Source organism: Pseudorca crassidens, chromosome 5, assembly GCF_039906515.1.
Source record: "Pseudorca crassidens isolate mPseCra1 chromosome 5, mPseCra1.hap1, whole genome shotgun sequence".
Classification (NCBI taxonomy): Eukaryota; Metazoa; Chordata; class Mammalia; order Artiodactyla; family Delphinidae; genus Pseudorca; species Pseudorca crassidens.
In genome coordinates, this window is record NC_090300.1 from 93,922,403 (window position 1) to 93,981,867 (window position 59,465).

At 36.4% G+C, this 59,465-nt stretch overlaps 1 protein-coding gene across 1 annotated transcript; it reads right to left on the bottom strand.

Moving 5' to 3' along the window:
* Nucleotides 1–18,820: 18,820 nt before the first annotated feature.
* TRAT1 (T cell receptor associated transmembrane adaptor 1) lies at nucleotides 18,821–55,279 on the bottom strand. The gene is made up of 6 exons (XM_067737270.1): nucleotides 55,143–55,279; nucleotides 42,995–43,105; nucleotides 35,251–35,287; nucleotides 28,994–29,055; nucleotides 26,810–26,898; nucleotides 18,821–20,953 (listed from the first exon to the last, which is right to left on the bottom strand). Exons 1-6 carry the CDS (start codon nucleotides 55,147–55,149, stop codon nucleotides 20,699–20,701), a joined length of 561 nt encoding a protein of 186 aa, XP_067593371.1. The 5' UTR covers nucleotides 55,150–55,279; the 3' UTR covers nucleotides 18,821–20,698.
* Nucleotides 55,280–59,465: the final 4,186 nt, after the last annotated feature.

Below are 59,465 nucleotides of genomic sequence, written 5' to 3' on the forward strand. Positions count from 1 at the left end.
GAGAATGGACTTGAGGACACGGGGAGGGGGAAGGGTAAGCTGGGACAAAATGAGAGAGTGGTAGTGTATAGATGGACATATATACACTACCAAATGTAAAATAGATAGCTAGTGGGAAGCAGTCGCATAGCACAGGGAGATCAGCTCGGTGCTTCATGACCAGCTAGAGGGGTGGGATAGGGAGGGTGGGAGGGAGGAAGACGCAAGAGGGAAGAGATATGGGGATATATGTATATGTATAACTGATTCACTTTGTTATAAAGCAGAAACTAACACACCATTGTAAAGCAATTATACTCCAATAAAAACGTTAAAAAACATTTTAGGGGCTTCCCTGGTGGCGCAGTGGTTGAGAGTCCGCCTGCTGATGCAGGGGACACGGATTCGTGCCCCGGTCCGGGAAGATCCCACATGCCGCGGAGCGGCTGGGCCCGTGAGCCATGGCCGCTGAGTCTGCGCGTCCGGAGCCTGTGCTCTGCAATGGGAGAGGCCACAATAGTGAGAGGCCTGCGTACCGCAAAAAAACAAAACAAAACAACAACAGCAAAAAAAAAAACACATTTTAGAATATACTAGTTTATATCTAAAAAAATATTGCAGGTGTTTTGATTTCCCTCATGAATATAGATGCAAAAGCCTCAGTAAAATATTAGCCAATAGAATTCGGCCATGTAGTAAAAGAATTATAAACCATGACCAAACATAGTTCCCTCCAGGGATGCAAGGTTAGTCCAGCATTCAAAAAAATCAATCAATGTAATTCACCATATTAAGGGACTAAAGAAGAAAAATCACATGATCATATCAATTGATTCAGAAAAGACATTTGACAAAATTCAACACCCATTAATGGCATGGATGTCTTTGGGTTTATCCTGTTTGGGGTTTGGTTAGCTTTTTGAACATGTAGGTTTCTGTTTCTTGCCAAATTTGGGAAATTTCTAGCCATTTTTTCTTCGAGTACTTTTTCAGCTCTGGCCTTTTCCTCCTCTCCTTTGGAAACACCATTGATACTAATGTTTGATTTTTTTTATAATCCTACAGATCCCTGATGCTCTATTTTTTTCAGTCTATTTTCTCTCTTTTGTTCAAAAAGTACTGGATAATTTTTACTGTTCAATCTTTAGTTCACTGATTCTTTCTCCTGTCCTCTCCATTCTGATGTTGAGCCCATCTACTGAGGTTTCATTCTGAGGTTTGTATTTTTCAGTTCTAAAATTTCTCTTTTGTTCTTCTTTATGTCTTCTACATCTTTGCTGAGGTTGTGTTTTCATTTGTTTCAAGCATGTTCATAACTTCTCATTGAAGCTTTTTATTTTATCATTCCTGTTTTAAAATCTTTTTCAGATCATTGTAACATCTCTGTCATCTCAGTGTTGGCACCTATTGAGTGTCTTAATCAGTCAGTTGAGAGTGGTCTCATTATTGCTGGGCAATGCTGAGTGTCCTGACTCTCCATGAAGCCTCCTCTGATGCCCCTCCCCCTGCCAAGTGATGAGGAGAAGGGCTCTCTTAAAATGCTTGGGTGAAAGGGGGAAGTCTGTGTTCTCTATATGAGCTCCACTGATCCTGCGGGATGGAGAGGAGGACCTTGTTACCATCTGAGGTGGGAGGGAGATGGAAATCCTGGCTCTCTACTGGCCTTCCTTGACACCACTCTGGTGGGGGTTTTGGGATGCCTCTTACAGCGTCATGAGTGTGGAAGTCTAGGCCTCTCACTTAGCCTTTGCTTGCATGAATGGAGATGAGGCCACAGTTTTCTCTATGGTATTTGACTGGAGTTGACCAGTTATTGTCTAAAAGCTTTTTGTCTTGCTAGGCTGCCTCTTTCCTGGTCCTCTAGCTAGAGAGACTAAGCTCTTTTGTCTGGGCTTGTTGGCATTTTCGGGTTGCTTGGCTTCTTTAGTTCCAAGTATGGGACGTATGAGGCAAAAAGAAAACCCAAGAAACTCACTTCTTTGTTGTTTCTTGGGACTCTAAATCCCTAGCTGGTCTGCTTCTTCTCTCAACCTCTCAAGTCTTCTTATGTTTGTCACATATATAATGCTCAGGGGTTTTAGTTGTATTCAGTGGGAGAAATAGGAAAATTATGTACGTTCCATGTTCCTGGAAGCAGAAGTCAATTTTTTTCAATTAATGTATTTTCATCAAACAAATGCTCTCTTCTTGAGTTTGAGAAATAAAAGAATCTAAAAAACTCAGAAAGGAACATGGACATTCTCAAAATACATACCCAGAATCCAAACACTCTTCATCACTGCTACCATTTTGGCTCAAACCATCATCATCTCCCATATGAATTATTGCAATTATCTCATGATTGCTCTCCCCTTGACTGCCTACTATCTAAATTTAATACAGCAGCCAGAGAGACTCTGTTAAAACATAGTCTAATCACTGTGCCCTAAATCTTTCAAGGGCTCCCTGTCACCAAAGCCAAAATCCATACAGTGGCCTATAAGGTCCCATACATTCTCCCCTCCCACCCCCATTTACCTCTGTTGACTCCTTTCCTCCTATTTTCCCCTCACTTACCCTGATGCTGCCACAGTGGCCTGCATGCTATTCTGCTCATATGTTGAACGTATTCCCACCTCAGAACCATTGCAGTTACTGTTTAGTTCATGTGGAAAATTCTTGCCCCAGCTATCCTCATGGGTAGCTCTTTCACCTCCTGCAGATCATTGCTCAAACCTCCTTAGGCCTTTCTTGATTACCATATTTGAAACTGTAACTACCCATCACTCCCTCTACCTACCATGTCCCTCTTCTTGCTTTATTTTCCCCACAATAATTTTCCTTCTAATAGATCATACAATTTACTAATTTAGTTTTTGTATTCTCTGCCTCTCCCCATTAAAATATACATCCCACGAGGGACATGCTGTCTCATCTGCTGTTTCACTGTGGTGTTGTCCACATCAAGAACTGTGCCTAGCATATACTAAGTGCTTGATAAATATCTGTTGAATTAATAAATGACCTATGCGTCCAAGTTTCAGTGAGACAGAAATATCTTCATGACACAGCAATAGCTCTAGTGGTCTGATGGATGGCAGCTCTGGTGATACAAACTGAATTCTAGTAAAGCTGCCTTTAGGAGCACTTAACACAGATCCTTGTTCTAGAGTTATGCCGCTATGTTTTTCAGATATTCTTTCTCCCTCTGCTTCTTACTGTCTTTCTCATTCTAGAACCACTACCAATTATGGGTTTTTTCAGTAATCTCCAGCCTAAAAAAATAACAATATTGAATCTGGTCCAGTGAATTGTCATCACTCCTTGGCTTGAAAAAGATCCATATAACAGATCATATTATAGTCCAGTGACCAGGGACCACCCTTGGGTCAGCCATGGGTTGAGTGGTATAGGATGTGACCATCTCAGCTGGACACATTGCTTTGAGTAGTTCTCTCAAAAGCAGCAAGTGGGCAAGGCAGAGGCCCAGAGAGGAGAAGATCCTTTTCTGATGTGCTAAGCCAGTCTGTAGACTTGCAAACATTTGTACAGATTTAAAAATGAAATCCTTAGATTCTTTCCTTGACTGTTCCATCTGTATACAAGCTACTCAGCCCACACACACCTTAGAAAAATGGAAACAAGATCATGATTCAGCATTTATCAAAGGGATCCCTGACCTTTTCGACATCCTGCCCAGTAGAGAACTTCATTCCCTGAAGAACTTAAGAATCTATGCAACAAATAGCAAATAGTTTGATTTGACTCGACTTTTATTTTTGAAATGAAATTGAATTTCAATACAAAACAAACAGAAAGGCTTTCCTCTTGGGTTTATGCATTGTCAGAAAAGTGACAAAACCCTTTGCTTTGCAGCATATCCTGGAGGGGCCCTACAAAACCCTTGAGCGTTATTGGGGGTGGGGTGCTGTGTCTCAGATCATATGGCCCCGCTGCAGTGCTTTTCTGAGCTCTCTGAACTCCCTTGGAAGCATACAAAAATAAAGTAGAAACATCAGAACCAAGTGCCGAGAGGCATGATAAGTAGCAGACAGCAGTTTGGAGTCGGTGTGGATTTTGGATTTTGGAGAGGAATCCTTTTCTGGCCCTACTCAGGCAAAAACTGTTGCCAACACACACAGCATGATTAGGCTCACTGTATACTCTCTCACTTTTTATGTAACATAATAATACATTATATACAACCTATTCTGTGATAAGCAGCTTTCAAAACACAGCAAAAAGATGAGAAAAATAATATTAAGCATATTTTCTTTCTTAGGAAATTTCTATCACATCCAACAGCTCTTTGTTATTATGCTATTCTGTGGGCTTCCCCCCCTGCCCCCCATATCTAGTGATGAAAGGAAAAAACTATTATGACTAAATCGTGATAAAGTTACTAAAGCCCAAAGAACCACTGGAATGATTTAATATGAGTATAATTAGTTTTGGAAAAATGGGCCAGTTTCAAATTTAGCACAGGCTTTTGTTTTCACTTTTCTTCAGAATCATTTCGTTTTCCTTACTGAACACAAGATATTGATTATTAAGGAAACATTTATTTACTTTTCACTCAATACCAATTGACTTTGAAAGGAGAGTCAAAGAGTTTGACTTTTGTTGGTGACACATAGGCAGGTGCTATTAAGCAAAATGCACATACAGATAGCTTAGCTTTTTCAGCCCTCCTACCTTATAGATCGTTCCTCTATAATTGAGTATGCTTTAATTTCCCTGATTAGAGTACAACACTACCCAAATTGAAAGGAGGTACATTAAATAGTAGCATGTCTGAGCTAGATGAATTATCTGCTGATGAGATTAGAATGACAAGTGATTACCATGCTTTTTTCATCTTCATTTGCCCAATTATCTTTACTTGTTTAATTATCCTGGATAGAAAGTGAGGCCAATAAAATGTTGAAGACAGAAATTTGTATCACTTTTGTACAGCTTTATACTGATAAACAGCCGCCAAATAAAATAATCAGGACACAACAACGTCAACGTTTAAAAAGTCAATTTTATTATATTGCTTTGTTAATATTTAGTGCACTTACTGTCAGAGCCATCTGAGGCAAGGTGAATCTGAGCAATTATTAAACAAAAGCCTTGAAAGAAGTTGTGCTCCATATTTTTGCTGTTCCCCCATTTCTCTGGCTGTAGTGCTGTGATTTATTTCTGCAAGAGAAACCCTGTTCATTTGGGTTGGTGTTTGAGTAGATCAGTCTCTGGAACAGGAAAAGTTACATTGCTTTTATTGTGTAAATCAAATTAATTCTGCACTTGTTATGATTGTATGAAATTCAATCCTGAGTGTGTTTTTGGAGGCACCTCCGCTTCCCTAGATGGAATCTTTCATGTTGCCTGAACATAAGGTCCCTGTTACCATTTTTGCTCCTGCTGCATGTTGCTGTTGACCTGTTTCTCACAGGAGTCCTCCCCCTGTTCTGCCCCAGAAACCTTTAACACCGCTCCCAATATGTCTGTGATTCAAACCCTGCTTCCATGGACATTTCACAGCCAACACCAAATATGGGGTCCCAAGAGTAAGGCACATATATCTGCCCTTTGAAGATACCCCCTAAACACCATCATCTCCCCCATGCTTGCAAAAGCCCTCTATCTTGTTCTCCTTCTCTCTCTCTCCTCCCCTCCTTACTTCCCTCCTTCCTCTCCCCCTCCCCTCTTTTTTGGTGTGCTCTCACGTCCCAGCACCAACTTCTCTCCCCAACTTTATTCTCCTTCAAAAGTATTTTGGCTATTCTTGGCCCTCTACATTTCTATATAAATTTTAGAATCAGCCTCTAACTTTCATGAAAAAGCCTATTGGAATTTGGATGGAAATGCATTGAATCTATACATATATTTAGGAAGAAATGATATCTTTACAACTTTGACTCTTGTGATCCACAAACATGGCATTTCTCTCCATTTATTTAAACAAACTTTAATGTCTTCCATTTAAATTTTCATATCTCTGCTATATTTACATAAAGGCACTGTTTAATTAATTAATTAATTTATAAGTGGTAACTATTTTAGGCTGTATTCTGTTACTGGTATGTAAAAATGCAATTGCTTTTGGTTCGATTTTTTTTTATGCCTAGCATTCTTATAAACTCTCTAATTCTAATATTTCTGTAACTTAGGAATTTTTTAAAGTTTATAATATAATCTGTTATTATAGTTCTAGTTTTTTAATTTATTTTTTCTTATCATGCCAAAAAGAATCCCACAGAATCATGTTGAATAGGAGCAATAATAGTAGGCATCTTTATCTGACTCCTGATTTTCTAGACTAAATGTCCTGAGAGGTTTTTTTTTTTGTTTTTTAATGAATAAATGTTGCATTTTCTTCATATATTGAGACCTTTAATGTGGTAAAGCGCTATCTTTTGTCAAGCTGTTTTTAATAAATTGCAGGGTTTGTTTTGCTAATTTTTTATTTAGAATTTTTTGTATCTATATTCTTAAGTGGGGTGGACGTATACCATTGTTATCTGTTTCTGCTATCAAGATTATCATAACCTCATAAAATAGATTAAGGACTATTTTCTCTTTTTCTGTTCTCTGGGTGAGAAGTCACACTCCCAACCTTTTCCATGTTCACCTCATTTCTTGATTTTTTTGTGTGTATATTGATTTTTCTTTATACAAATAAAAGTAAATGCAAGTATATGTATATTCTTATTCCTCCACCCCTGACTTTCTTATGCAAAAGACAGCATACATTATACACTGTTACAGACTGTGCTTTTAAAAAAATTTTAATCCATATCCTGAGAGCTTTTCACATTAATGCACAGTATGTCTTCATTCTTCTTTATAGCTGCATAGTATTCCATTTAGTGACTTTACCAGAATTCATTTAACAAGATTCCTATTGCTTTGCTGTTGCAAATAATGCTGCAGTAAATGCTGTGTAAAAATATCATTTCAAATATATCCTAATGTATCCATAGAATGAATTCTTTAAAATGGGAATGCTGTGTCAGAGAGCAAATGGATTTGTAATTTTTATAAGTATTGCCAAATTGCCCTCGATTGTGCACTGTATTGTATTCTTTACCAGCAGAGTAGGAGAGTACCTGTGTTCAGTAGGAAGACTGTAAACTATTGAGTCAACTTCTGTAACAGTTATAGAACATTTTAGTTTTTCTGTCTTTTCTTTAGTGCTGGTAATTTGTATTTTCCTAGGAATTTATGCATTTTATCTAAATGTCTATCCATTTTTGCATATATACATTTGGTAACAATATAATTATCTTTCTTAATATTTTTCTGTATTTGTGGACATGAGCCCCTTTTCATTCCTAAGACTGTGTACTAATGGCTTCTCCCTGTTCTTAATCCATCTAACTAGGCAGGGTTTCTCAACTTTGACATTTGGGGTCAGATGATTCTGTTATTGGGGGCTGCCCTGTGCTTTGCAGGAGTTTTAGCATCTACCCACTACATGCCAGTAGCACTCCCCACCCCAGGTTGTATTTCCAATCACACTTTGTTGTCAGACACTGACAAGAGTGTCCTCTGGGAAAGGTTGTGAGAGGGGAGAGCAAAATTGCTCTCAGTCGCAGACCACTGATCTAGAAGTTTGAAAGTATTATGCCTTATCAAAGAATAAACTTTGGCTTTGTTAATTCTGTTTTTTTCCTTTTTCTAATTAATTGCTGCTCTTACCTTTGTTTATTTCTCTATTTAGACTTATTGATGTTTATTTTTATTTCCAGCTTTTTACAGTTGATATTTAATGCTTCAGTTTTCACCTTATTTTTTTTCTAACATGAGCATTTAAGACTATGCATTTTCTTCTAAGTATCACTTAAAAACAACCCACAAGTAGGTGGAATTAGAGTTTAGTTTTAACTTTCATTATTCTTTTATCTATGGTCTATTTAAAAATGTTTTTATAATTTCCAAATTTATGTTTTTTTACTTATTTTTTTAAAAATCAATTTCTATCTTAATTGTCAAAGAACGTGTCTGTGTAATTCTGCTTCTTTGATGTATATTGAGGCTTAGTTTATGGCTTAGAATGTGGTCAATAATTTTCATAAATGTTCCATGTGTTCCTGAAAAGAATGTCTAGTTACTGAATATAGTTTTCTATACAAGTCCATTGTCTCAGTTCTTCTCAAACATTTTCATATCATGTCTTACTAGGGTAAATGAATGAGGTTACTTGAGGTCAGATGAGACTGATCTGTGAGGCTCAAGACACCAACTGTCTGCACTCCCTAGGACAGAGGGAATCAAATTCTGGGCCAACTTGTAACCCTTTCACAGTATAACAGTTTGCCAGAACATAGCAGCTTATACGTTTTGCATTGGGTCAATATTAACTATATTTTCTGCATCTTCCAAATCCTTATTGATTTCTTTGTGTATTAATCCATAAATTACAGAGAAAGTTGTGTTTAAGTTGATGTGGCTCAGGGCAGGCCATGACAAAATACGCCAAAGTGGCATATTGATTATTTTAAAGTTATTGAAGAAACAGCCAGTGCCAGAAGGACCCTCTGACCCTCCTTTGTCCCCCTGAAAGCAGGAAATAAATCTCCCATATGAAAGGTAGCTTCCCTGCACCAGGAGGTAAAGAGACATCCTTATCACCAGAGATAGGGAATTAGGGCTGAGAAGGCTGTGTAAACAAATTCTGCTTAGATTCTTCACTAATTAGTACTCAGACCTAAGCTTCTTTGTCTTGTCAGTTCTTCACAAATTTATTGTCTCTTTGTCTAAAAGGTATAAAAGCTTCCTGCTTTTGTCCCTTCTCTGAGTTTCAGGTTTTTGGGGACCCCATACATACAAAACTAAATTGGTTTTTCTTCTGTTAATCTGTCTTATTTTAATTTAATTATTATACCAGCCAGAAGAACCAGTAAGGGTAGAGGAAAAATTTCCTCCTTAACAAAGTCTCTTATTTTTATACTTTCTCCTTTTAGTTCTGTAAATTTTGGCTTTAGATATGATATTAGGTACATACAAATTAGCATCACTATATATCCTTAGTAAATGTTAACTTTATGAATTGCAATGATCCTCTCTATTATTGCTTTCTGTTTTCATGTCTATTTTGCCTAACATCATTATAGCTATGTCAGCTTTCTTTTGTTACTTGCTTATTATATCTTTTTTCATCTTTTTAATTTTTTGTATCCTTATGTTTTAGATATATTACTTGTAGGCTGCCTATAGGTGGATTATTCCTCCATTTTCAAATATTTGTGACATGTTATTCCTGATAAGTTAGTAGACAATCTCCTTGTTAAAATAAGAAAAATTGCAGTTATTGGCTTTAAGTTGTTCAATCATGATTGTCAGAGAACTGGAAAATGCCAGTGATTATTTCCTGTTATGACTTACTAGTACAACAAGTATTTATATTGTTTAAAAACACTGAGATGACAGTTACAATAATACTACCGGTTCAGGTAAGATAACTAATCAGAACTGCAAGTTTCTTTTGGTTGTTATTACAGGGCATGGCAACAATCTCTAAAGTCTTCAAAGTCTTACAAGAATCTTTTCTTCAAATGCTGCTTCCAAGGACAAATTTATATTAATAGACAATTAATTAACAATTTGGTAATGGTTATGAATATTCACAAAATCTCCTTTTTGCGCAAGAGACGAGATTGATGTGAATGTTCTCAATTTAATACCTTATCAAATCAGAACTTCTGAATTTGTTTTATGATGCAGAAAGCTCTCTATCTCTGTAGCTTAAGGAAAGAGGGGACATTTCTTTTAGACTCCTCTTGTTAATTGTGAAGACTGGTACTTTTTTTTAAGACGAGGCTTTGTAAACCTCATTACTTAGCATAAAAAATAAAAAGCAGGCTTGCGACCTCATTTTTATTTGCAGAAATGGACTAAGAGATGAATGGGATTTTACTTATTAACAGTGAAAGAAGGTGTATGTAGCATTAATCTTCCACATTCTGATACTGCAAATGAAGTATGTGTTATTCCTCATTGAATGCAAAGGATGCAAGAATGGCAAAATTGACAAAAAGATGTCAACAGACCCAGGCAAAGGTTTTCTTTTTTTTTTTTTGCGGTACGTGGGCCTCTCACTGTTGTGGCCTCTCCCGTTGCGAAGCACAGGCTCCGGACGCGCAGGCTCAGCGGCCATGGCTCACGGGCCCAGCCGCTCCGCGGCATGTGGGTTCTTCCCGGACCGGGGTACGAACTCGTGCCCCCTGCATCGGCAGGCGGACTCTCCACCACTGCGCCACCAGGGAAGCCCCAAAGGTATTCCATTTTTAAGGTAATCAAAGGTTTAAAAACTTACAGAGCAGGGGACACTGCGTCACTCCAGGTTAGAGGAAAAAGGAAACTTGCTTGCCTAAGTGCTCTACAACAAAAGGCTGCACACCTGCCTCCTGGTTAGAATCTGATCTCACTTCTCTATTGCTTTCCTCTGACCTATATCAGGGTTGAACTCTGCAGGCCACTTAATTTACATCTTTGCTGGAACCTTGTCTTCCAGGGCCAGATGGGCTGACTGAATTAGGTCAAACTGATAACAATTTTGTAATTAAAAGTACAGCAAGTGTTATTGTCCCTAACAATTTGATAGCAAGATTTAGAGTGACAAACTAGTTGTTTAATATTTATTTAAAATATCTTGCCAAATAGTTTCTTTTCAGTGATCTCTTAAGGCACAATTTTATTCTTTTGATTGTATTTCCTCTGAACTTGTAAATAATCAATAACGGTATGCAAATTTAGTTTTCAAAATCATATATAAAACAGTCTAAATTAAAAGGAAAAAGGTCTAAATTTTAATGTAGAGGAAACAAGTTTATGCATATGTGAGGAATTTCAATATGTATTTATCTTCCTGAAAACTGGCTTTTCTTTAATCTCTAAGATTATTCTGACTGGTATGGAACAGATACTGTGCATGGATATGTACCAATGGATCTCATTCTGCCAACCCCCCGCACCCCAAACAACACTATTTTAGCACTCCTTATTACCTGCTGGAGAAAAGTTAGCTAAAGAATGAAACCAAGATATTTGTGGATGCATTACTTAGATGAGGCCCACCTGGAAGTAACAGAAACATCAAAATAGCAATGGCTTAAATAAAACAGAAATTTCTCTCTCACATTAAAGAAGCTGGATATAGTTGGTCCAAGATTGGAATGATGTTGCATGTGTTAGGGGCTTAGGCTCTTCCTGTTGTTTCTCTGCCATCTTTAGCCTGTGGCTTCCATCCTGTGATCTAACATGGCTGCTCAAATTCAGCCATCACATCTTGTTTTTTTTTTTAATTGAAGTATAGTTGATTTATAATATTGTGTTAGTTTCTGGTATACAGTAAAGTGATTCAGTTTTATATATATATATATATATATATATATATATATATATACTTTTTATATTCTTTTCCATTATGGTTTATTACAGGGTGTTGAATATAGTTCACTGTACTATATGGTAGGACCTTGTTGTTTCTCTATTTTATATATAGTAGTTTGTATCTGCTAATCCCAAACGCCTAATTATCCCTCCCCCACTTCATTTCCCCTTTGGTAACCGTAAGTTTTTCTAATTCTGTGATTATGTTTCTGTTTTGTAAATAAGTTTATTTGTATCATATTATAGATTCCACATATAAATGATATCATGTGGTGTATGTCTTTCTCTTTCTGATTTACTTCACTTAGTATGATAATCTCTAGGTCCATCTATGTTGCTGCAAATGGCATTATTTCATTCCTTTTATGGCTGAGTAGTATTCCATTGTCTATGTATACCACATTTTCTTTATCCATTCATCTGTTGATGAACACTTAAGTTGCTTCCTTATCTTGGCAATTATAAATAATGCTGCTATGAACGTTGGGGTGCATGTACTTTTTCAAATTAGAGTTTTCTCCAGATATGTGCCCAAGAGTGGGATTGTTGAATCATATGTTAGCTGTCTCATCTTTATTCCAGCTAGAGAAAAAGACTACCTAAGTAGGCCACACCCAGCTTCAGGGGGGAAAGTTGTTCCAGCAGCTATGCACCCAGCATCAATTGCACAGGACAAAGTTAAACAGGCAAGGAAGACTGTATTCAAGACTGTTGCAATAGAAGGGGGAGACTGAACTCAACTCCACTGAAACAAAGGACTGGAAAAATTTTAGGAGCTGGGGTGCGGGTACACTTAGGCCACCTGTTTGCTAATTGGCCTTACCCAAAGGAAATGTAAATTTTCTCCTATCTCCATGACAGAAGGTAGTTTTACAACTTGGAGCAAGGTACCCACTAGAGTTAGGTGTCTACCCTCCCAAGGAGACTGAGAAATAAGGGCACCATCATCCTTGATGTTTACATTTCAAAGAAGTGGTTCCCAGGACCCTGAGAAAGACATCCCCTGGGTCCTCAAACTGCCAAGAGGCTCCTAAGGAAATTTATATACATTTCAAAGGGGACAAAGAAGTAATTTGTAATTACAAGTACTTTAAATTGAATACTCCAGGAGAAGGGAGGTCGGGGACTTATAGTCAGGAAGAGATCTGTCTAAAATTTTTCAAGCTGGGGAAATATTAAGCCCTGCTTGGTCACCAGTTAAAAAATCAAGTTTCTATACTGAGAAAGAATAAATGGGAGAATAAAAGTTGGAGAACTACTGACAGTTTGCTCCTGCTGGCTCAATAGTTTTCTCTCTCTGTTCTTTGAAGAAAGACTACAAAAACACAATAATGCTTAATTCAAAAATTAATCTTTCTATTGGTAGAATTTCAGCTACTACTATTGCTTGTGTGGTAAAGGCCAGTAGATAAGACTCTTATAGCCTGCTGAATTTCTTCCACCGCCAGGGTTGTATACTTCCCGAGAGTCAGCGGTGTTTATCTCTAAACTTGCTAGCTATACTTGTTATCGTAATTACATAAGATAATTATTATGTGTCCTAATGAAATGTGGGTGTGGATAGAACTTTCTGTACGATAATTAAGTTACTATTTTGCCAAGAAAAAAAAATGTTACTTGCTTAAAAATTGCTGCCAAATTAGATGTGGGTAAAGTTCCCATAAAAGTCTTGGAAGAAAAGGTCTAGAGGGATTCTGCACTTACATTTCATCACAAATGTTTTTAAGTTCTAAGTTCACTTTAAAGAAACTAAAACTGGGACTATAGACAGTGTTTTATGGGCAGTGAGAATTATACAAGATGGCATGGAACTCCTATCATAGGCTTTCTTAAGAAATGGTCTTGCCCTACATCAAAAGTTTAATAAGAAGTATTTATACATTTTAAGTTAAAATGCTAATGGTACCTTTTTATTCCTCAACATTGGACCAGTTTTTAAAATTAATCTACAAACTATTGTCTCAATCAAGTTAGATGAAAATAAAACCAAACCAAATATCTACTAACTCTCAAGGTTGGTGACGGGTACTGATTTGTTAAGAGAGTTCTTTATTATATCAAAGGCAGCCGAAGACAATACTCATTGAAACTCTTATTCTATTCTTTCCATTTTGATTAAAATAAAATGTTCTCTGATTCTAAATGAGATAACGTTCAACTCTGTGTTCAAAATTAGACAAAATTGAGCACAAAACAAGGTTTTAGCTTTAACATTGGGATTTTTTTTGCAAGTTTGTTTTGGATTTTGTCTTTTATGGGAGTGAACTTGACTTAGCATCCGAAGTCACCGAAGCAATGACATCTATTTCTTTCCCCTAAAATTGGGATACAAGACTGATAAAGAAGTGCCTAGGTATTTAAAGGCAAGTGGCATTAATAAAATACTAGCTTGTAAAAAAACACTTTAATATGAACATTTTGTGGTAGAAGTCTTGGTGTTTATTGAAAGCTACAGACTGTCAGTTAAGTGGACTTATATTTAGATTCGTCCTAAACTAGAGAGGTTCTTAGTATTGTGAAAACTACCATAAATTTCATTATTTTTCAACATTTTTAAGAAATACTATTTTTTCAATTTGTTTTAGTTAGCTTCTTTTGATTTTAAATACTAGAAATAGAGAGAGATCATTATGATTAAATAGGTAGGGTGTAAGGACAATCCAGAACTAGGGCCCAAGGTGCTTTTAACCAACTGAAGGTATCAGCTTCTTAACAGATCCAGCTCTGGACTTGGACTGCTTGTTCAAATCCTGAATCTATAACTTATTTGTGCAGTATTGGGCAAGTTAATCTTTATCAGTCTTGGTTTTCTCATCTGTAAGATTATGATTATAATAGCATCCATCTTTTAGGGTGTTACATAATTAAATTATGTATGCAGGTAAGCACTTAGACCAGTGTCTTGCACTTAGTAAGTTCTTAATAAATAATAGTTGTTATACTGATTTTCTAATTAATCTGACCACTTATAGAGTCTTGAATTCCATTCTCTACCAACTATCTCCTTGTGTTTACTCTTAGTTTCTGTCCCCTTGCAATTGTGCCTTGTTTCCCAAGGCCCCAGTTCTGTTTAATAGCATCCTTTTGGCTCAGCCCCCACTGATAACTGTCCAATCTATAGATTGGTTTAGAGGATGCACTGTGTTGCCATGATGTCTTAGGTGGTAGAAGCTGTGAGTAGGTAAGGCAGCTTCTTCAGAAGAGGTTAAAGGAACAGCAAGCATCATTACTAGAGCATCTGTCAAATTTGTATTCTTTCTTGTTATCTTCTCTAAATTTTGTTTAGAGTCTTAATATAAATTATCAATTCTGTTTATCAAGTGAAGGCAAAACCTCAGAGAGATTTAAGCATATTTCAAAACTAATCATCCTGCCTTTACTCTTCTAGAAATAAGTCCTTTAATACCAAAGGAAAATGAGTTATTGTTCCTATTCTTGAGATTTAAGTTGAACTTTTTGGGACCTTAAGATATTTTCAGTGAATATCTTAAGACTTTGGAATTCATCTGTTTTTCTAGTCAAAAATGTTCTCTATATTTTCTTCTGTACATTTTCTTTTTCAGTTGAAATGTGAAAGTTTATAATGATACTCATCCTGGGACATAATCTCTGAGAGCTGTCATAGGTGAAGTATATATATATTTTTAATGATTGCATGATGATCAGTAATTCATAGCTTATTAATTAACATTTCAAAGAGTCCTGATTAGGTTATAGAATTACACAAAATTACACTAAAAATATACTGTAAAATTACACTAAAGTGAAATGAGGTGCTTGGGGTTCTGCTTCTCATCAAGATAGAATAACATCTTGGATTTATCCTCTCACTTGAATATATTCCCTCCCACTTTAAACAACTAAAATCCAGACAACGTATATAAGACAATGATACTCAAGACTTTGAACATCAGGCAATGAAGAAAAATGATCCCTGAAAGATGGGAAATAAATGAGGTGAACCCTACTATTGCCCTATCTTATTGCCTGGAGAAAGTTTTCAGGCCCTAGAGCAGGTAGAGGGAGTGTAAGTATTGACCACTGATCTGAACTGAGGAGATGAAGCTGCAGGTCAAGAGAAACCAAGAAGGCAGAGTACTGAATAGGAAAAAGCTGCATATAGAAAGAACTCTGGAGCTGTGTAAAGAGTCCGCACTGAGGATTCAGCTGAATACTGATCAGTGCATGCATGTAAGAAAACTAGCAAAGCTTGGGGAAAGACCTAGAAAAAAGAGTAGAGAAAACAGTGCCTATGGCTCACAAAAGGCTGGGAATAGTACTTGTTTTCAACAGCTGGGGTGAAAAACCTCATAATTCAGAGGGTCAGAATAGCTTTTTACCTAAGTTAAATTCAGCCTATTACTGAGGCAAGACCCTACTCTGGTCCTGCTTAACAAAGTTTAAAAAGCAAGACTCTAAAGGATCAATTTGTGTCCAAGTAACTTGACCATTCCCAGAACAAAACTCAAGAATATCATAGGATTACAAAAATATCTATCAGCAAACAAAGTAAAATTCACAGTATTTTCTGCCTAATGAAAAATTACCAAGAATTTTTGAAAGTAGGAAAATACAACCCAGAATGAGAAAAATCAATCAGTTGAAACTCTGAATGACAGATGATAGAATTAGATAAAAACATTAAAACAGTTGTTATAACTGTATTCAATATGTACAAGAAGTTAGAAGATTAAACATGTTTGATAGAGACATGAAAGATGCAAGAAGAAAATACCCAAACTGAATTTATAGAGATAAAAACTAAATTGTCTGAGATTAAAAATATCTCTCAGGGATTATTGACAGACATTTTAGAATTAGTGACCTTGAAGACACAGCAAGAGAAATTATCCAAAATAAAACACAGAAAAAAAAAAAAGACTGAAATAAACATAAGTAAAATGTGGGATAATTTGCAAGTAGTTGAAGAACCTGGAAATGGGGAATGGGATAAAAAATATATTTAAAAAAATATTGCATATTGTTTAAAACCAGTGATAAAAAAAATCTTAAAACAATCAATCAGAGAAGAATAAGAACACAGAGGGACAAAGACAAGTATGACACCAGATTTTTCTTCAGAAACAATGCAACTAAGAAATCCATAGAACAGTATCTTTAAATCGCTGAAAGAAACATAGTCAACTCAACCTTGAAATTTTTTACCCAATGAAAATATCTTTCAAAAATGAAGGCAGATAAAGACTTTCTCAGATACATAAATGCTGAGGGAATTCATCACCAGCAGGCTTGAAAAATAAATGTTAAAGGAAGTCCTTTAAGCTGAAGAATACTGATACTAGATGGAAGTCTGGATCTATACAAAGCATTGAGGGGTTTTAGAAATGTTAACTACAGGGCTAAACATGAAGACTTTTTTTTTTTTATTATTTAAGCCTTTTAAAAAGATAATTGGGGCTTCCCTGGTGGCGCAGTGGTTGAGAGTCCGCCTGCCGATGCAGGGGACACGGATTCGTGCCCGGGTCCGGGAAGATCCCACATGCCGCGGAGCAGCTGGGCCCGTGAGCCATGGCCGCTGAGCCTGCGCGTCCGGAGCCTGTGCTTCGCAACGGGAGAGGCCACAACAGTGAGAGGCCCGCGTACCGCGTAAAAAAAAAAAAAAAAGATAATTGGCCTTTTAAAGTAAAAAGTAATAACAATGCATAAAATGTATAAAACCCGGAGCACAAAGGTCAGAGGAGGGAAGTAAAAGTTCACTGTTTTAAGATTTAAAGAGGTATTCTATCATTTGAATGTAGACTGTAATGAGTTAGAGATGTTTATTAATAACTCTAAGACATTACTAAAATAACACAACATAGATTTGTAACTAATTATCCAACAATGAAGATAAAATGGAATCATAAAAAAAATACTTATGTAATCTAGGAGAAGTCATAAAAAGAGGAAAAAATAAAGAACAGATGGGACAAATAAAAAACAGATATCAAGAGTGTTGCTTTTAACCCAACCATATCAATAATTGCATTAAATGAAAATAGGTTAAACATCCCAATTAAATGAGAGATTTTCAGACTGGATTTTTTAAAAAAGTAAAACTATATGTTGCCTACAAAAAATGCATTTTAACTATAAAAATGTAACTAGGTTGAAAAAGGATATAAAAAGATATTTCATGCTAACATTAATCAAAAGCTAGAATAACAATATTAATATTAGACAAAGTAGATTTCAGAGAAAACAATACTACCAAGGATAAAGAGGGTCATTTCATAGTGTTAAAGATTAAATTCATCAAAAAAATAGTGCATTTGAACATGTGTGCCCCTAATAATAGAGCTTCAAAAAACATGAAGCAACAACTGACAGAATAGTATGGAGAAATAGGCAAATGTACAGTTATAGTCAGAGATTTCAACATTCCCCTCTCAATAATTGATAGAACAAGTAGGCAAAATCAGTGAGGATATAGAAGACTTGAAAAGCTCTATCAACCAAATTGGCCTAATTGACATTTATAGAACACTCTACCAACAACAATAGAATATACATCTTTTTTTTCAAGTGTACACCATCGTCCATCAAGATAGACTATATTCTGACAATAAAGAAAGGCTCAATAAATATAAAAAGATTCAAGTCATATGTTCTATGACCACAATAGAATTAAATTAGAAGTCAACAACAGAAAGAGATCTGGAAAATCCTCAAATATTTGGAAACTATACATTTATAAATAACCCATGGGTCAAAGAAGAAATCAAAAGGGAAATTGAAAGTGCTTGAAATGAATGAATATGAAAGCACATATCAAAATTTATGGGATGCAGCTAAAGCAAAACAATATTTTTAAAAAGGGAAATTTATGAGACTAAATCCCTATTTTAGACAAGAAAAGTTTTATATTAATGACCTCAGTTTCCACCTTAAAATGCTAAAAAAAGAACAAATGAAACACAAAATAGGCAGAAGAAAGGATATAATATAGATCAGAGGGTAAATCAATGAAACAGAAAATGTAAAAACAATAGAAAAATTATGTGAACAATAACTTGTTTTTCAGGAAATCAATAAAATTGATAAATCTCTAGATGGGGAAAAAAGAAGAAAATTATCAGTATCAGAGAGAAGTGAAATCACTACCAATTCTACAGATATTAAAAGAATAATATGAGAATATTTTGAACAACTTTATGCCAATAAATTTAACAACTTAGATGAGAGGGACAAATTCCTCAAAAGACACAAATTTACAAAGTTCACTCAACAAGAAATAGGTAACTTGAAAAGCCTTATATCTATTAAAGAATTTAAATTTGTAGCTAAAAACCTTCCTGACTAATGGGCATCAGATATATCTGGTACAAAAAACTTTAAAATATTTTGGAATTCAAATGATATAAACCAGAGGCAAAAAATTCAAATATTTCCAGGTGCCAGGTAAATAATGTAAGTGAATGATGTGGAATAATTACAGGAAAAAACAACTGCCAAAAATACAATCTAACTTTATTTTTACTGAACCATGGTATATATAGAAATGCAACAACATAAACATATATGATAGCAGAGATTTTATTTTAAATTAAACATAAAAACTTAAAGTCAATATGTAATTATTAACTTTATTTGTTGTGGGTTTTTCTTGGCTTTTCTCTGGAATCAGAAACCTGATTCCTTCTGCGCTTAAATATTAGTATTTTTGTCTTTCCTATGGCATTGTGGACAACTTAAAATATTTTACTTTGTCATCAGCATTTAATTTTCTACAGATTCATAATGGAAAATAATTATTGACAGAAGTAGGCACTTCCAAATATGGATAGAATTCTTCCACAAAATGTGCTCTTCCTTCTTCTCTTTACTTGGGTGGCTTCTTCTCATTGTTCAGTTCTCAGAATTAAAATTTCTTCTTCAGAGATGCCCTCTCTCCATTATCTCTTTCTTCTGTTTTCTTAATAGTATTTTTCTTACTAGTAGCTACACTTTTCTTTGTTAACCTGTTACTCATCTTTTCTAGTAGCCTGTAGTTCAACGGGTGCAGAGTCTCAGTTTCCCTCATCATTGTATAACTTAGTACATAAACTGCCTTAGGAGTTCCACAAACAATTGAAGAAAGCGTGACTAAGCTCTGGTCAGAGGGCAGGACTGATAGCCATCATGTACAATTTTCTTGGTCAGTGATGATTTGAGACCGAATTAAACGCCTACTCCAAATGGAGGGAGATAGAAAGTTTTTTTTTTTTAATTTTTTTTGGAGGGCAATTTAAGAGCACTTATGAGTTTAAATAGGACACACACTTTGACCGAACTCTTGGTCTTTCAGAAATATATTCTGTAGAGACTTACAGAATGCACACCTTCTAAAGCAGCAAATCTTTCCCTAGACATTTAGCCTCAAGGAGAAGTCAGACAAGTACCAACTATGCGCTGAGATGCATTCTCATTACAATGTTATTTGTAAAAGCAAAAAACCAGAGATTGGAAATGAGCTAAATGTACTTCAAAATTATTTAAATGAGTTTTGGTATAATCAATGAAATGCTATGCAGGCATTAAAATTATAACTGTAGTTAGTTACAGTTAAAAATGACAGTGGAAATAAATCTATAATATATTATTGTTAAGTGAAAAAAGTTTAAATAATATGTATAAAATAATCATTCCCCTTTTTTCTTTTTTGGTTAAAAAAACAACTAATGGTCATATATGTGGGTATATATATGGTCATGCCCAGACAAACATCTAGAATATATAGAAAGTTGATCACAGTAATTATCTCTGGCTAGTAGAATATCTAAATTCTTTTTGATACTGTTTATTGTTACAAGGAATATGCATTAATTTTATAATAATTTTTAGAAGTAATAAAGATATTTTTGAAAAGTATTTCTTAAGATTATCCCTCTTCTCTTAGAAATAAGTTTTAATGTCTCCCATGCCTTTCAGTCAGAAATTTCTTCCAACTATGGGATGTTTCACATTGATGAGAAACGAGAACTGTTTAAAAAAAAAACATTGACTTTTATTTCTCTTTCAACATGATCCAGAACATATTTATGCTTAAAACCTTTTTTTTTGGTTTATTTCGCTGAGTATTAATAATTGTTTTGAAGTTATGATTTTGTTATCAGGATCAATTTGCAAACTTGATTTCGTTTACATTTGACTACATCAGTATTTTTTAAGTGAATTCAAATAACTAATTTAAATAACTAATTTGTATGGTATTCCATTTGCTGTGTATAACATAAGCTCTGTATAAAAGGTAAGCCACCATCGCACCAACAGACAATCAGCTCATCACCCTGACAAATCATGTTGTGTCATATGGGGTCTTCATTTCTTTAACAACAACTTCCAGTAAGAGCTGGGTCACTGAGCTAGATCCATAGTCCAGCTAGTTTACAGTTTCTTTCTGTGCACGGATCAATCCAAACAGCCTGATGGGATCATCATGAATGTTTTCCTCTATTGCCTGGCTTTCTGGTGGGAAACTGTCCACCAAAGTGGCCTTAGAAAGGTTGATATCCATTGCATGTACCTGCCCATCTTCATCCTTGTCTGACAAATAAGTTTTCTGTTTCTTGTGCTTTCTGCGCTTCCCCTCACAGCTGTGATCTAGTGAGGCATAGAACATCTTTACTTCAGTTTCCTAGAAAGAAAGGTATATTAATTCTTCATTGTTAGCCATTCTTTAACTTTGATAACCTCTGGGTATTTCTAAGGCCTATAAAAAACACACAGCTTGTTTTCTGGGCTTCAGCTACCTTATTTGCCAAATTTGTCAATTAGGATGATAAGACTGTGGGGAGGAAAATGCTTAAGTGAACTTTTTGTGTGTATAGTTTTATTTCTTTTTATACTCAAAATATACATGAACCTTTTAGATGGATTTTTACCTGCCTCTCCCCCTGCCTTCACCTCAGGGAGTGCCTGCCCTATGTTCTGCCTATCAAGTAACAATACTGATTTGTTAAACTGGGAACAAAGCATGACAGGAAGGAATTTAACCAATCAAAAATCTGCTTTACATATGTTTAATACCTGGTCATTTGATGGTACCCGCAAAACTCCCAAATTTTTCTACATTTTTGAGACTCAGACGTATAACGTTAGGGACTTCCCTGGTGACACAGTGGTTAAGAATCCTCCTGCCAATGCAGGGGACACGGGTTCGATCCCTGGTCCAGAAAGATCCCACATGCCGCAGAGTAACTAAGCCCGTGTGCCACAACTACTGAGCCTGTGCTCTAGAGTCCGCATGCCACAGCTACTGAGCCCATGTGCCACAACTACTGAAGCCCCCATGCCTAGAGCCTGTGCTCCGCAATAAGGGAAGCCACTGCAATGAGAAGCCCGTGCACTGCAACAAAGAGTAGCCCCCACTCGCCATAAGTGGAGAAAGCCCACGTACAGCAACAAAGACCCAACACAGCAATAAATAAATATTAAAATCGGGTAAAAAAAAAAGAACTATATGTGTTTGCTACATTATAAAAAAAAAAGTATAAGGTTAACTGTCCATTTATATGACTGGCATTTGGCAAGATTTGCATTTCCCATTTTTTCCTTTTTTTCCTTTTTTTTACTTCCTTCTTGCCTACCTGTCCCCAGATCCTGTTTGAGCTCCTTTAGGTTGGTCTTGGAGACACTCATTTGCATCCAAGAAAGCCTGGTAGTCCTCTCTGGCCTAGAGCTGCGTCAGTACTAGAATAAGAAGGGCAGGAGACTAGAGAAGCTTGGGGAAAGCAATAGGCCTGAAGACAAGACCTTGAATTTGGTGTTTGAAAGTTTAGGATTGAATTCCAGCTCTGTAATATACTGGGCATGGGACCTTGGGCAGTTTTTATTTGTTTGTTTGTTTTAACTATTTTGAGCCTCTTGCTATAAAATGAGAGTACCTGTCTTACAACATTATTAGCAAATAGAGATAATATACAGTTGACCCTTGAACAACATGGGGGTTAGGGATGCCAACCCCTTGAGCAGGTAAAAATTCACATATAATTTTACAGTCAGCCCCTCCATTTCCGTAGTTCCGCATCCACAAATTCAACTAACCCCTCACCGTGTAGCACTGTAGTATGCATCTGGTGAAAACAATCAGCGTTTAAGCAGCCCTGCGCGATTCAAACCTGGTTTTTCAAGGTTATCAGAGCTGTAGGCTAAATTATCAGAGTTGTAGGCTAAAACTTTAGGACAGCTATTGAATAAACCAAAATATTCTGTATTAAGGATTCAGAGTAAACCAAAGGTATATCAATTTGTGGAGTCTAGGGTAAAGAAGCAACATTTGGATTAACAAAACCCCTATGCATGGATAAGCTTCTCCCTGTAGGCGCTTGTTTTCATGCTAAAAGTTAAATGTCTTAAATCTTCTCTACCAGGCAGGGGGATGGCTCTATTTACAACCTCTCTTGTATGTTTGTCTGACTTTTTATTTGTAAAATAATCATTTCTGGAAAATTGTATAGAAGATAGGTAACTTGTATCTTTGCTTGAGTCTCTACACTCTGCCAGTTAGCCCATATACTGTCTTCAAGTTATCTTCCTAAGGCATAACTTCAATATTTTACCATTCTGTCTCAAAAATTTTAGCCTAGAATCTGAATTTTATAGCATGGCATTCAAGGTTTTCTATGCTTATACTTCCACACTTTCTATTTTGATTCCCAGTACTCGCCTACATAAACTCTCTATTTCAAGCAAACTGGACATTTCACTGCTTCCTGAATACACCTCATGCTTTTCAGACCTGCTTTGCCTTTGACTAGATAGATAGGGAAGATGTCAGTGAAGTTAGAAAAATAACCAAAAGGCACTCGGTAATACAAAGGGGTGGATATCTTTTTTGACTGTCCAGCACTTTGTTCTATTCTCTTTCTTTGATAAATTCTCCATTTTCCTTTAGGAAATTTCCCTCTTCTATCTGGTCCTGGAGAGCCTATCAATCACAATACTGTACTCCAAGCTTAGCACAGGATTAAGCATGCAACCCAGGCTGGAACCAATTACACTACCCATCCTCCTGCCAACAGAAGTTGACCCAAGGGTGGACATGTGACTTCAGTAGAGCCAATTACATGGCATCTTTGGGATTGAGGTACAGATGTAGAAATAGAAAAGATATCTTTTTCTGGATTTGGGAGGAAGAAAATCTGAGTCTCCAGTGGCTTTCCCAGCCTCAATGGAAGAGTCTGTTGGTAATAGAAGAGAATGAAGTCAGTAACAGAGAAGCAGGGTGAAGAAATGGAGAGAGCTCTCATATTCAGTCATTTCAAAAACAAAAGACACCCTTTCATCTCCCAGTTACATGAGCCAGTGATTTCCCTTTTATGCTAAAGTGGTTTGAATTGGGTTTTTGCACTTATAACTGAAAGCAAGTAATGTATGTCTGGTCAACAACTGGTCTGCTTTATCAAGTCCTGCAAGTTCAAAGAACAAGAGTCCTGAGAAAGGACCACAATGTGTACGTGTAATAGTCATTTGTGACTTCCAGAGTGTTGTTTTACTTGAATAGATGCATGGAAAATATAGACAGGGAAAAAAGAATTTGTATCTATGAAGAGAAGTGGAAACCATGGAAGAAAGTAAAAACCAGTTTAGGAATTAGAGAGAAAAACAGGTTGAAGTAGAGCTTTGTTGTTTTATTTGTTTTTAAATATTGCAGGGATTTGTGTATTTTGGTAGGTCAATAGTAATTCATTTAAAGAAAGAAATGGAGACAAATTAAATAATTGAATGTGCAAGATCTTGAAGGAAATAGGAGAAATACTCAAGAGTACAAGTAGGAGTATTGGCTTTGGAAAGAGGAGAGGTTGCTTCTGACGTAGGAGGGAAAGGAGGGGTAGGTGAGAGGTTTTAACAGGAGGATAAGAGAAGAGAAACAAGTTCACACCTGCATCCTTCAAATTTTTTTAAGACATGGGAACTCTCATGAACTCATTTTATCGTTAGGTTTCCTGATCATCTCTTCCTAGTTAATAGTAGACTTAGATACTGAAATTACAACTTCTGAACTGTACACATCATTTTCAAAGGACAAGAAGCTTATTCCCTTTTCCAACAAACACTTTATCCATCAGGCTTTATTGCATTATATTATAGATTCGTTATGCTTTTGTAATTGACCAAAGTAACTATGTATCATAGTAGCTAACTGGGTAGTGTTTTTTGCGTTTGTTTTTGTTTTGTTTTTTTTTGTGGTATGCGGGCCTCTCAGTGTTGTGGCCTCTCCCGTTGTGGAGCACAGGCTCTGGACGCGCAGGCTCAGTGGCCATGGCTCACGGGCCCAGCCACTCCACGGCATGTGGGATCTTCCCGGACCGGGACACGAACCTGTGTCGCCTGCATCGGCAGGCGGACTCTCAACCACTGCGCCACCAGGGAAGCCCTGGGTAGTGTTTTTGATGATAATGGTCATTCTAATAAAATGGAATTGATCAAATATGAAGAGATGACTTCTGGGTGGGATAAACTGGGAGATTGGGATTGACATATACACACTACTATATGTAAAATAGATAACTAATAAGAACCTACTGTATAGCACAGGGAACTCTACACAATACTCTGTAATGACCTATCTGGGAATAGAATCTGAAAAAGAGTGGATATATGTATATGTATAACTGATTTACTTTGCTGAACACCTGAAACTAACACAACATTGTAAATCAACTATACTCCAATAAAAATTAATTTAAAAAACCAAAGAGATTACTTCTAATTTTTGAAATTGGGCTTCCCTGGTGGCGCAGTGGTTCGGAGTCCGCCTGCCGATGCAGGGGACAGAGGTTCGTGCCCCGGTGGGAAGATCCCACGTGCCGCAGAGCGGCTGGGCCCGTGAGCCATGGCCTCTGAACCTGCGTGTCCGGAGCCTGTGCTCCACAACAGGAGAGGCCACAACAGTGAGAGGCCCGCATACCGCAAAAAAAAAAAAAGAAAGAAAAGAAATAATTTTTGAAATTAAATTTGTCAGAAGGGTGAAATAGAATGAAGACTAATCTACTTAGAAGTGTCTTTAAATATATAATTTATAAAGTAGCAGACTTTGAAAGATATTTTAAGGCTTTGCACAATTTCCAGTTGAGTAAAAACCAGACGCAGCCCAAATAAAGCTGGCCTGTTTAATTTACATGTTTTAAACAGCAACTTCTACTCAGAATTCTCAGTTCTTTCATAACTAAGGTCCTGTGAATCTCTGCATTTCAGGTGGTGTAGTTACATTTTAACCTTCTTGACAGGTTTTCTCTTTATTATCATGAATATTACCATGAATTTTGCAGATCATATTATAACATGCAGTTTTTCATATATTTTATCTAAAAAATACATTTACAATTAATTGAACATCACATGACAGATTTGCCCATGAGAGGACGACCTTACATTTTGCTTAAACCTCACCGCATCTTGGTTTCTTAATAAAAATTTCAAGAATTTGATTTTTTAGGAGATTCATACAAAGAAAAAGAGAAATTCTATCTTAATGGGAGGTTTCCACGTTCTGACCCATCTTTGGGAGGAGAGTGTTTTCTATTAGGCAGGACTAAGTTTGGATTCTGTCTCCCCACTTAGTTTCTGAGTCTCTAGGTTAAGTTTTTCATCTTTTGCAAGCCTCTGTCAAATGGGAATACCCGTGCTGTCTCCCTACAGGAATCTAAAAAGATATGCCTGTAAAGCACATAATACAAGCCTGACATGTAAAAACTGCACAGGAAATGCTGGCCCTATGACTGTTTCTAGGGAATAGCACAAGAGCACATAATAAAAGGGACGAGATCGGGGAGAAGAAAGAACCATCAAAACTGACATTTATAACATTTCAGCCTCACGTATGCTAAGCATCGTGAATGGCAGTGCTATGTCTGAGGATGCTGAACTGATTGTGGTAGTAAAAAGATAAACTACCCATTTCTTCCTGGGTTTTTCTGTTTCTACTTAGGCTTTAGTCCTGCCTATCTCCACACAAGCCACGTGTAAATCTCCTGTCATAAGACCATAGCCATAGGACTTGTATTAAATTTACACTCATTTTTTTTAAAAATAAAACAGAAGTATGGTCTTTTATAGTTGGTTAATTTATCTTTTCACTAAAGGTCTCTTTCTCCCCATCTGCCATAGATTCCCGACATCTAGGTCTTCTGAGAATTCTGCCTGTGTCACCTTTTATATTTATTTCTATGATACATGTAATTTTTTTTCGCTCTGAAAGGAAAAGCTTAACTAATACTTTAGGAAGAGAATCCACTTTTCCCTTGAAATCTACTGCCTTTGTAGTTGTACGTAATTTTGACTCTTTAAGTGTAGCTCTGAGTACTATTTATTTGCCTTTGAGCTTTTCATTAGAGCTCAGGCTCCAGATTTGACACCGATTCAGAATGCAAAATTTCTAACAGGCTGCTTCTGATGTTTATCAGAATGTGCTGCTTTTATGCTCTTGAAACGTGCAGCTGTGCTATGACCTAGGCTGAACTTGGCCCTTGATACGGAAAACAAGACTTACCTGTGAAGGTGGGGCGTCTTCTTGCAGTTTGTTCACAGATCTCTCTGGCCGGGCTTTCATTTGTTCATAGTAGTTTTCATCCACTGGTTCTTGGGAGTGGAAAAGAGATTTACAATGGAAAAATAAAAAATGCTGGCATGAATAAAAATACATGGCCCAAACAACATTTAGCTATAAATGTGAAACCTTCAGGGATCATTTGACTAGGCTTTTTTGTGAAGAAACCAAGAGGTAAGGAAGCACAAACTGCTCTGCAGATCAGACTGTGGAGAAGTCTGTTGCCCTGCAGCATTAACAGTTAGACAAAAGAAGGTCACTTGGGATAAGGACTAGATCATATTAATTTTTTTATACCATTGTAGGACATGACAATCTCAACTTAAACTGCCATTTAGATGTTATTGAGATCCCACAAGTTAAAGGATTGTCTGTGTTCTCTTTAAACGTGATTACAAATGGTGCAGACGGCATAAAGCACAGAGCACGTATATTGATGATTACGATTTGGTAATTTTTTCCATAAGTAAAGACATTTTACTAAGAGGCCTTCTTAACCTTACATACCATTTTTGAAAAAGAGGGTTTAGATTATGTTTGTCGTCCCATAAATCAGTGACAGGACAGTTCAGCCAGGCTGTTTTGAGGGCCTGGGGTGTATAATGCTGGTACTAAGTACTTGGGGGTTTTTGTACCATGTCCACCAGCCAGCAGACCTGCACTTATTTCATCCTGTGGGGATGCTTACTGAATCATCCATACCTTTCTTTCCCCAGATACTCCTATTTAAAAGGGAGAAGAAGGAGAGTTAATGACTTGTAGGATGGCAAGTAACCTGGCAGAGATGTGGATTGCACCAGTTTGACCCCATAGATAAAAATATATGTTTACTATAATACAAGGTACTTCAAAATCATTCAACCCTTTCTGAAAAGCAATGCAGAGAACTGGCCCATAGGGTGATGTTTCTCAAAGCATGGGTCATGGAAATCATGCATTAGAATCACCTGGAAGGCTTGTTAAATAGCAGGTTCCTGAGCTTTATCATGGAACTACTAAATCAGAACCTGTAGGAGTGACACCTGTGCTCATTAGACATGGAGACTGCAGATATGGTGGGCTTTGAGCCACCAGAATACATAAGAAATTAAGTCCTCAGGTATTACAGGTGGGCACCAAAATTCTGCAAGGGGAAATGGGAAGGAAAATTATTTTTAATAGTCTATTCCTGCAAAATAGTTTCTGATTCCTCAGAGTGCAGAGCTTAGAGGACACTTTACAATGGGGGGAAAGACAAAAATTAAATAAATTCTTGACTCCTATAAAATTCTCGTGTGTGTAACATTAGGAGATTCCTGTTTTGATATGTAGAGATTCAGATAAATTTAGCCCATTACTGGAAATCTCTGTGTTTGAGACTCAGAGATCAACAGGAATTAACCCCCAAGTCTCCTATCATGAATTAAGTGAACTTCTTACAGGGCAAGGATAGCGTTAAATGCTAGCGTTACTCTCAACAGCTTCTCTCATCAGAGCGCTGGAATTAGATCACAGCTGTTTGTTCTGAGGCATTTAGGGGCATTTTATTTTTGGGGTGGTTGGGATATTTCAAGTAATAAGGGATGCTGGGAACTGAAGAGTACTTGTTACAAAAGAACAAAAAAATGTATAACCCACTCAGTGATGGTTTGGCGCTTCTCTTTCCCTGCTTGTCATCAGTGTAAACCTAGGTTCTCTACTTTAAAAGAAGCAGTTAAAACAAGAGAAACCAGAGAATGTGTTCTTTGTTCCAAATTATTCACTGTAGATTTGCTTTTATACACAGAGCGTAAAGCACTGTTTTCCTGGGTCATTTACTGTTCTAGAAATAACTTTATTTCATAGAATTCTGTGTGTGTCAAAATTCATGGTAATAGAGTCTTCCGGTATTCTCATTACTACTAGAGTAAAATAAAGAGAATATAGAAAAACAGGATGTTGATTTACACTGAATGTTGCAATATGATTTATGAAATGCAGCTTTGGAAATATATGCTAAATGATATGCTAAAAATACTGAATTTATGGTTACCATTGGAACATTTAAACGTGACTGTGACAAAAAATAAGCTACCTCAAATTCTTTGTGGAATTAAGTGAGGTAATTGATTTATAAATAAATTTAATTTCTGGAAAAATAAAACTTACCTGGGACCACATTATCTAAGTTACCATAAATTGGTGTGTCTTCAAGGTCATACTCATTTTCCCTATAATAAGAAAATAATTTGCCTTGTTAGAATCTACTTTACACATAGTTCAAAACTAATCTCTCAGCTAAATTCAATATTGGGTAAATTATTGCATGCTCTTATTCAGCCTTGACCAGCCAAGGTAGATAGGCAAGTAAGTCAGTAAATGCAAGTGTGTATGTGTATGTGTGTATGAATTTGAAAAGATGTGTTTTGGACCCTCTTTGGGGGAACAAAAATAGCAAATACTTATTTAGCACTTGTTGTGTGACAGATACTACTTGAAGTGCATTATATATATTCATTCATTTAATTCTCACAACAATTCGACCAGATAGGCACTACAGCGTTCCCACTTTAGGGATAAGGAATCTGAGGCACAGATTGGTTATATAATTTGCTGAAGGTCACAAGACTAGTAAATGGCAGAGCTGGGATTAGAACCTAGATTATCTGTGCTCTAATCTATACATTGTACTTCCTGTTTATTTGCCAAGAATATCACTCTGAACATACCCCTAACACTGTTTACTAAATAAATATTAATTGACAGTGATGATTAAAAAATAAGAGGCCAGAGAAATATCGTAGACTCAGCTTGGCAGATGCAATAAAATGATTGATCACCTATTACATCCAAATACTGTGCTGTTTTACATGCATTATATCAAAAACCAAGGGAAATTCTGCAGAAATATTATTATTTTCCACTTTACAGGTAAGTCTGAGATTCAGATAGATTAAAGTATTTTCCCTAACCTTATGTGTAATATCAGCAATAAATAACAATTGTGAAAGCTTTTCTTTATGCCAATGCTCATTCAACCCTCAGGACAACCCTAGGATATGCATTTTTTAAAAGCCCCATTGTGCACATAAGGAATTTGCAAGCTAGAGAGGTAAACTGTCAAAAGACACATAGTAACTGTCAGTGCTAGAATTGTAATGCAAGTCTGGTGCTAAAGCTCTGAATACTATTTGCTCTTGATGTTTGATTAACTTTCCTTATAGCCTCATCTGAATTAGGATTACAGTAGGCAACCTACCGTTGTCACCAAACAGTGACAATGGCCCTGGTGACCAGCTTTCACAATAGCAGGTTGGGGACAGAAGAACATTTCAGGCAGTGAGAGTGGCATTTCATAAAACAGCAGCAAATGTTTTAACTTTGAGATTACATATCACTGAGAGCTGGAGGGAATAGCATCAAAGGAAAAAGAACTCTTATCTCAAGGCAGAACACCTATATTACTCCCATGCTTCTGAAAGAAGACAGTATATGTAAATAGTACGTAGGTATCGTTAAAAAAAGAACAGATCAAATGATACCTGTATGAAATGATTTGAAGATCCAGATCCTGGCATGTATTTCGCTTATCTGATAACGAAGAAACTCATCCATAACCTTTCTTTCCATTGGTAATTCACTACAGCTTAATATTGGGATATGGAATAGTCCCTGCTCATGGTTTTTCTCTGGCTATACAGAGAATATAATAGCAAAAGGTGAAGAATTTTTAATAAGACAATCCATCCGTTTTTCCTAGCCCACACAGATAGCAGATACAACCTGCAAATGATAAATCATGTCCAAAAAATGAACATCATTTCATTCTCTATGAATGAAAATAAGACGTGATTTATAATGCAGTGCCTTGTGTCTACAGGCAGGTCTCAAATGATTAATCATTGCAAATAAACTATTATAAAGAAGCAGTTGCCTAACCAACAAATTAAAATGTATGTCTTTACTTGGCAATGCCAAATAGCTCCAGCCTATTGCAAATATCTAATAAACTTCAAGCACAAATGTTTGGCAGTGTTTTATGTTGAAGATTGATTACTATTTAAAATATATTAATAAATATGCCCAGAGACTAGCGCACATCTGAGTTTTGGTCCAGATCAGATTCTCCACTGTTCTCAACATGTCTGAAATGATCTTCTAACTAATCAGCACATTTACTGACATTCCAAGATTTAAAATAATATTAATTGCATCTTTTACTAGGGTTCAAATTTTCTACTTTCATATAAATTTTCTCTAGTCTCTATTTTTAAAGTTTGTATTTATATTTTATTATTATTTTATTGTGAAGTGCTTTAAAGAAAATGCCTCAAATACTTTATTATCTAAGTAGATTAAATAAGTAATTTCAATTTTTAAAAAATCATTACTTCTGCATGGGTGATTTTGGACATAAATTCTCTGAATTTCAGTTTCCTTATTTATGAACAAGGATATTAAATTATTTAATCCCTATTGTTCTTTTCAGCTCCCAAATTCTATGACATAAATGTAGGGTTCCAATATCCAAATAAAAATGAAAGATTTCTGTAAAACTAAATAAAACTATTTTAAGGGGCTGGGAAGTTGTAAGATTGATAAAAAAGAGTAAGCTTAGGGTCTATCAGAAGTTGTTTTGCTAAGTGTTAACCTGATTTGCTTAGTAGACATTTCTTTGAATAGGCAGGTATATGTTTCGGCTTCACCAGTGTTTAAACGTTACTGAAAGCCATGAGAGAGGATGAAATTACTAATGGAATAAGTGTAGATAGAGAAGAGGCTCACTAGACTGAGCCCTGGGCACTCTCTTGTCGAAGGTTCAGGAACCAGCAAAGGAGAAGAAACTGCTACTAATTGAGGAGGAAAACCAAAAAGGGGGTGGCCCAGAGTCTGGAGAAGCAAGTGTCTCAAGAAGTAGAGTGTCAATGTGTCAAATGCTACAGATGGACCACGTATAATGAGACTAAGATTTGCCATGTAGATTTCATTGGTGATCTTGACAAAAGCTGAGTCAGTGGATTATTGAAGACAGAAGATTGAATAGAGTAGGTTCAAGAAAGAAGAGAAGAGGAAGAAAAGTCAGCAAATATAGACAGAATGTAGATGGCACTTCCAAGTTTTGCTATGAAGGGTGCAGAGCAATGGAGAGATAACTATAGGCAATCTAATATCAAGGGAACTTTTCTTTTCTTTTTTTTCAAAAAGATGTCAGACAGTACTGTCTGTTTATATACTGCTGGGAATGAGACAAAAAGGAAAGAAAAGCAATAATGAAGGAGGAGAGAAAAGGCAAAGTTGTTGCAACAATGTGTTCCTGAGTATATGCTCATTAAATTTTTACTTTCTCTGGCAGGGACTGTGCCATGGGTGTAGGTTTCTTGAATTTGGGGTGAGTGGATATCAAAGATAGACCCTTGGTCCAGGAGAAAAGTGTAAACCCCAGCAATTTTTGTATAACTAGGGTTAGTATGGCTAGGATTAGCTAAGAACCAGTAGTATTTCCTATGAGGGGGGAAGTTAATGGACTCTCAGGCAATGATATCTAACATTAAATTTTTATTCTCTTGATCAGTGTTCATATGTCCTTCTAATGATGTCTACTTTTTTGTAAAGTCAGTCAAACACAGGAGCTTATATTGCCAGTGCTTTGGAGCCCTTGAAAAGAAGAGTCTTTGTCAAAGTTTGGGGGAAAGGAGACTGGAAAGATCTGCCAGCATGAAGAATTCTAAACAAGATGGGGAAAGAAAACTAGAGCAGTGACACAGAGCTAGGGGTGCCCAAGAGGCAACCAAGAATAAGGTTTTTGGAACCTATAAGCACATTCTGGAGGATTCCCCAAAATACTTAGGTTAGGGACTGGACTTCTTGCATTCGCACAGGGTTGGAGCTTGGATTATGGTTACTTGCACATTAAAACAAATAAACAGAAGGCTTGAAAACATGGAGATACTTTGGTTCCAAGTGTGGCAGTGGTCACAGTGAGGGTCTCATCTGCATATCTACCTGGAAGTCTGAGGCACCAGGGAAGGCTACCCAGGAGTTCTATTGTCATCAGGATACTCAACCCTGGGAACAGGTGGGGATTTGTCCTAAGTCCTTGAGAGAGACTCTGAACACTGAGGAGCTATAATAAGCTTAGTGTAAATCTGAACTGCTTTCCTAAATTAAGGGGTAAATATAATTCAAACGGGTGGGAATTTTCTTAGACCTTAATTTTCACCTAATAAAGCATTCAGCCTTTTTTTTTTTTTAAATCAGTCAGCTACCCTTGTAAGTACAGTATTATATTATAATCCATACTTTTCAGATGATAAAATTCCACTTCAGCAATGCTCATTTTCCCAAGATTACAAACCTGGTAATTGCAAGAGTGATTAACATCCAGAACTGTTTGTACCTCAAACCGATGATATTCTCACTGCATTATCCTCTTAACACAGATCAAAAGACAAGAATTGTGTAGAATTACGTTTAAAGGACAAATAAAGTGGCCCAGGGGTAAATACCAGGAAGTGTATATTTAACTTTCTATTAGATATAGACGCTTTGCTGTCTTTAAAGTGATCATGTTCCTGACTTACTAATGTAGGAAGGCAGGGATTTGGGGAAGCAGGAAGATAAGACCAGAGAAGCAAATTTCTTTCCCCTCCAGCATAGCTTCCCGCCTAAACCAATGCTGAGTAGGATCAGGGGGGCAGTGCAGCAGGGAACCCAGTGTGAGGGAAGCTTGCCTCCCTTCTACCCAGCTTTGAACCATCTAAGGACTGAGGAAGCATCCACAATTCTAGCCCTACCTAAGAAAGATAGCCCTTATTTCCACCTGCTGTTTTAATGTTTATTTCTTAATGTCTGGAGATAGTTCATTCGTTTTTTTCTGAAGCCTCCATGCTCTCCTATAAAGGTGACTTTGGCTCCCAAACTACATAATCAGAGAAATAGACAATCTGTGAAGTACATACATAAGCTTGTGAATTAATATGCCAGCCTCTTTATAATAGATACAATCTGCATTGTATATTCAAATTTTGCCTAAATGGAGATTTATTATAGTAGATAACAGATTATTAAATCCTTGAGGGAAGGATCGCATCTTTTCATCTTTGTATCTCTGTTGTCTAAACAAATGCTTATTTGTTGAATGAATATTTATTGGAGGAACAAATGTTATAAAAGAACAAGCCTCCTTTCTGAATTTTCCCTGCAGCTAAGAGCCTGCTTGCTTTGAGATGAGTGTTTTACCAATTTTTCTTTCTGATTCTTCCCATCCTAATCCAAAAACCACCAACCCAGTCTTTGGTAGAACGATAGTATCACAAGACTTTCTATCACACTGCATCTTAACTGCCTTTCAAATGACAAGAATCAAATCAATCGTCAGATTAACTTCTACATGGTTATGTAGGATTCTTTTTGTCATATTTTTTGTTGTAACCAAATCAGCAAATCACTCTTGAAATGAACTAATGACTTAAATTATCTCATGTTATAGAATCCAATGTTAAAAACAGTCATAAAATATAGATTGTCTTTTTTGTGTGGGTCTGCCTGTAGCCCAGATCTGAATCTTCCAGAGATATTTCCACACGGAGAAGAATTGTTTTTTAAAAAAGGACATTTTAGAGGCCAATAAAAAGCTTGCAGTCTTACCCTGTACAGTGAGAAAGCTTTGTGTTTTTGAAAGACCTTTTCAGCCTTTCAGTTTACCATTTCAAAAAGGTCTTGAAGAATCCTCTAGGAAATTTTCTATATTTAGATTTTTTTAATCCTAAAAGAGAAATTTCCAATCTAATGATACATTTGGGTCAGAATATATTGTCCAAGAAAATGAAACTTCTTTACTATGCTTTATATTATAAACCTTCTTTAAAAAAAGTTTTATACTACACAGATTTGTCTGCAACGTTCTTAATAAGTATAAGCAATTAAGTTATGTTATATCTATAACTGCATATTATTTTAGAGTTATTTATTGGCAATACCCTTAAAAATGGCGCAGCACAAATCATCCTTGTTTATGTAGGTGTGCATGCATATCTTAAATTGTATCAATATTGCCAGATTTCTTACTACCTTGAATTCTTAAGAGCCACACAATTCTATATTTAATTAGACTACCTTTTTACAACCTGAACTGAATCCTAATCTAGGATATCTTCTTCCAAAATTAATGAGGATTCTGTAGATAACAGGTTAGAGTTTCATTTTGTCCTTCATCCAGCTCTCTCACTGACTCAGGATGAGTAAGTAACTAGGGCAGACAATAATATTATAACTATTATTCTTCAGGTGGAAATAAAAGTAATTAAAACTCACTTTTTATTTTAACCCAAGTGAAACATTCCTGAGCCAAACCTATAAGCAATATAACGTTAGTTATTTCCCCTTATTCCTTGGGAATCATAGTCTATGACTCATATTCTACATACCTGGGAAAGTAGTCATCGGAGTACGTGTATGTTTTATCTGAAAGATATTCAAAATAGACAAATTAAAAGAAATTTTGACGTACATGTCTTAAACCTTCTAGAGCATGCTCTGAGGGGAGCTTAGCCTCAATGCCAGTTAACATCTTTAATCAAGCCACTTGACCACCACTGTTTGAACTAGGGATAAGGATATTCTCTGATTCGGGCCAATCAGGTTCTCTCTTGGTAATCTGGAATGAAAACATGGTGCAGCTTGGCAGTAATGCAGAGCCCAGCTGTGTGGCCATTTCATGCAGGGAAACACCAAGTGGAGTACACTGGAAACCTGTCCCTGCCTTTTCTGTGGTTCCAGCCTGTTGTGGGGCCTGGCTGTACTCTCTGCCTTCAGGTTCTACAAAACACCTCTGCTTCCTTCTGACAGATTTCCCTATTTGCCCTTGCTGGTTTGGTTAGGCTTTTCTTCCTTATCAAGAAAAAAAAAAAAAAAGTCCCTAGAAGACACTTCTATTTATTTACTTATTTATCTAATCTTGGAGTGCCCATTATCATTTCTTGCTATGTGACAACAACATCATAAAAATAATGTTCAGGAAGTTCCTCTGGTTATGATTACATTTCACCCACATGGTAAAAATAGAGAGGTAAGGAGAGATAAGGGTTCTAGGGAGAAGAAATCCAGAAAAGGTTGGCAACACAGTCTCTAAAAGTAATCAAAACAGTAGAATGGCTTTTAAGGGAAACAGTATGCTGGTCTGCAAAAACCAGACTGACCGGAGATTTGATGTAAGATTGTAAAATCATGAAAAAAGTAGGGGTCAAATCTCAAAGTATCCACTGTTGAACCTTGGAGGTGGTGGTTCAAAGGCAAATGAAAGGAAGTATTTGTACTTCAAATTAAATATGTGTATTCAAAATTGGAAAAAAATAGTTTCAAGAAATTTTTAGAGAGGCAATAGGGAAAGTTAAGAGAAATTCAGAGTTCAGTTTTAATAATTAAGGTCAAAATTATGAAGCAGTGTGTATTACTGGTTTCTCAATAAATTTTCTTTGAACTGAATAGTTGTATATAATATGATATTTATTATATTTTGATTGCATTTTATTAAACCTGGCATTAAATAAAAACCAAAATCTTGCAAAAGCTATCATATGAAAGTAAAGCCCAGTATTATCTAAGTCTCTGACAGTGACTCAGAGACAATAGCAATCAAATGGTGATCTTTCCGTTTTAACATTTGGAAAACACTGTGTGTTGGTAAGAAACTAACAAAAATGTTTCCCAATAATTGAGCAAGTCACCAAACAACTACAAAGACTATTTTTAGTTAGATTTATGCGTGACAAAGTTGTGATTCTCCAGAGAGGTCATTAACTCTTAGAGAAACATTATTAAATAATGTTTCAAACAAATTATTAAAATCACCACATTGGAGGACGAAATGGATATGTCATGTGTCAATGTGTTTGGAAGAATTCTGTAAAGGACCAAATGCGGGAAGTTTTTGCAAAGCACAAACATGAAGCAGCTATGGGACCGAAAGTGATGAATCCCATTTGGGATCTGTCAGAAATATGTTTCTTCTAGCCCACAGTAAATGTCTTACCATGGACTGCATCTAAAAGATGCAGCTGTTTTCAACTACCTTCGGACTAGTTTTGTGAGTATGAATGCAACATGGATGTGGGGAGAAGCCTAGAGAAGTCTACTGTTGCACAGTAGCCACAAGTTAATGGAAGCCCAGCAAAATCAGAAAGCTTGAGAAATGTAAAACATATCAATAAGCATAGGAATAAAAATTAGTTAATATAGATTAGAAAATTGTTAACTGGCAAATATAAAGTATGTATTGATTTCTTTTTATATGAAGTACATGTTTATACTCAGGTCATTAATTATTATTCAAATTTGTCTGGAATTAAAGTGCATACACAAGAATTTAGCCCACCTGTAGCCTGAGGTATCATGGAACAAATTCAGGGTTAGGAATCAGAAGACACTGGATTTGGGTACCAGCTCTTCAATGCATTTCATTGCAAATGAACATGAAAATCATTGCAAAACTGATTCTTAGTTTATCAATAAAATAGTGTTAATAATGCCTATATCATGGAGTAGATGTGGAAGATAAATGAAATAATTTATGTAAAAACATTTTAGAAAATGACAAAGTTGGTTATCAATATTATATTTCTAAATCCATATCCTGCAGCAAGCCACGTTTAATTGTGCTGATTTGAATTACGAAGTTTCTTCATTAAATGGATTAGCTGAAAAGTAGTTGATATAATTTAAATGCTATTTGAAAGATAAAAAAATTATAAGTAAAGCTTGATTTGAAATGAAATAATCAAACCTCACCTTTTGCAAGAAGATTTTCACCAATTGAGTAGTAAATTCAAAGAAAAGATAAAAACAAACAAAAAATAATGACAGTACTTAAATAGAATAAAAAAAACTAGATATGGAGTAAAAATGTTTCTCCAAACAGACCAATAGTTCTTAAAGATAATGTGGATTTTCCATTTGGAGGTGCTTAGAGTATGAATGATGGTGCCTGGAAAATACACTGCTGTAATATGTAAAAGGATAGTTCTATAGAAGGAAAAGGAAAATGTAGTTCGATGTATTAGCAGCAGAGAAAAGCAAATAAATAAATAAATACTTAAAAGATTTAGACCAAAAAGCTTTGTGTGAAAAAGGAAAGAGAAACAACTATATAAAGGCTACAATATAATAATGCGATGCTTAGGTGGAATGAAAGGGAACTAAAACAATGTGAAGAAGGAGAAAAGAAGTAATGGGTAAAGGATATTACACATCAAAACCAACTGTATTGAAGAAGCCCCCTGAAAGGGAACCTTAAAAGTTTGAGGTCACCACATCACACTACTCTTAAAATTTAAATGTATAATCTGGAGTGGGACAGTCAGTACTTGCATGGTTTTAGTTTTACAATACTTACCATAAGAAGTGTGATAGAATATGATCTCTTTCAATAGAGGTATAGCAGTCAAAGGTTTAGAGGTTACGGCAAAGGAGAAAGGTCTGCAAGCTCAGGCTCCCGAAAAGAGCTTGCTCTGTCCTCAGGCCTTATAGGTTTATTTAAAAGTAACTGGCATGATTTAAAACCTACTTAAACATTTCAGTTATATTTAATAAAATCAAACACAGTTTTTATTTTATTATAAAGCAGTTATGTTTGCAAGACTCTGTGTGAGAAAAGCTGGGTGAGTTTTCATAATCCTCTCTTGTGATTCAGATATAAACACTGTGGTCAGGTTCATGGTTGAAAGGGTGTGAGCTAACATTTTCTTTTATGTTTCCCCTTTATAGTGTTCACTCTTCCATGTGCGATACATAACAACAAGAAACAAGAACACATGGTTTGAACTCCATAATACAAATTTTATGATACATTTTTAATGTGAAATATGTGGCATAATTTTCTAGCAAATAGGAGATACACTGATAGGACTTTGATGTATGAGCAAACCATGCAGTTCTTTATCCTTCTCAAAACAGAGAGGAAAGCTTAGATAATATTTTGGGGACTTAAAGGAAGAAAAAGTGAATGCATTCCTATCAGGAAAAGAAATAAATATAATCCTAGTAAAGAACAGATTTGGACAAAGAATCACATACAAATGAAAGATTTATTTGGGGGGAAGGAGGACTCCATTTCAAAGCTTCTACCTAGCCCTGCTACAGAAAACATCAAGGAGTGGCTTATCTTGTCTATCTGATTGAATGTGTAGATACTGCACTGTTGCTGGGATAGAGATTTTCTTTTTTCAGCTATTTAATACACCTGCAAAACTTACTCACTAACTGTTTGCCAAGGTGGAGTCATATCTTGCAAGTTTCTTAGCCACAAAGAATAGCACAAAGATGTAGAAATAAAAAGCTATATAAGGCCAGATGCAGGGGCATTGTGTACACAGACCAAGGGGCAGAAAAACTGGCTAATATGATGCAATCTCTTCTAGTCTGTCTGTCCAGGAGAAACAAAACAGTGAGGAGTCTTCAGCAGGACTGAAAAGGAGTCAAACAGTTTGCAGAGCTAATCCCAAATCCACTTGGAATCTCTGGGTGAGCAAGAAAGACAGTGCTGTTTGCTTATATGAGGTAGAAAGGATGGGTCATTAGTAATACTTGAGTGGTTGGGAATGGACTGCAGAGAGAAAAAGGGAGATGGGATAAGAACAAAGGGCCTTATCTGGCAACAACAAACACTGTTCCAAGGCTAATCTTAAATTTGCACGTCTATAAAGTGCAAGACCCAGGGTAATGTGCTCCGCCTAAGGAGTAAAGATCGAGTGAAGTCTCAGTCTTTTTTTGTTTTTTTTCTGGATCCATGAGCTTGGGGGTGAGCCTACCCATGACCCAACCCAAGTCCCGGTGGTGGAAGTGGGTGGTACCATAATTCCTAGCAGATTGCAGGTCTAGGGTATTCAGGGTGGGGTGGGGTGTGGGGGAAAGAGGGTGTCCTAAAAGGATGGGAAGGTGCACATGAGGGTATGAGATAACACTCCATCCCTATACTTGACCCAGTGCTGAAAATTGTGACTCCCCTGCTGGACACTTCACCCTGCCTGGAGTAGTCAGACAGAGTCTGTGGGACCTGGCTCAGACCTGGGTAAGGGCGTAGTGTCTTTGGCTGGTGGGAGTGATGGCGCAGTGCAGCAGTGAGGGGCCTGAGCATCAGGGGGCTGTGGTGGAGACTGGAGCACTCTGGCATGTCTCCACTCCCCTCTCTCTAGGTGTCTTTTTCTCCCCCTCCCACTGGCGTCTCTGTCTTTTTCACCATCCTTAGAAAGGGAGAGGCAGGGCTCTGCTGCAGGGCAATCCACTGGGCTCATATGCATCTGTAGGGCATAAGATCACCATGAAGGAGTCGGTGAGGGTACAGAAAAGGGATGTGTTCGAGAAGTCTTTAGCTCTTTACTGCTCAGATAAATTAATTGGAGACAGACTAATATTTAGAACCAACTCCATGGAAGCCTACAGAAAACTCTCTAAAATGAACCTGTATGTTCACAGACTTGAACACAACCGTTATCACTAAAACTCAGGTTATCGTACAGACATGTTAAATAATAAAGAGACGGGGGCAGGAAATGGGATGAGAGCTGGAGAGGGCTTAGAGAGTTTAAGGATGGTGGGAGGGGTGAAAAAGCCAGAGAAACTAATGTTCACTGAAATAACAGACATTAAAATTAAATGAAGCCATAGTAAACCTCTAACAAACATTTGTGGAAGGAGTGAAAGAAGGAAGCACCCGGGCCACCAGGAACAGTGACGTGGGCTGTACCCTGTCCAGGACCCACCTACTAAATCCTCAGCCCTGTGCTAAGGTATCTGCATACTTCTCACAAGAACTCCATGGTCTAGATAGTATTTTCCACATTTTGTAGATAAGGAATCTGAGAGTCAGAGAAGTTACGTTCCTCAGACAAGTTCTCCCAGGTAGATATTGAAAACAGAGTTCTAGTACAGGTCAGCTTGACTTCAAAAGCCGTGATTTTAAAAACAATTGAGGGAACTGAAATTGATTTTTAAAAGTACATCAATAAATGTCATTCACAATTTCCTGTTTTTTTTTAAGCGTTCTTTCCCACTCTGTTGATTTTAGGCAATAGAGTCACGTATAGCATGCCTGGGTTTGTACAATTAGAAAGAAGAAGAAAAAAAATCTGCCTTTGTAAAAAAAGAAAAGCCCACTTTTTTTTAGTTAGGCAACTGTCTTTTAACAGTGGTCAACTAATCATCACAAGCAAATAACTCCCCCCAAAAGTTTGTATGGTAGCAAAACGGTATGAATATGGGTAAATAAATTCCAATACACAAACAACCAAAAATGAGAATTGGAAAACCTATTCACCTTGTGTTGTAATAGACTGGTACAGCCAAATAGTTCTGGGCAGAAGTAATAGGTCAGTAAAATTAGACCAGCCCTGGTCTTGATCACATTGATAAAAAGTGATTCTAAACATACATATTCCCCACAATTCAGTGCAATCATAGGGCTGAAAAAAAGGACTATTTAGGTTGAAAGTAAATAGGTCAAATTTGCTAAATAAAATTTAAGTTAAACAGTTGGGTTTACATTAAACACATAAAACCGCTTGTTCCCTGGCCTCATACACATCTCCAGAGGATTTCGGCCGGAATCAAGCAAGAGTGAAGTACTGGCTCAGATAAATTCTTGTCCTGGTTCCCACCTTAAATTATTTCATCTCTTACAGCTCTCAGTTCACCTTTTACTAATTCAGGTGACAATATTATCTGCATTCATAAAATACTTCCATAAAATAATTGAAATGTAGTCATCTTAAGCTATTATACAAAGAAAAGTGCTACTCTTAGCTCTCTTCTTTCTATAAAGGAAGGAAACTTTTTAGAAAATGTCTGATGGGTCATCTTGCACTGACATATAAAGTTTGTTAGTCTGAAAAATATTTGAAAATAAAAAATAACTACTGAAATCATTGCTAATGAAAATGTGTTGCTTACCTGGAATTTCATCTTTCGCATAGAAATGATATAATAGAGAGCCTAAACGAGTGCTGGGTTTCTGGCTGAGGACGTTTGGTCAACAGTGTAAAAGTAGCATGTGCTGGTGGAAACTGTTTTAAACAGATAATTAGAAAAACTGAGCACTTATCCTTGATTTTGGTATTGAATAGATGTGAGACCTCAGCCATGTCACTTCATTTGCTAGTGACTCTCATCTTTGTTTTTCAAATCTGTATGACAATAATGCCTTCTTCATACCTTACATTAGCATTATCAACACTTAAGACACTCTTAAGCGGATCAAGGACTCTCTCTGGAATCTGACCATTGTTCTAATTTAACTTCATGTACTTTTACTTGGACACATGTACTTAACTTAGTTTTGTTCACTTTGCTTTATTTATTTTCATCTGTTTAAAGAAAATGTATTTACCTTTTCTTTTCTATTTGTTTACCACTTAAATGTCCTGCCCCCAAGAGTTTTTTGGTTCTAGAATATTAAGAGCACTCCAAGAAATAGCTGAACTTTCATTCCTCCATTCACCCGTCATTGTGTTCAGCATACATACCTATGTTGAGTGCCTACAGTGTGCAAACATTGTGCCACTTGATGCGCACCACACTAATTCAATCATGGCACAAGAGGGTGAAAGCCACGTGGTTAATACTTCTGCCCAGCTTAATGGAAAGAAAAGCTGTCGGTGGCAGATCCTAGACTCTGGGAGTGTTTGATAAAAAGCCCGTGGTTCAGTCTATTGCTTTTCCAGTTCCCTTCTGATCCCAACCAAGCCTGCTGCACTCTAGAGGCCGACCGTTGCTGAGAAGTTTGAATAGACTCGTGTGGAACCTTAAAGACCTAGTCTTCACTCTTCTCATCACACACCAGAAAGAACCTTTACAGATGCTCCAGAATAGGCTACAATTTCATGAGTTGTTCAACTGGAGGAGGAAGATGGAAAAATACATTTTCCCAGGATAATCCCTTCCTACGCTGTACCCTCTAGTAGAGATAAAGCTAAAATTGGGAGTCTGTTTACATTTCTAACATGATTACATGTTTAAATTAAGAGAGCCCTCAGCGTGAAAAAAAAGTACCAGATAGATTTTCTACAGATAAAAATATCTTACTGAATAACATTTCATAAAATCATCTTATTCTGTAGGTTTTCCAGTGACTCAGTATCCACTCAAGCAGGTTTCATATGGCTATTTCTGAAAGTGTCTTACCTTGTCGCTGCTTTTCCACATAGTGGGAAATGTTGAAGATAAGCGATATAGTCAGAGCTAAACCCAAGAAGGCTAGAATTGCCCAGACATAAAACTGGCATTCAGAGTTTTCTGTGAACAGAAGAAAACACACGCTTAGTATAGTAGCTGCGTACTCATTTGTTTTGAGCTAGGTATTCCCACAATTAAAACCACTGTGTTTATTCACAACAAAGGACAAATCTCTGTCAAGAAATTAGTTAGCATTGACAGCCAAAGGCTTTTTACAGATTTCAAAATGGGTATTCAAATTCCCACCTGGGTAAAAGGAAGCAAGTGTCCCACATTCTTAGTAAAGATGAAATGGAAGACATTTTTAGTCTAGCTACTAAGATTTGACAAATAGTGACAGGTTATAAAAACTTTGGTTCAAAATTAAGAACTTCCATATTATGCAGTCATAATAGGCTATACTTTTCCCGTTTCTTTAATCCTTTGTCTGTAGTCATATTGATTCCATGCTTTCATTATTATGGAGAATCACTTATCACTTTCTACTAATCCCAGTACTGTAGGACACTGTGTGTTGGGATAAAACAATAATACTGGAATAATAGTAACCCAGTTTTGTCAAGACTGGCCATAAGGAGTTTTCTCATACTATTTAGAGCTCCATGAGCAGATAATGGAGGGTTGATTCTGCTCTTCCCCTCTGCGAAGGCCTCTTTTTTCATTCCTGAGCTGTAAAGGGGGTTTTGTGGGATATTGCCTGTCAGTTGCCCTTGATTATCTGTGGCAATCTTTACACATACATGAGTGACTACTAAGATAATTAGCCTAATTACAAATATATTTGTAAATATATTATAAAATATGAGATATAGTTACATACATATATAAAATTCGGCTAATTATCTTAGTAGTCATGTACCCATGTGAATACTGACCCCAGAAAAATAACTTGTGATTGTATAATACTATATATTTATGTATTCAGTCAGTATCTCTTCTGTGCCAGGAACTATGCTCTATATTAGGGAATCAAAGGTAAAGAAAACAGAATCTTTGCCCTCAAGGAACTCTGTTTAGTTGGGGATGTGAATATGTGAGCATATAATTAGAAATGCAATGTGAAAATAGCTACAACAGAGATTATGTTCCTTCATAGTCCCAACTCTCTCTCTGTGGCTGCCTAGAACATTTTAAGCCCTTTCAAAGAAATCCAAATACGCTAAACATAATAAGCAGAAGAGGCAAAATCTTTAATAGGAGGGAAATTAGCTTTACTTCCCTATAGCCTGTCTTTAAACCATCAAATAAAGACTCCCTAAATCCAGATGTTCTTTGTGTTGCTCTATTTTACTTATTTTCTGAATCTCAGATTTGACGTTTGAGTTGTTAATTTTCTTTGAATTATTAACATTGCAGTGGTTGTTGAACTGCCCTCTATGTATTTGAGTTGCTTTATTTATTTTTTGGCATCATTTATTTTTAAATGAGCATAGTTAGGCATAGTGGTGATTAAATATATAAAATATATATTTATTTATTATATAGATGTACATATACATATATGCATATAATTTGCATATCACTTATTCATCTATACATTGCTTTTGTTTGAACTAGTTTGTGTCTCTTTTAACACCTGTCTACTAATGTCTGCTACCTCCTTAATTTTGTACCATGTGGTTAGATGTTCAAAATACTATATGCTCCACAGAGAATAGGACCATTTCTGCCTTCTACTCTGCTGTGCCAGACATATACTACAGGATTTATAAAAATTTTTCAAGAATTAATAAATGGGAAAAGTTAACTGATAATGGTAGTGAAATGAGTGGTTTTATTTTCTTTCAGGGAATTTTTATATTTCATAAAGTATTAGAAAACTGAGAAGACTTGAGCAGTCTTTTATCTTCTGCAATAGAGCTACCAATTAATTTGGCTAAAAACACTAACATTTGGAGGTGCCTAATTCATTCATCATGAACATAATCCCATAAATACTTATAGAATTCTATAATATAATAAACTATTTAAAATATATTAAAAATTCTAGTTATATGATACTGCACATATTTTTAGATTTGATTTTTAAGTCTAATTGTTTATTTAAAAAACAAGTGCCTGCTGAGTATAAATTTTAAAAATTCCAACCATCAAATATAGAATAACACTTAAGGTCCTCTATTAAAACATAAATGGGACACTAATATTACACTTATTAGCCTTTTTAGAAAAACTTACCACTGTGTTTGGGGGATTTTTACCATGTTAGTATGTTATTTTTAGTGGTTGCATAGAATTTCATAGTGTTACTGTAATATAATTTATATACCCAATTCTCTAAGATGGACATTCTGATTTTTAAAACGTTTTTCTTACAAACAATAACGCAAGAAACTCCATTGGATAGACATTTTCCATGTATGTGGACTTATCTGGAGAAAGTTTCCTGGGAGTAAAATTGCTGGGTTAAAGCAAATTTTTAAGGCAAACTTTCAGAGCTCGATTGTTCCCCACCTCCTGTTGATAATAACCCCTTTCAGGTGGTTGATTTAACTATCATGGTGAACAATCGGGCCAGCAAGCTGTCTCACTTGCCAGATGGGTCTCAGTTTCCCTCTTTGCTGTCACAGTATAGGGTTATTAATTTCTGATTTCTGTTATTAAAGTAATGATTAAATTAATGATTCTATTATTAAAGAGTTTTCTTCTTTTCTTTTCCTTGTGTATGTCCCTTAAGGACCCACAGTCTAGATACAGTTCTAAGTTCATTGACATTTTAAAGCAATTTGAGTGCACACACTATATTTTCTATTGTGGTATGTTACAACTATCATTTTAGGTTATTCACTCAGCCAAATGTAGACTCTCATCACTCACCCTCTACAGTCAGTGTTTGGTGACACTGAAATAAATGAACTTTAATTGCTACAAAGAGGCCAGACTTATTATACACACCATGTATGTTCAAAGTTAAAAACAATTAGTAAACTCAGATAAGCAAAACAAAAAGATAAGAATCAACTCTAATCCTACTATCAAGAGACAATCCCTGTGAACACCTTGGTTAATACAATTCCAAACTTATTATTATCTTCTGAGTAGAAGTTGTTATGGTCGGAGGCATAGGATTTAGTTATACTGACTATACTGTTATTTACATTTCCCCTGATAATTTTATAGCATGAGTCTTTTCCTATAAGCAAAATATTCTTCCATTTCTTTTAGCTGCTGTCTATTCCACTGTATGGATTTTCCATTATTTATTTGTTTGTTTGTTTGTTTATTTATTTATTGCGGTACGTGGGCCTCTCACTGTTGTGGCCTCTCCCGTTGTGGGGCACAGGCTCCGGATGTGCAGGGTCAGTGGCCATGGCTCACGGGCCCAGCCGCTCCGCAGCATGTGGGATCTTCCCGGACCGGGGCACGAACCCGTGTCGCCTGCATCAGCAGGCGGACCCTCAACCACTGTGCCACCAGGGAAGCCCCCATAATTTATTTAATCAATCCCTTATCGTTAGACATTTAAGTTGCTTCTAATTTTTAGTTATATAAGAAATCTTGTGATGACTAGCTTTAGCTAAAACTATACACCCAACCTTAATTTTTTTTAAGGTAAAAATTCCTGAAGGTGAATTGCTGGATCAAAGGACATGCACATCTCAAAGAATTTTGGTGTCTTGAAGGCCAGTATTTTAAAACACAATACTAAGCAGACCCTGCTCAGGTCAATTTGGCCTCTGTTCCTATTAGTTCAGTTGGCCCTGACTTTATGTTGATGGCTCTTTCCATTAATCCTTGCTCCATCAACCACCACTCTTAACCCAGCTACTATCTTTACACACACGATCCCCATACACTCTTCTCCTCCATGGTTTCTGGAGAAAGTTGTCCCTTTGTTTTTTCTTTGGAGCCTGTGACATAGGTCCTTTAGGAGAAGGTACCTGCTCCTATCTCCTCCCTAAACATAGAGGATGTAACACTTTTCTTTCCTTACCGTAAGTAATTTCCACAAAATGTTACTTTAAGTTTCCTGCCTGTCTTTTAGGACTTACCTACTATATCCACCCAATAATATACCATGCTTCAATCATTCTGAAGCACTTGCAATTTTCAGTAGATACCATACTTACCATTTCATGCCTTTATGTCTGTATATTTGCCCCTTTTCCTGAAATACTTTCCCCCTTGGCCATCTGACAAACTCCTAGTCATCCTTCAAAAGTACCTTCTTTCTGAAGCACTCACTCACTAGACTGTGAGCTACCCAAAGGACAGAAAGAATGATTTATTGATCTTTATCTTCATTCTTTAATTTTCTCATTGTACCTATTGTTATGGGTATTCGTTAAGACATACAATGAAATTTGTAGAATAGCATTTCTTACTAATAGATGCTCAATAAATGGTAGCTATTGTTATTATTATTATCTTACTCCCACTACTATTTTGGCAACCTATTCAGCACAAAGTAGGTGCTCACTAAACATGTGCCAACTAAGTAAATGAAGAGTGGATGAAGAAGGATAAATGTAATAACCAGGTCCAACAGAAAGGTTCTGATCAAGTATGACATCTAGACACATCCACAACCCAGGAAAAGACCAAGTGAAGATTCTGCTACATTTGTCTCTAGTACTATTGAGAAAGGACCTATCTATCTCCCAGAAGCTGGGAAACAGATCGCTGTGAGAAGAGTGCTCACTGTAGCTTTGGTGAAACTACTCATCAACCACAACCTAATTCTCTCTGCCCAGAATTTATATTGCCAAAAAAATCTAATGATTATTATTTGTTTCCTAGGAAACTTGATACAAGGAAGTTGGAGCTAACAGCTAGCTACCTGATTAGATTTATAGGGGTGGTGACAACTATAAAGGTAAAATTTTATTTTCTTGTTTAGAAAATCAGTCTTTGGGAAGTTTGATTAGTGTCATTAAAATCTCCAGAAAAAGAAATTTAGAAAATAACACTAGCTGAGCTCTGTTGCAACTCTAGGATGTATATGCTTGCATAAAACTCAGATGCTTGCATAAAACATAAGAGTCAGGGTGAGTAGAAACAATCTCTTCACAGACCACATAATAATTTTGAGAAGCATGAAATGGGGATGTGCTTCCATTCTCTTTTCTTCAGCCTTTACCTTAAAGACCTAATATGTTTGTTTTTACGTATTCAATGCACACTCTTCTACTATGAGAACAGAAAAATGGATGTTTTCCTGTATGCTCTCAACATGGTTCTACCTGCATGAACCAAGAGTAACCTCATGAACTTGTTGTTTTGTCTAGCCATTGTCAGAGAGAATGACTGAAGATTAAGTACTGCACTTAAAACTCAAATTATTGTTTTTGGCAGATGTTCTTTATTATTTCTTTTTATTTTCAGCCTGGAAATTATATACCATAATATAAAGTAGCATAGTATAAGTTATCTAAGAACACAACACATTGACCAAAAAGCTGCACTGCTTAAAATTAAGAATCTGATGGATGTTTGGATAACTTACCTTTAGCCAAATTGGGTGACTTGTAACCTTGCTTTAGAAATAGTCCAGTCTAGAATTATTGCATCAAATCCCCATGACATATTTTAGGAATTTGTTCATTCATTTATACACATGCTTAAGGGGTACAAAACTGATTTTGGGAGGAGATTTTTGACCCTCCCTGTAGGTTTTCCCTGGATCAACCTCTAAATGGTGGCTTCGATGATTTCTGTACTGGGACATGCGCCAGTTATGTTCCCAAGATTTCTTAAGAGAATATCAAACTTGCTTCCATCTCAGCTGATGACCTGCCTAAAATAGCAACAGAGAACTAAACTTCAGGTTGTAGCCAGAAAATAAAAATTAACTCTCTGTCGCTCTTTTTGTTCTCTTCCATTTCTACATTTTCTGTCTTTGTTATCAGAGCAAAATAAAACTCATTTTACGAAAAAGAACCAACTGTATGAGACTTGCTGTTGAATTTATTAATTATAGAGATGCTATGGACTAGAAGATATTGCTTAATACATCACTTGGTATCAGGTATAAGAAGCTGAGGATCTCCTCAAGAACAGGTACATTTTTACTCTTATAATCCATGTGAATATTGTCACTGGTCATCTGTCTGGCCTTGTGTATCATCTGACACACACTCTATCTTAACTAAATCTCTAGGAATTACATGCTACTCATGTTTGTGAACTAATCGTACACCTTGCTCCTTATTTTCTCTTTGTGTTGATTTATTTGGTTGTCCTTTATACTGTTCTGTGTACTTTTAATACCACTCTTTCTGAGGGAAGGGTAAGAGAGCAAATAAATACATAGAAAATTATAACAAATCTCTAGAATTTATTACCCTTGGGAGAACTAGTAAAATCAATCTCCTTCGTACTTAGTTTTTTTCCCTTTCTCACAGCATCTAGTATTTAGTATATACTGTGGTTTGGGTAAATAAAATATAGCACAGTATAAAAAGGTGTACTTCAGGGCTTCCCTGGTGGTCCAGTGGTTAAGAATCCACCTTCCAATGCAGGGGACGCCGGTTCAATCCCTGGTCAAGGAGCTAAGTTCCCACATGCGGTGGGACAGCTAAGCCTGTGCACCGCAACTACTGAGCCTGCACACTCTAGAGCCCTTGCACCACAACTAAAGAGAAACCCGTGTGCTACAATGAAAGATCTCTCGTGCCGCAGTGAAGATCCCGCATGCCACAACTAAGACCTGACACGGCCAAATAAATAAATAAATATTAAAAAATAAAAAGGTATACTTCAAGGCAGTAAGCAGAAAGCCCTAATTTCATTTAAAAAATTACACTAATTCTAGCTAGAAATTATCCTATCATTCGCAAAAATTATATTTCAATTAGAAATTTTCCTTTCTCCTTTTTAATTAAAGGGTGCACTGAAAAGTTGTATTAGTCCATTAATTGCTACAAGAAGACAATTTTTCTCTCAGCTACAAAGAAATAACCAAACCAATATCACAAGACTACACTTACACTAAAGGCTTTAGGTAAGTCCTAACAATTTTCATGAAATATGTCAGCAACTCCAAGGTAAGAACATGGACTACACCGCACAGTCCTTTAGGGCTGGGTTTTGTCTTTGCTGTAACAGTAAATTTGTTTTACATAATCAATTGGAGGCCTTTTAAAACACAGGCTGAATTCTAACGTGGGGGGTTGGTTTAGCATGGTCTCCAGTGTTCCTCTCTTTTTAGGAGTCTGTGATTCCTTTCTAACCCTTCTGCTTTCCAAGATATTTTTCTTTTGTAATGTGATCTGAGTTACAAATAGGAAGATTTTCATTTAGAAGCTTTGTATTTCATCACATTCTTGGTATCTTTCATAATTTGTTGATTGACAACAATAAATGCCCCCATCTTGATAAACGAAACAAAACACACAGAGATAAGAAGATATTGAATAGCTAAATGATGGAGACTTTCAACTTGAATGGTAGATTTGTGTAAATGTTCACATACACACACTCACACACATACTTTGTACCTCCCCTTACCCAGTTACTCTAGCCCCATGTGGGTATCTATTCAATACAGACAGTCCCTCTTATAATAGTGCATGTGCAAAGTACCTAAAAATTCTTGCCTGACAAATGCTATCTTTAGTATCATTATTCATTAATTGCAATTACTTTCATTTACGTAGCTTTTATCAATTTAAAAAGAACTCCTACACAATTTTAATTTAACTATTTGTACTGTTAAAAAGCCAAAAGCATCAGGAAGTTGTTAGTGAGGCAATGACAGCTAGGAAAACCATGATTTCAGTTTCTAAACAGCTTTCAACTACCAGGGGCTAATAGTAGTAGGTTTAATTATAAGACCTCTGACTCATTTAAAGCCAAAAGTTCTTGGCAGGTGCTGTCTTTGGAATTCACAATTACATGTACTCTGGAAGGAAACCCAGCTAAGCAAATGTAATGTCTTTCTGCTGGCAGGTTTGATTCATACAGGAGCCTTTTCTTAAACAATTAACAATAGAAAAGCAATACATATAATGCCTTAACTATTTCTCCTTCAGAGGATCTGTAACTGAGACAAGTGTGTGAGTTTATAGTATATAGGATATGGCTTCCCTTGATGGTTTCTCTTTCTTGGCTTGTAAACTCTCTCAGAGCAGTGACCATCTCTTCTTTGCATTCCATGAATGTATATATTTATTTTAGGCACCCTAGAAGGTTCAACATGAAAGTTCTGATATTACAATCCCCATGGATTCTACTCATAAAATGAATGTTTCCTACTGTGGTGATCGATTGGTGTCAAACTAGGCACATGCTTGATGACTCTTTGATGTGGCCTGTTGTCACTGTCCACACAGCCTCTGCCACCACTGTCCATCCCCATCATCCCATCAGTAAAAGGCATTAGAGTCATGGACTAATCACTGGAAGAGATTCTCAAATCTAGTCCCAGGCTTTCAAGTAAATAAGATACTGTTTTTTTTTGTTTTTTGGGTTTTTTTTTGCAGTACGCGGGCCTCTCACTGCTGTGGCCTCTCCCGTTGAGGAGCACAGGCTCCGGATGCGCAGGCTCAGCGGCCATGGCTCACGGGCCCAGCCACTCCGCAGCATGTGGGATCTTCCCGGACCGGGGCACGAACCTGTGTCCCCTGCATCAGCAGGCAGACTCTCAACCATTGTGCCACCAGGGAAGCCCTAAGATACTGTTTTTAATGCAAAATTTGAAAACTGCCAAATTTAAATGTGTCTATTGTGAATAGAAGGTTATTTGGGAAGTGAATGATATATGTCAGGGAGGGGCCATGATGGGGAGAGGGACAATGGCGATATGAAGCTTTGGAACATCTGTTTTCAAACAGTATAGGGAAAGAGGAGTGTAGTCACTTACTAGCTGTGTGACTTTCTGCAAAACACTGACCCTCACACTAAGCCAGCTGTAAAACTGGAGTTCAGATCCCCACCTGTGTGACGTGAAGGTCCCCTCTTTCTAGTACATCACGATTCCTCTTAAACAATACTTGCTGAATTTAATGGAGGAAAGTGGACATACAGGAGTGAGATGGAGGGTAGATTTTAAGACAGTATGTTATGATTCCTCCAGTACTAGACTCTGTCTCTTTCATAATTAAACTTGGAATTGGTAAACTTGGGAAATCCTATTGGGATCGAAGTGCTGCTAAATTCCCTGCTGTAGACAAACCTCTCTTTATCTGTATGTAGCTGCTCCATTTTGTGTATGTACTTATTGTTTCCTATTGGAGAAGCACCTTGGTAAGAGCCTCTGAAGATGGCATGGGTGTGTGGAAACTTTCATCCAACAAAATACTGTAACTACTATGTTTCTTTAATGTTTTAAGAAGGCCTGTTAATTTTTTCCCTCTTCTTTTTAATTCAGGAATGCTGAATAAGTTAAATGAAAAAAAATGCCTGGAAAAGGGTCCAGTATTTATTTATGTATTATTAACTAGCAATTTGTGGATATTTATTTCTTACAGCTGTGACCTTTAAGTGGCAAACATTCCTGGGTCAAGTTTTCTTGAAATCGCCTGTCAAATGTTACCTAAATTAAATGATGAAACACTGTCTTTGACCTATTTTTAATTTAAAGAACATCTGAGTTTAAAAGATGATTCATAAATCAGTCCTATCTAGTCTCTAAAAGACAGGCTTTCATTGTTCTCAAAAGGTGAGTGAGGCTTACGGGAAGAGAAAAGTGAGAAAAGACAATGAAAATCCTTTTTTTGAAAAACAGCGAGGTGTAACTAAATTGTGAATCATTGTTTAAATTAATGGTAGCCCAAAGGAGTTGTTTTTGTCTTTGATTTAGCTAATATTGATTTTATGTGAATGCAGAAACACAGTAGAAAGTAGGATGCTGGCACATTTATTGATGCAGTGACTACAAGGCATATAGGTGGGAGAAAAGGAAAGACTTGGGTTTTTCTTTTCATACGTTGTTTTACTCAACTAGGAATAATCTCACTTTTCCATTGTGTTCACACTTATTTTCTTTTTTACTTCACCTATCTAATGTAAAAAATACTATAATCTGAGTCTCTCCTTTCACATTAAGGATTTTTGGTTTTTGGTTTTGTTTCTTGGCTTTTAAGATCTATGAGGCTTTAATGGCAAATACTGTATACATTTTATCTCTTCTGTGGAACCGTAGGTCTTAACTGACAATGGAGGAGCTCCTGTATAGCACCTGAAGGGATCTAAACATAAACTATGAAATACTGTGAAGGAAATTTTATCATCCCTTCCAAATTTAAAATTAATTAATGAGAAATAGTTGAACATCATATTCACTGCCTTCGGCCTTCCCACCCTTGCCAAGTTCCCCATGACTATCATCTCATAGCAATTGTTCATAGTATTGCTAAGTCCATTTCTTGCAGGGCACTAGCAAAACTGGAACAATTGTTTTTTTTCTTTGCTAATATATGTACCTGGAAAAGATAAAGAGAATTGTGAAAACCATACATCAGTTTATGTTCCCTGTGTGATTAATCCAATCAATCAGTTTTAAAATCCATGGAACAAAACACTGGGAAACAAATTCACAGGAATTAAAATATCTATTATCTTTATAAATGGCTTATACATATTGATATTAAAAATACTGTTAGCACAATTATAAGCAAAAATGTAATTAGACAATTCACAAATGACAGAATTATAAAGTTTAAAAACCCATGCAAAAATGTTCATCCTCATTATAATCAAAGTAAAACATATTAAACAATGGGTTAAACATGTTGTGCTTATCAAATTAGTAAAGATTTTTTAAAATGAGACCAGCTTGTTAAGGAGAAACACTCTAGGATGAGAGTGAATTGGCATCAGCCTTGGAAAAGCAATTTGGCAATAAGGAGACTTAAAATGTTCATAACTTCTTATTCAGTAATTCCATGTCTAGAAATCTTTCCTAAGAAAATAACCCTTAATATAGAAAAAGCTATAGAGCTGTTCATCTTTCTGTCATTTAAAATATAAAAAGACTGTATACAACATTAATGTCTAACAATAAACAACTAAGTAAACTATAACACAAAAGATGTCACTTTGTGCATTTATGTAAAACAACTAAGCAGAAGTTATCATAAAAATGGAGATGGTTATGTTAGTGAAAAAAGCTGAACATATGATTTTATTTACATTATTATTTCAGTTATGAAGAGCAAACCATGAAGATATATAGAAGCAAAAGTTGGAAGGAAATACAACATAATATCTTATTTTTCTAAGGTGATGAAAACTATGTAAATTTTTTTTCATATATATTTCACAGTTCTCCCACTTTATATAATAAGCATGTCTTCTCTTATTACAAAAAGATGCTTATTAAGGAAGTTAAAAGTACGTAAAAGAATAAAGGAGGAATGATAGATGATAGTCAATGTGGAGCAGACATTCGGCTAATCAATGTGGATTCAACTCTCATAATCCATTCCACAGGTGATGGGATTTTCACTGGTCTTTGCAAATTGTCATCTCTCTGAAAGTTGATGATTGAATTGATTTCTGGGAAGATAATATAGCGCCTAAATCCAAGGAATTAGAACGTTGTTACTCCTAACCAGCTTTATTTTTTTTAACTTTATATTTTATATTGGAGTATAGTTGATTAACAATGTTGTGTTAGTTTCAGGTGTACAACAAGGTGATTCAGGTATATATGTCTCTATTCTTTTTCAAAATATTTTCCTGATGAGGTTGTTACATAATATTGAGCAGAGTCCCCTGTGCTATACAGTAGGTCCTTGTTGGTTATCCATTTTAAATATAGCAGTGTGTACATGTTAATCCCAGAATGTTGTTACTCCTAACCTGCTTTAGAACTAAACTAAACTAAAGAGGAATATGCATGGTCAACGAAAGTTCCTTTAAAATTAAGTACTTTAAATGGCGTGATTATCAAGGAACAATTACTGAATAGCTACAACCAGCTTTATATTATAAAACACTGTCCAACTTTTTAAGAGAAAGTAGTCAATTTATGCTTATTAATATATTTCAAAATATGTCCTAATTGTGGTAAAAGTTATCCCACATTTAAAAAATAATTCTGTAAAGTAATTTACTTTCCAAACCTTAAGTGTCTTTTTGCTAGAGGCTTGGAAATTATTATGTAAATTCTTAGGCATAGGAATTGAACACAAGAATTTAAAATGCCACTTACCTGGCATGCTTCTTTTCTCAAAAAAATCCTTCTGTAGCCATAGGCAAATGTATGGATTAAAAATGCTCCCACAAACTTTTTTCTAAGTAATGTTGCTCTGTTATGTTAGAAGCAGTGTGGCAGTAAACCTTGTCTTATCTGTACCTCAGTTTTTTCTCTCTTCTGTTTCTTAAAATCTTTTGTGTGTACTTTGTTCAGTTACAAACAGGAAATGTGGTGATGGAGGCTTCTAGAGTTTTGATCTGAAACCAGTAAGCTGTTAAATTTTTTGTGAAACGTGAGAAGAAAAATCCCACAGGCCTCTGTACTCTGCTATTTGAATTTTTATCAGTACCTAAATCTAATTTTAAAACATATAATAAGTCAAGGTATAAATTAGACTAGGAGGGATTCCCCATGTCTCTGGAGAGAATCTGTGGATCTCCTCCCAAGTGAGGTCACATGAAAGCAAAATAAAATATACTAAACTGAGGAGGAAACAGTAAGAAGCCCCCAGGCATGCTCAGCTGTTGATTGTGTTTTCTTTGAGGCATGTCAGAGGAAAGAGAATTAACACTTTTGAACACTTACTGTCTATCAGGTACCTTCTGTACATTATCCCACGAGGAGATAGGATGCCTGCCTTTCCTCCCTCCCCAATCCTTGCTCCAGCCAATGTGAGTCCCTCTGTCCAATCTAGGGTCACGTGGTGACAAGCTCCAGGTCTCTCCCACCCCCGAGTCTCAATATCAGAAGTTCTTAAATGTTAGTGTGCATAAGTATGTTATTTGGCATTCGTTTAATATGCATATTCCTGCGCCCTACTGAATTAGAATATCTGGAGTGGAAATCTGCATTTTCACAATTACCCTTGCTTATTTTAATATAGGTGTTGTGGACAATTTTCTGAGAAACTCACATATATTTTATAGTGAGTAGCATTTTATTTCTAGCCTCAGTCAGATAAAAAATTGTCTTGGTCATATCTATGTATACAGTTTGTATGTATACCTGTTACATACTATGTGCTTATGAATATTTGCTTATGTAACTTCACCAGTTTTCTTTAATTATAGAAGAATGACAAGTCTGAATCCAGTTTATTACAAAAAGAGATGTACTCAAAACTTTAAGAACTCAAACTCTAAAGGAAACTTAAAAATGAGAGGTTTTTTTTTTTTTTTTTACGGTACGCGGGCCTCTCACCGTTGTGTCTTCTCCTGTTGCGGAGCACAGGCTCCGGATGCGCAGGCTCAGCGGCCATGGCTCACGGGCCCAGACGCTCCGCGGCATGTGGGATCTTCCCGGACCGGGGCACGAACCCGGGTCCCCTGCATCGGCAGGCGGACTCTCAACCACTGCGCCACCAGGGAAGCCCAAAATGAGAGTTTTGATGCACAGACTCAGAGCAAAGATACTAGGTGGCTTGCTCTAGCTGATTTCTCTAAGATTCCTGAGGGCAGGCAGAGCACTGATCTTATCCATCATTAACACTCCAGTGTCTAGAATAATGCCTGGCACATTGTGAGTTTCAATAAATATTCTCACAATGATCGAATAAATAAAAGAATGTTAGTTTTCTGCTTTCTCCCTGCTCCATCATAGAAAACAACTCCCTAGTAAATAAAATACAGTGCTTCTCTATTCCTTGGACAGAGTTAAACTAAACACTAACAGATTTTTCCACTTTGATCACTTTCCCCCAAAATAGTTCTTGTGAATCATTGAATCAGAATCCATAAAACTGAAAGAGACCATGAGATTCCCTAGTCTAATCTTCTAAAAAAGCAATTTCAAAATATGTTTCCTAGAACACATTTAGTTCTAGGTCTTTAAGAAACTCTTGGAAAAAAAATACTCCTTCAGAAAATATATTTGGAAAAGTATATTATTTTCACCTCTGTGGTTGCATATTAGTATATTAAAGGCTTAGATAAGTCCTACAAAAAAGGAAACCTGAGAAACTTTCTTACCAGAGCTTTCTCTAAACCTGTTTGTTCAGAGAACTTTTTGTTCAGCTTCCATCTGTTAGCAGGGTGGCAGGTTGTATGAAGCAGGCCTGGATGCCCACAGACCAAGAGCACAAGGGAACAGAAATCTCAGGTTCATTTAGAGACCAGAACACAACAGAGAATCAAAAGGATCCATCCAAGAATTAGATAGAACTCAAGAATGGAGACTGTCGAAGAGCTGACTCCCAGACTTCCAGGGAGGTTTGGACACTTGACACATCAGTTCAAGAGGAGAGGGCCCAGCTGTGTGGTAGTCATGAGGGGTTAACCTTTGGTCCTAAAACAGGATGACTGGCAAGAAGGGTAGAAGCCTCAGGCTCAAAAGGGAACTGCATAGATTACCCAAGCAGGACCTTAGCACAGGGGCAAAGTAGATTCCCATTTTTATCAACTGGGGCATGCAGAGGACATGGGAGAGAGAAAGAGTCTCAAGACTGGAAACTGAGGTGCAGGCATCCCCTTGTTAGAATGAGAACAGTGCAGAGGATGGGAAAGGAAGGTATGAGGATGCCCTCATCTTGGCTGATTCATAAAGCACAATTCTAGAAACAATAAGTGTGTTCAGTAGTTGGCTTTGGATGCAGAGAAGGTCAGACTCAGCAATGACTCAGGTAAAAATGTAGGAATTCTGTGGTTTAGCTCAAGAAGTGTAACTCTCAAGACAGCCCAACAGGGAGAGAGACAAACAGAACCCACTAGTGGGACAATCCCTGAGGATGGCCAAGGTTTGCCTGTCTCAAGTCTGCAGCCTCACACACACAAGTCTGCAGAGATCTGGAGAAGACAAGAGCAGAGGAGACAGGCAGGGACCAAGGAAGGGTATAACCCCCCACTTTGGGTCAATAAGGCAGTCCGTGGTATGTGTTGAGTAATTACCTAATGGCTTAGAAGGGTTAATGTACATGATTACACATAATGTGCACGATTGGTATCTCTAAAATAGTCAAACTTAGGTTGATAAATCTGAACCTCTTCACAATTTCTAATAATTATAATGTTCTTGAAAAGTGATCTGCATTACAATGTTCCCCATGCCATAGATTTATACACTCAGGAGATAGAACAAGATTGTCCAGGGTCACAGAGAAAGTTCATGTCTGTGCATTAGATAGCTCCACAGATGTTTGAAATTTGCCAGGGGAAAAAGTGATAGCTTTTCATTAAATATAGATGGCTGAACACATGAAGACGTTATCAGAATATAAAAACACCTACGGATATATGTTCGTTATGGAATATATTAGTGAGTGCATTCAGAGATTTGAATGATGCCTTCAGGAGTCATGTTCAAATAAAAAATAAACATGAGGCTTCTGTAGTGCTTTTTCATGAGAGGGGTCATCGTAATGAAGTTTAGAAGATAGCTAGACTAAACAGAAACCTCCTGAGAAAACTGAAGAAATTAGAAATGTTGTAGGAAATTTGAGGGAAAGGTATGTGGTTTTGATGGGCACCTGTCAAGAAATGAGGATTTTAAGGCCAACAAAATTGACGTTTTGTTGCCAAAAGAAACTAGAAAGCGTTATCAAAATGGCAGCCACCATTCAGAGCTTCCACACTCAGAAAAATGCGTCACAGAGTATAAAAAGAGGCCCAGTTTCCAACCTCTTTTTTATGGTTATCTATTAGCTTTCTAATTAATCTTTATCACCATAGTGTATTTATTTATATCTGTATATACACACAGATATACAGACACACACACATAAATTTTAAGTCTAAGGAATTCCAAAGTAGTAAGAGTAGGCAGGGGATTACCTGGGACTTCGACATTACATTTTATATATTTATCTATTGTTTAAACTTATTTACAGTAACTTGTACTACTTTTATAGTTGGAATAAAGAACGCTTTCTTATTTTAAAGACTCTTGAAAATACCTTTATTTTATAGAAACAGAATTTATCTCTCTGGGTGATTTTTTTCTTTATTCTGGTAAATCATTCTTTGGTAAGACTGAAGCTAGTACAAAGTAAGCAAACAACTTTATGAAAGACGAGAGGGAAGGGGCCCCTGTGCTTCTAATTATGCTGTTTTAAAATGTGAAATTATTCAGAATTAATTATAGTGTTACAGTTGCATCTAATCAGACTATATTGATGATTCGTATTTTCATCGAGTTTACACTATAAGATCCTCCAGAAAACGTAATTATCCAGACAGAAAAGAAAAAAGTTAAAAGCAATAGAACACTGCATGGATTTGGCATAAGATTTGGCATAAGATTCTCAGATCTTTTTATTACGTTTATTATAGCCAAATAGAACCAGAATTATTAGAAAATCAAACACTGAAATAAAAGAGTGGATAACAAAAATTCAGAAATAAGAGA

Coding starts and splice junctions, on each gene's coding strand:
- TRAT1 (XM_067737270.1), bottom strand. Junction 35,288..42,994: donor TGTGGAAAAGCAGCGACAAG/GTAAGACACTTT, acceptor AATATCTTTCAG/ATAAAACATACACGTACTCC. Junction 26,899..28,993: donor CTTAGATAATGTGGTCCCAG/GTAAGTTTTATT, acceptor TCCACTCCCAAG/AACCAGTGGATGAAAACTAC.